General features: G+C 54.8%; 2 protein-coding genes and 1 long non-coding RNA gene across 8 annotated transcripts in view; 1 reads left to right on the forward strand and 2 right to left on the reverse strand.

Annotated features, from left to right (window-relative positions):
• The window catches only part of LOC138061838 (uncharacterized), a 17,331-nt gene extending 16,721 nt beyond the window's left edge, over window positions 1-610 (reverse strand). Inside the window, exon 1 of the long non-coding RNA XR_011135822.1 lies at window positions 1-610. This exon is cut by the window's left edge and continues 1,709 nt beyond it. This is a non-coding gene — a long non-coding RNA (uncharacterized lncRNA).
• A 21,178-nt stretch (window positions 611-21,788) lies between these two features.
• LOC138061833 (adenylate cyclase type 10-like) lies at window positions 21,789-32,434 on the reverse strand. Of its 5 annotated transcripts, none has more exons than XM_068916067.1 (4): window positions 31,451-32,434; window positions 30,930-31,037; window positions 28,213-28,466; window positions 21,789-22,114 (listed from the first exon to the last, which is right to left on the reverse strand). In XM_068916067.1, the coding sequence occupies exons 1-4, from the start codon at window positions 31,634-31,636 to the stop codon at window positions 22,090-22,092; spliced, it is 573 nt and encodes a 190-aa protein (XP_068772168.1). In that variant the 5' UTR covers window positions 31,637-32,434; the 3' UTR covers window positions 21,789-22,089. The 5 variants fall into 5 exon arrangements, 4 of the variants coding, with proteins under 4 accessions (XP_068772168.1, XP_068772167.1, XP_068772169.1 ...); XM_068916066.1 differs by lacking the exon at window positions 21,789-22,114 and adding an exon at window positions 22,529-22,655; XM_068916068.1 differs by lacking the exon at window positions 21,789-22,114 and adding an exon at window positions 24,813-25,631.
• Window positions 32,435-52,374: 19,940 nt separating this feature from the next.
• LOC138061832 (uncharacterized) lies at window positions 52,375-58,468 on the forward strand. Of its 2 annotated transcripts, XM_068916064.1 has the most exons (4): window positions 52,375-52,894; window positions 53,416-53,523; window positions 56,530-56,783; window positions 58,013-58,468. In XM_068916064.1, exons 1-4 carry the CDS (start codon window positions 52,622-52,624, stop codon window positions 58,185-58,187), a joined length of 810 nt encoding a protein of 269 aa, XP_068772165.1. In that variant the 5' UTR covers window positions 52,375-52,621; the 3' UTR covers window positions 58,188-58,468. The 2 variants fall into 2 exon arrangements, 1 of the variants encoding a protein (XP_068772165.1); XR_011135803.1 differs by lacking the exons at window positions 52,375-52,894; window positions 53,416-53,523 and adding an exon at window positions 54,774-55,229 and having other exon boundaries at window positions 57,921-58,468.
• The last annotated feature ends 2,480 nt before the right edge of the window (window positions 58,469-60,948 follow it).

Here is a 60,948-nt window from a genome sequence, read left to right on the forward strand (position 1 = left end):
GGCCCCCTCCCCACCAGGCACGGCTGAGCCCACATACCCCACGTATGGCTGCAAACCTGCTCCAGCTTCTCCTTATGCCAGTCTATGAGCCTTCCACCAAGCGCTAGGGACACATGGCCCATCAGCGAGCAGTGACCTGGGGCTGGGGAAAGGGACCCAGCTGTTGGGTACAGGGTCCCAAAGCTGGGAACAGGAACCTGGACTCTGTGGAGCACCTGCCAGGCCTGGGGAAGGGCACAAGCGCATTAGGGAGAGGGAGCCAGGGGTTTTGGACAGAGGCACAGGCCGCGAGAGAGGCACAGGCCGCGAGAGAGCCACCTGGGACTTGGGAGAGGGACGCAGGCATTGGGGAGGGGGACACTCGCTGCTGCCCCACACCTGCCTGGGGGGCACGAGGAGCCTCCCAGCCTCCGTGGGGCAGATGGGGAGAAGGTCCTCGTCCTCACCCCACACTGCAGCCGAGCGGCTGGGGCATCTTTCTGCCAGGCCGGGGGCTTTGGCAAGATACGTTCCTATGAGGGCAACACACTTCTGGCATCTCTACACTGGATCAGCACATTGCCACAGTACCTTTTAGGCAGGCCTTCTCAGCAAATTCTTCTTCCGATTGCTCATCTTTATGCACAAACCTGGAAACAAAAAGGTGACACTGGCTTCAGTAAGCGGCAACAAAGGCCCTTGCAACAGCCAGCAGGAAGGTGCTCACAGAGCCACTGCAGAAAGCATGACTGACTCCTGCCTTCAGAAATACCAAACCCTTCAAGGCTGAAAAAACAGAACCCACACTCAGATGCTTTGCAGACTTGGGGGCACATAAAAGGGTCAGCACACAACTTGGAAAAGAGACCTCACATACTTGGGCAAGGGGTATTTTTCAATACACACTGCACGAGAACACCACTGCGCTGCAGCAAGTTATACCTTAGCCTCGACCCAGGCGACCTTCCTTAGCGGGTGGAGCTCCTCACGGCTGACCTGGAGTTGGACAACACAGGGGGAACTGCACGTGACCACACTGGAGTCAGGCAATCAGAACTCCGTGCTGAGCAGCTGACTCACTGCAACAGGCCTCCCGGCATCCCAGGCTCCTTAAGGAAGGCAAAGAAACCGCAGCGCCTCTCACCATCACAGCAGCTCCTTCTTGGCTGAAGCTGGCCTAACAAAGTACAAACAACACCCGTTTCCCTCACTCTGCAGCATTAGTCGCCAGGCTTCACTAGACCCTTCTTTCCTTAGCCCTTTCCAAGCCACGTGACCGACAACCCCCACTCCTTGCTCAACGGAGCTAGCAAGCTGCCTCACGTGACCTCTCTTGTACGCAGGCTAACCTTGGCCACCGCACGCGTGTCTCTGTGCGCTCCTGAGGACGCACACAAGACGCTCAGGTCCCCCACAGCTACGGCAACACTGGGCATCAGCACAAGCTTACTCAGGTGCTCCTTCCATGGTAGGACAGGCAAAGAGGCAGTGCCCACAGAGCTCTACGCACCAGCTCACCAGACACACAGGTATTACAGGCTGCTCGGGCTGCCCTGCGTTGACACCTCCTTAAAACTACACAGACATTGAAGCTGCCTGTCGAGACATCCCTTCTCCTCCACCAAGGAGTATCTGCATTGTCACCAAAGAGACCCCTTTTCACAGGGCACACCTGCAACACACTCTCTGGCTATCCCACACTCACTGGGCCCTTAAAAAAACACTCTCCTTCTACACCTACGTCCCCAAGCTCCGGCCCTGCCCTTTTCACAGCCCTCTCCTCTCCCCTTTCCCCGACAGGACAGCTTCTTCAGGCCCACAACTTCAAGCTGCACAAGAAGCAGGGCACTCCTCACACAGCACAGCCATCCAAACAACTGAGCGCTGCACTTCTGCACCACTGCCTGAAAGCACCACTCGGGCTCACCGGGCGCCTCACAGACAGCCCCTGCCCCCCGCCACAGCCCAGGGTTTACTTCCAAAACTCCTCCCAGCGACCCAGAGGGCCCAGGGCCACCAGCGGGCACCACGCAGTGCCCGAGCCGCGACACCGGGGCGAGGCTGCGCGGCAGCCCCGGCAGCAGCGCCCCCGCCCCGCGCCGGGGGCGCCGCCAGGCAGCGGGGCGGGGGCAGGCGGCGGGACGGCTCGGCAGCCGCCACGCGGGTCGGCGTCGGCGGAGGGGGCCAAGGGACGGCGGGGGGGAACCGGGCCCAGCCAGGCCCAGCCGGGCGGCAGCCATTGCCACACCTGCTCCCCCGCCCGCCTGCGCCGGAAGTGACGCCTCCCGCCCCACGGCCCTTCCCCCCAGCCCCACCGCGCTCCCCCATCGGCTCCCGCCGCGCGCGGCCTGACCGGGCTGCACACGCCGCCTGGCCGGCGCCGGCGCCGGGGCAGCCGCGGGCCGCACGCTCCGGCCCCGCCTGGCCGTGCCGCCACAGCGCCTGCGCAGAGCCGGCCCCGCCCCGGCCCTCAGTGCCCCTCCTCCGCGCCAGCACGCCTGCCCAGAGCCCCGCCTGCCCAGAGCCCCGCTCCCCCCGCCCACCCCCCCTCTCCCCCTCTCCCGCGGGGCAGGCGCAGGCGCAGTGCCGCCCTCCCCCTGGGGCGTGTCCCGCCCCGGGAGCCCACGAGCCGCGGGAGCCAATGGGGAGCGCGCGGCGGAAGGGGGCGGGGTCTGTGGGGGGGAGGCGTCCCGTCCAGGCCGTGGGGGCGGGGCCTGGGCGGCCACGGCTGCCGCTGGCTCGGCCCTGGCCCCGGCCGGCGGCGTCTCCGCTCTCGGGGCTCGGGAGAAGCCGCGGCGGCCGAAAGCGCCGTTCCCGGCGGCCGCGCGGGGAGCCGCGAGCGATGCCGCAGCCTGTGGCGTGCTCGTGTGCCGGGGAGGCAGCGACTGCTCCCTGGGCGCTGGGCCCGAGGGTGGGGAGGGCGTGGGGGGCGGCGGGGCTGGGCCGGCCGGGAGCAGTTGTCCGCCAGGGCAGCCTCTGCTGGGAAAGGCTCCTGCCTGGGAGCGGCTGCTGCTGGGCCGCTCTGCTGGGGGGCCTGTGAGGCTCTCTGGAGGGGACTGGGCCCCGAAGCCTGGGCTGTGGCAGGGGGCAGGGGCTGTCGGAGAGCCCCCAGGGGAGCCCGAGTGGTGCTTTCAGGCAGGGAGCAGCAGCACACACGGGAGGATGCGCAGGGTGCGCGGGGGCCGGCCATGCTGGCTCCTGCCCTCCCTCGCATTATCGGCACCGGGGAGGTGGGCACGGCCATGTGGCGTTGCACCAGGGATGGCCTCGTGCCCAGCATGCTGTCAGATGTTCGCTAACTTGAGGGACCTGTAAAGAGCAAGGACTCCCGGTGCAGCACGGCTGCCCCCTTATAAGTGTTTAGTGCTTGCTCCTACATGGCAGTCTCACAGTCTTACAGCTTGTTTACTGCATAACAAGATCAGCATACGAGCACACAACTGTTCCCTCCGCACACAGTAAAATGATGACAACACACATTATACATTGTGAAATAAGAGAAGCTCCGTGTCCCAAGCTTTCCAGAAAACCACGTCTACAGGGACTAATGGTCGCTGTGATGTAGTGTGTTGACAGCGCCAAGTGTTTTCTGAATCTCATGGAACACTGGATTGTCATTTTGGGGTATAAAGGTACAACAGTCTTCCCCAGTGAGGGTAGAAAAGGTGCCTGTGGCAGCTAGGAGGAAGCTGAGTGCCCCCTGATTTTACAATGCCATTTGCTGTATTGCTGATAGTTCAGCGGTAAGGGCTTGCACAGCCTCACGAGTAGGATTGGCTATGCTTTCCCAAATTAGCGCTAGCTTTTCCCCACAGGGCCGTGGTCGGTGCAGCATAGTGTAATTCTCGCTGCCAAGGGTTAAGCAGCACTAATACGGAGTTTCCTCCTCCTCTGGTTGTCTCGGACCAAATTGTTACAAAGGTCCCCAGGCATTCGCATCCTGCTAGGTAAGGTCAGGACGTGCAGAACGGATGAGTGGCTGGTGAGGTGGACTGAGAGCTGGCTGCATGGCAAAGCTCAGAGGGCTGTCATCAATGGCGCAGAGTCAAGTTGGAGGCCTGTAGCTAGCGGTGTCCCCCAGGGGTCAATACTGCGCCCAGTATGGTTTAACTTGCACATCAGTGACTTGGATGTAGGGACAGAGTGCACCCTCAGCAAGTTGGCTGATGATACTAAACTGGGAGGAGTGGCTGACACAGCAGAAGGCTGTGCTGCCATTCAGAGGGACCTGGACATGCTGGAGAGATGGGTGGAGAGGAGCCTCATGAAATGCAAGAACGGCAAGTGCAGGGTCCTGCAGCTAGGGAGGAAACACCCCATGGTCCAGTAGAGGCTGGGGGCTGACCTGCTGGAAGGTAGCTCTGCGGAGAAGGGCCTGGGGAAGTCCTGCTGGCAGGCTGCTGCTGGCAAGCAGTGACTGAAGACAGCTCGATGGAAACTTATGTTGAGCTAAAAGCTGACCTGGAGGAGAAGGCCATTTGTTGCCCTCCGGAGTTTTACCTTCTGCTATACCAGACCATGCCGAATGCCAATATATTTGTATCGGAATAGATTTGCATTTAGCATGGGGAGCAAGAACCCCTGTGGAAGATGTGGCGATGAGTCAGGGGACTGACAGAGTAGGTGAGAGCAGTGCCAGAGCGTGCTCTCTGCGCGCTGACCGAATTCCTGTCAAGGCCAGACGTGCGTGTTCCATTTTGTCAACAATGTCTAGCTGCTTCCCGGCCGGTAGCTCCTCAAAGTTAGCACAGCTGAGATAAGGAAATAGTTGTAGTCGATAAGAGGGGGCCTTTGGGTACGAGGTGAGTCCCGCCTGGGTGTCCGAGCCGTACATCCAGCAACGTCCCATGAGCTACCCCTCCGTGTGGTCCCCAGGGCTCCCTGTGCAGTTTGGAGTGCAAATCCTTTATTAAATCTATCCTGTTTAACCCCTCGCGACCCTTGAGTGTTTGTCTGCGCTGGTATCCGACCCTCCCTTTCCTGCCTTGCGGACACCTTTGGTGTAGTCGGCAGGATACTGCTGTGTCCAGCGACTTGGGCCGTTGGAAAGTGCTCCTGAAGCTGCTAAGGATGCTCGCCAGCTGACCCCAGAGGTTGCAAATGCAACCGCGGCTCAAGCTGAGAAGCTGGAGCACCCATGTGCCTACTGCAACCATGGATCGAGCTGAGAAGCTCGAGCACCAATGTGCTGCTTGTGGCTGCCTGCATTGCACATCGCTGGTGGTGACAGAGGGGGCGGCGAGATGTCTGTCCCCTGGTGGTGCGGGCACTGGTGCAAAAAGCAGATGGGGATCCAGAAACCTGGGATGGCAATATGTGGGACCCTGACAAGGCCCACAGTTCAGAGTCAGACACAGAGCCTGAGAGGAAGGTAGCTGCCCGGCTGGTGGCAGAGCAGCAGCTTACCGGAGCAAATGCAGCCAACTGGCAAGGGCCCACAACTGTTTGCAATTGTAAAGCATGAGAGGTGCAGGATATGCAGGGTGCTACAGGTAGCAGCCCTGTGAAGGGTTCTTTGAGTGCCTGTTAAGGTTGTGGGGTGATGGGGCAGATGCCTTTTACTTTACTAGAGAGGAGCTTGATAGGCTGGGGGCTCTGCCCCAGGATCCTAGGCTGTGCAACACCTTCCATACCCCGCAGCAGCAAAACTGAAGCGTTTCCCCCTCCCTAACGGACTGGGTGCTGGGTGCAGCACGTTTAACTTGGCCGACTGCCACAGGCATTGATGGCTGGCTCACCAAGTGGACTACTATTGCAGCAGGCATAAACTAGCTGTGACAGTTCGGAATGTTGTCTGGCATTTATTCCGCCGAGTTGACTGGAATGGATCCCCATGAGCAAAACCTTAGGTCCAAAGTCAGGTGCTGTGAAACAACCTTTTGAAGCGATGGTGCTCCCTGTTTTGGGGGGTGAGGGACGGGGGCCGGTGACCGTGGGGGAAGTGGCAGTGCCGCTGTCTCTGCTAGCAGCGGTGTCCTCTGTGAGCAGAGATGGGAAGTCAGGAAAGAGGCAGGTAAACATGAAACAGAGACAGGGAGAGTTGCGGCACTATGTTCCGAGACCTGCTGCAAGCCGGCATACCATGGTGGGAGGTGGACGGCGAGTGGAGGTGGACAAAGCTGCTCGAGCAGTAGCTGCACTTCAGCCAGAGCAGCATGCACAGCCCTCGAGGGTGGGGGAGCACAGCGGGCAGCCTGGAGAGGGCGGCGGGGACCAGCAGCACCCACTGCCCGGCCAGCAGTGTGCACGGAGGGGGATCTGCCAGTGGCACAAATGGGGCCAGGCAGCATTGCACCCGCTTAGCTCCACAGCAGTTGCGGACCCAAAAGGGGTTTATCCACAGAGGACAAAAGCCTGGGGAGGTGTGGCAAGTTGATTATATTGGACCCTTCTTGGAAAGCCAGCAGCATAGATATGTCCTGACCACTGGAGAAACCTGCTCTGGTCTCTTGTACACCCACTCTTGCTCTGCAGCTACCCAGCCTCACACCATTAAAGTGTTAGAAGATGTGATTGGGTTACGTGGCTGCTGGTGGAAATCCAAAGGGATCGGGGCACTCCTTTAACAGCGAACGGCATTCAAAATTGGGCTGGAGAGCAAGGACTAGCCTGGACCTATCACATATCCCATAGTGTCAAGAGGATGAGGCCAGTCTCTTCTCCATGGTGCCCAGCAACAGGACAAGAGGCAATGGGCAGAAACTGAACCACAGGCAGTTCCATCTGAACCTGAGAAAAAATTTCTTGACTGTGAGGGTGACAGAGCATTGGAACAGGTTGCCCAGAGAGGTAGTGGAGTCTCCTTCCCTGGAGATATTCAAAACCCGTCTGGATGTGATCCTGGGCAATATGCTTTAGAGGACCCTGCTTGAGCAGGGAGGTTGGACTAGATGATCTCCAGAGGTCCCTTCCAACCTAAACGATTCTGTGATTCTGTGTGATACCCCACCACCCGCAAGGGGCAAATGAACAGACTGCTCAGAGAGCAACTGTGCCAACTGTCCCCTCCTGGTACCCTCAGGGGTTGGAGTAAAAACATTTGTCAGGCAGCTGCCTGCCTCAGGGACCGCCCACCCCATGGCTCTACCCGATATGCTCAAATGTGCCAAGGGGGCCACAGGTGCTTAGAGTGCACCGGCTGCACCCCCCAAGCCTACCACCCCATGCAAGCCATGCCCAGGAGTTCAGGGTTGGCTCTGTGATTGCCACGCAAAGAAATAACCCTGGAACCAGACAGCTGTCACCTTGTGAGCATGGGGATGGCGGTCGCCATACATAAAGGGTAGTATGGTTGCTTGGTGCCCTGCAATAGTGTAGCTGTCCAGGGGTGTGGATATCATTGCAGGGGGTCATTGTCTTGAATTGGCTTGAGGTGGTGAAGGTTGCGATCCATTACACTGGTTCCTAAGCCCTGTGAAGTACACAGGGAGACCAAATAGCCCAACGGATGTATGAGCGGATAGGGGTCCTCACAATCCCGGAAGGAGATTCCTTGCAGCCCACCCAGCAGCCAGGTGGTTTGGGGTCTACAGGGTGTGCTGTGTGGGTGCCTGATCTGACTAAACCCGGACAGTCGGGAGGGGAAATCATTGCATCAAACCCAACGTCTACAAGCCAATGAGCCTACTCCAAGTACTGCACGACGGAAAGTGCAAAGAATCAGCGTGGGACAACCCCTGGCAGTGACTATCATCACGGCTGTCAAATTTTGCACTATGGGGAAAGCGCATTGTACTCCTGGCCTATATGTTATAATGTACTCTATAGATGTAGTACAACGTAGCTGCTTGTACTCCTCAGCTGTTAATTAAGGTAATGAGTGAAAGGCAGGTACGCACCTTGTCCACAGTTCCCAGGGCTCCCCGCGCAGTTTGGAGGGTAAATTCTTTCTTAAATCTATGCTGCTTAACCCCTCGTGAACCTTGACTGTCTCTCTACGCCAGTATCCGACCCTCCCTTTCCCACCTTGCAGTCACACCATGGGATTCGAGGGTAAATTCTTTCTTAAATCTATGCTGCTTAACCCCTCGTGAACCTTGACTGTCTCTCTACGCCAGTATCTGACCCTGCCTTTCCCACCTTGCAGTCACACCACGGGATTCTTCCAGGCAGGTCCCTGGAGAGGCCCAAGTCTGCTCTCCTCAAGTGCAGGGTTGTGATCCTGCTTTTTTGCCCTGCTCCCTCCTCTCAGTATCCTGAACCCCATCCACCATCTCATGGCCACTGCAGCCAAGGTTGCCCTTGACCTTCCCATCCCCAACGAGCCCTTCACTGTTGGTAAGTGCAAGGTCAAGCAGAGCCGCTCTCCCCAGGGGCTCCTTTCTCAACTTGTATCAGGAGGTTGTCATTGATGCTCTCCAGGGACGGCCTGGGCTTGCTTGTGCCCTGCGGTGCTGTCCCTCCAGCAGCTATTGGGGTGGGAATGAGGGCGGGAAGAGTATAATCTCCTTTTTCAGACCAGTTGCTGTGGCTGAAAGTCAAACAAGAGAAAGGTATGAGGAAACCACGTTCCTGAGGAAAGAATGGATCCAATTTAAAGGGGTCTTCATCTCCAAACAAGAGAAGCCCGGTTTCCCTTGCTGAGGATGGCCATTCCCCCTATGCTGAAGAGTGACCGCTATTAGCAGAGCACCAGCAGACAATGCCACGCCTGGGTATGCAGCATAGCCAGCCTGTGAATGGGACTGTGTAGCTGCAAAAGATAAGATTGTGAGTAGCAGCAAAAGGAAGCTTTTGACACTGGCTCTCCTAACATCCTCACAAGCAAGCTGATGAAGTACAGGCTAGCTGAGCAGACAGTGAGGTGGCCTGAAAACTGGCTGAGCAGCCAAGCTCAGAAGGTTGTCATCAGTAGCACAGCGTCTTAGCTGGAGGCCAGTGACTAGCGGTGCACCCCAACACTGACTCCAATGCTGTTTAACTTACTCATCAATGACCTGGATGAGGGGACAGAGTGGCTGATGGTCCCAAAGTGGCAGGAGTGGCCATGCTGCTGCTGTGAACCATCCTGCAGTTGCTGCCAGCTCAGTCCTGAGATTCTGCATGTTAGAGCATTTCTCCGGAATGCCTCCTTCTTTCCTGCGCAGCTTCTTGGGTGAGGAGGGTGGTGTTCAGTGAGAGGAAAGAAGTGTCTGTGTGTGTGTGTGTGTGTGTGTGTGTGTGTGTAGGTGTGTGCATGTAGAGGAAGGACGTTGTTCCTGGTTGTTCTCTCTCCTGCTGTCCATCAAAGGACAAGCTGGAACTCTTAGTCATGTAGACAAATAGACACAGAATTTGTTTTTTTTAAGTTATCTCCTCTTCAAGTGGCATTTGCCCGGCCGGAAGGCAACCTGTGCTGCCTGGGCTTTTGGGATCCAAAGTAGGGCCAGGTTTGTGGTAAACAGAGTTTCTCTGTTGTAGGTCCCACCTGTGACCTCTACCCTTTGGGGCACTTGCGTCCTTGTGCAAGTGACGGTGCCCCAGAGCCAGTGCCCTGTCTTCAGTAGTGACCTGTAGCAGATGCTCAGGGAAGGTGTGAGAGAAGCAAGGAAAGCCGAGAATGATGATTTTTTTTTCCCCTCTGACACACTGTCCTTATTTGCAGCACTTTGCAGTTATAGGAGCTGGGCCATGAAGCCGTGTCTGAACCATCGCGGTACCCATTTGTTGGACCCCCTTGAACCCATGTCTATGTTTGCAATCCACAAGCATTCAGATGCCCCATGTGACGCCTGTGAGGGAGGACTTGAAGGCCGATGCTGGTGCTGATCCTTGCTGGCTTAGCAAAGAGCTCCCTGGGGCAGGGGGTGGTGGGGTGGGGGCAGCACCCTAAACCACCCAGGGCAGCTGCCCTCACTGCTGTAGGGATCCCACACCAGCAAGGTCTGGGGGTGGGATCCCTGCAGCCCCTCTGTGACACGCTCTGTGACACGGTCTGAGGTCACTGTGGCACATCCCGCCTCACAGTGACACCTCCCCTCTGCCCAGGGTGTGCCCAGCCCTCCCCACACTGCGCTGGAGTGCGGAGGAGGAGGAGGAGGCAGAGGAGGAGGAGAGTGGAGGAGAAGTTTCCAGGCGGGAACTACAGGCACAACCATGCGGTTCCCGTTTGTGAAGCTGCCAGCGCTCAGGCTACTCAGCCTTGATGGTGAGGCCTTAGGGGCTCTTCCAGGAGCGCGATTGTGTAGGACACCAACTCCCAAACCAGCGTTGTGTGGGGAGGGCTGGTGGCTGCCATGGGTGCCTGCCTGAGTGCCCCGTGCGGATCAGGGATCGAGGTGGCCCCCCAGGACTCCTGGGTGCAGGGCCTGGCTCTGCCCCTGCCCTCCTGGTTCCCCAGGCAGGAGTCCCGGCCACTGAGGGTCACTGGCCACCCACAGTCGTGGCTGGGCCAAGGAGCTGGAGGTGCTCAGGTGGCCGTGAGCAGCCTGTGGAAGCAGGCACCGAATACGGGGGAGCTGGGCCCTGTGGGGAGACCCCTGGGGATGCTCTTGGTGCCCAAGGCTGCTGTGGAGCACAGCACTGTCCTCTGGCCGTGGGGAAATCCATGGCCACCTTTCCCCAGAGAGAGGGGCTGCCCTTGGAGACCAGCACCTGAAAGCGGGAGGCAAGGGGACTCCTGTCTGAAGAAGGCGGAGGGGTTGTGCACCTCTCTTGGGACTTGGGAAACCGCCTGAAACGCCCACGCTGGAAATCAGTCGCTTCCCTTTCGCTTTCTGCCTGGCTTCTCTTCTGGGAGTCCAGCCACTGCTTGGAGCTGGGGCACACCCTCCCCCTGCAGATGTGAGATGGTGGCATGGCCTTGTCCAAAACCCTTCCGCTGTCTCTCTTTGAGCTCCAGCCCTCTCCTGTGCTCACTCTGCGGCCAGAGGCAGCCAAGACCTGGCCTCTGCAGCCCGTCCTGCGTGTGCTTATTCTGCTGCATGCGTGATTACACCTGCATCTGTCACTGTCCTGGCTGGGTACGTGCCGAACGTGGTGAGCTGGCTGGCTCAGAGCCTGATGTGTCTTTCCCTTGCTTTTCAGAGGTCGTGAGAATCTGGGAGAGCGTGTCGGAGTACATGCTACAGCAGATTGTGCTGAACAAGGTGGGTTGTCATCCTGCTCATCTCAGCCCCGGGCCCCATGCACAGTGGCGCTGTGCGTCCCCTCCTTGGGAAGAAGAGAGAAGGTCCCCAAAGTGCACAAGGGTGTGACAGAGCAGCTCCTTTGTCCACTGGTCCAAAGGGTCCAGGGCAGCTGTGGGAGAAGAGAGGCTTCACCCCTTTCTGGGGCATTTGCAGTCCTCACTGCTGCAAAGGAAAGACCAGACACAAAGCCTGGGCCGCTCCGCAGGGCTGACTCCACTGCAGGCCACCCCTTGGCCCTTACGTAGATGCGAAGGTCTCTTCCCTCAGGAACGTTTGTTCAGCTTTTACTTTGCATACCATTGAGAGGGTGCAGAGGAGGGAGGGGACAAAATCTGGCCTTCTCCCAAAGGCGTCTTCTCCAAAGCTTTGCAAGTGCCCCTCCAGCCCCCTTGTTCCTCCAGAGGAACAAGGCACCATCTCCTGAGGAACAAGGCACCATCTTCTGGCCCTGCTGACTCCTCAGTCCATTTGCCCACCTGAAAGCACTTTGTTCCTTTTTTCTCGCCGGGTGCCAGGGCGTGGCCCTCGATGTGCTTGGCATTTTCTATGTCCTGAGGAAGCACTGCAGTGAGGTGAACAGGGAGGTGATTATCCCGCGCTTTCACCTGTCTCCGAGAGTTGCACAGACTCATGGGCTCAGCTATGTCAACAGAGACATTCCTGGTAAGGCGGCAGAGCAAAGCCGTTGCTTCCCCTTGGGACATGTCTGGGGTGGGAGCTGAACGCAATGCAGAACTGACGGAGAGGCATCGCAAATTCCTCCCAAAGGGCCTGAGAGCAACTTCACCTTGTCCCAGCCCAACTGTTGCCCACCACGTAGTGACCTCTCGAGAGGGCATTGGGGTATTCTTTTGTTTACTAGCACTGCATGCACGTAGACTGTCTGCCCCTGTCCTGCTTTGGAGCTGCCTCCATACCAGTCACTCTTAGGCCATGTTGGATGACTGCAGTCTGATGGAAATGTTTTGGAGCGGTTGTTTCTACCCCAGCTGAGAGGAAAGCAGTGCTGCCCCTGCAGACTGCACCAGAGCTTGTGCAGGCAAACGCCAGTGTTGCTGCTGGCTCTCACAGCCTCCTGCCAGTTCCAAGGGGGTGTAAGTCAGCTGTAAGGCGCCTTGCACCCGAGCTGGGAGCAAGAGTGTGTGCAAAGCCCCTCCCTGGCCAGATTTCCCTGGGCCTTCTGCTCCCTGCTGCCATGGCTGTGGCTGTAGTTAGACTTGGTTGATGGCTGTGTGCCACAGAGGCCTTGCGTTGGAGTGTGCAGGGGTTGTGAGCGGGGTCAGCCAAAGCTGGCACATCTGACGGTCAGCTCTGCGGGGACGGGCTGGCGGTGGCCAGACTAACCCTGAGGGCTGCTGTGCAGTCTTCTACGCATGCAGCGTGGGCCCAGCAGCCTCCCCGTGGCCATGGGAGCTGGCCACGTCTCCCCTTGTCCCCAGCTGTATTTCAGCTGCTCCCTACCCAACTGGCTTCCTCTTTTGCTGTTTCCTAGACGATCTTGAAATTGTCCCCCTGGACTATGCTCTGCTGTCATCAGCGACGGCCCTTCCCGAGAAGCTAGTGAAGGAGTGCGTGAATGACATTGTGGTGCTGTTCAGCTGGGGCGCGGGACTCGGAGAGGATTACGACCTTGTTTTCAAGGGCATCGGTCTTCTGATGAGCCGAAACAAGAGCCTCACAATGAGATATTCCAAGGAGTTTCTCCTTGCCGTGGATGGCCCTGGAATTGTATTGAAAAGTCTCCTCTCTGTAAGTTGAGATTTGTCTCCCGGGCTCCCGAGAGTCCTTCCAAGCTCCTCTCAGAGGACTCTCAAGGTGATGTCTCTCGACCTGCTGCGGAGCACTTGGGAGAGACGTGACCTAGAGCAATGCAAGCTCCCTGTAGAGCTCCTTGCTCTTTGCCTTTGGTGCTCTCGGCAGCGTAGCAGAAGCTGGGAAGAGCTGTCTGCGGTGAAGCCCAAGCTCTTTGCAGCCTAGCGTCCTGTTCCCAAAGGCCTGGGGAAAGAGGCTAGTTTCCTGCACAGCTGTGCAGCTTCTCTCCATTGCAATGCAGGGCTCCTGTTTGTGAAAGACATCCCTGGGGCAGAGTTTCCCTGAGGCAGAGGCAGCCTCTCTCACCCTCAGAAAGCTTTGTGGCCTTTGTGAGTAATGCGATCCCTTCCTTGGCCTCACCTCCCGTGTCTCTGTCCTTTTTGCAGAACCCAAGCACACAATATTGGGTGTTGTCAGGCAAAGACGCTGCTGCGTTTCCTGTGCGTCCTGGGGGGATCCGTGTGCTGCCAACGTGAGTATGTTTGCTTGTGTAGCCCGTGGCTGAGCAAGCGAGCAGCTTCTCAGCTCCTGCTTGGTGGTGCTGCATTGCCAGAGCTTGCCCGCTCGTGAGCTCGTTCAAGACTAGCTGGTCCAACGGAAGGGCTCCCAGCCAACTCCTTGCTTGCTCTTTCTTCTTTTGGCCTCGGAGAGGCCTCCCCTGGATTAACGTGGAAGAGTGCTGTGGTTTTTCACTCGCAGCATAGACTGGACCGAGAGAGGAATGTCGGCATCCTTTCTCATCAAGCTTCACCTCCTCATTCCCTGTCTTTGGCAAGACATGGCCAAAAGCTGTGAAGTCAAGACTGTGTCTGCTTTTGGCTGTGTGTTGTCCTGGGCGTGGCCACAGCCTCTGTGCAGTGGTGGGTCCAAGACCTGACCTATGCAGGTCCCGTGTGGGGCATTGCCCTGTCTGTTGGGAGACTCCAGGGAAGGAAAGGTGTCCTAAAGGGCGCCTTCTGGGAGCAAGGCGGAGAGGAAGAGGAGGGACTTCTTGGCCCAGTGGGAGGCTGTGTCTAGCAGGGCTCTGCAGAGCTCGGTCCTGGCACAGTGTCCTGCGCACTGCTGAGCAGCACATCCCCTGACGACCCGAGGGTACAGAGCGGCCTCTTTACAAGCACTACAGCGTGAATCTGGGAGGGTGTGCCAGCGAGCTGGAGGGCAAGATGTGAATTCACACATGGATGGATCTGGGCACACTGGAGCAAAGGAGAGTACTCTGCTCTCCGTGGGCTCTGTGGAGGCGAGAGGAGAGAGCGTCAGAAGTGGCAGCCAGGAGGACTTGTGTTAGCATACCCTTGCTCCCGGGAAGGCGAGCAAAGCACTGGGACCAGCCCCTGGCAACTGCTCGGCCCATCGAGGCAGGAGCTCTTGGCTGTGTCATGTGCTTGCCTGAAATGGGCCTCCATGGTGTTGAAGCATCTGCATCTTCTGCTCTGGAAATGTAGAGACCGTGCAGGACTCTCATCCCTCTCTGAGCCTGCATGCTCTGCGCAAGCGGCAAAGGCAACGTGGAGTCCTTTCTCACAGCTGGGGTCTTCTTGTTTCTAGGTTTGAGATTAAGCCAGGGCCTGGGGGAAAAGCCAAAGAGCCTGGCCCCGAGGGATCCAAGCAGAGAGAAGGTAAAGGACCGTGCAGCTCCCAAGGCAGGACCGAGCAGGTCTGCACACCCTCTTGCCGGAGCGCTCCCAAGCATGCTGTTCTGACGAGGTTTCTTGGTGCACAGTTACAGGGAGTGCTCCGCAGCAGCCTGACCACCGCCGAAAGAGGCGTTCTGCGGGCCAGGCCAAAGGGGCCAAGGAAGGAAAAGGGCAGCAGGGCAGCAGAAAGAAGCCTCTTGACAAGTGAGGCTCTTGGGGAAGTGGAGGAGGGCAACGGGAGGGTCCCGTCCTTGTGGGAGGCAGAGGTTTCCGTTGCACACGCTGTCTGCATTAGCTCTGAAGGGCTCTTAACGCCTCTCCCAAAGGCTGGTGTTTTCTGGCTGGACAGCAAGTGTACAGCAGGTCCTTGTGCGACTTTGTTGTCAGCTCCATGTTCTTGTTCATCTTCTTCCCAGGGAAGATTTTAGCCCCCTCTTATCCAGCATGAGAGGATATCTGCAGTCGGCTACAGAGGACAAGCTGGGAGAAGACCTGGCTACAGAGAGAAGGAGGCTTTCACCCGTGAAGCTACCTGGGCTCAACATGGACGCCAGCCTGGCTCAGCAATGCCTGGGCATGCAGCCCCCCGAGAGGTGAGGCATGTGGAGAATGGGGCTGGGGCAGCGATGCACTCTTGTCCTTGTGGCAGTGAGAGATTTCCGTTGGACACATTGCTCTCAAAGGCCCTTCACGTGTGTCCCAAGGGCCGGCACTGTCTTGCTGGAGGGCAAGTTTGCAGCAGCATTTTGTGAATCTCTACTGACCGCTTCTTTCTGTTATCTTCTTATTCACAGATCAAAGGTTTCACGAGCACACTCGGCCACTGAGGGCTCCTTCAAGGCTCTCCAAGAACGACAACCCAAAGAAGGCATGTCGAAGGAGAGTGGGAAAGGAGGTAAAGTAATGGATGAGTCCTGAGACAGGCTTGCGGGTCACCTCTATGTCCTTACTGCCAGGGAATTAAAGGCACAGTCACAAAGTGAGGCCTGGGATAGGAAACGGCCCCTCCTGTGGCTCTGTTTGGTGGCAGCCGTTACCCTTCAGGGGCTTGTAATGGAAGGAGACCTCAGGGCAGCCTGGTGCTCCAAGTTGCAGCTGATCTGCTGAAGGACACTGCCCCACTGCACTCCATTCCCTCGCCTGTAGTGCCAAGGGCTCTTTCCTTCCAGCGCTGACAGAAAGTGCAGCGGGGAAACGGGACTCCGAGGGAATCGGGACTACTGCCCCAGACAGTTCCCTACCAGGACGGAGCAGCCCTGCAAGTGCTTCTTGCCTGAGCTGCCTCAAAGAGGCTCTTGTGAAGAGCTGTCTCATGTCACACCTGCAGGGAGTCCTGCTGAGAAGTGCCTCCTAGCTCAAAGGAGGCTTTCGCCCATGAAGTTACCTGGATTGCAAGAAGACACCAGTATTGGTCAGCAAGGCCTGGGCATGCAGCCCCCCGAGAGGTGAGGCGTGTGGAGAATGGGGCTGGGGCAGTGCTGTGCTCTGGTCTTTCTGCCATTTCGATGTTTGCATTGAGTACATTGCCTGCATTAGCTCCGAAACGCTCTTCACGTGTGTCCCAAGGGCAGGCACTGTCTTGCTGGAGGGCAAGTGGGCGGCAAGGCTTTTTGAGACGCTCGTGTCATCTTCTTTTTTGGTGGTGTTCTTGTTTCCAGATGTGAACTTGCACGAGCACACTTGGCCACTGAGGCCCCCTTCAAGGCTCTCCAGCAACAACAGCTCAAAGGAGGCATGTCAAAGGAGAGTGAGAAAGGAGGTACAGTAATGGATGAGTCCTGAGACAGGCTTGCGGGTCACCTCTATGTCCTTATTGCCAGGGAATTAAAGGCAAAGTTACTCTGTGATGCTTGGGATAGGAAAGTGCCCCTCCTGTGGCGCTGCTTGCTGCTTAGGAAAGCCAATGTGCTCTTTCCTTCCAGCACTGTCAGAAAGGATGTGAGTCTTGCGGGGAAACGGGACTCCAAGGGAATCAGAATTACTGCCCCAGACTGTTTCCTACCAGGACGGAGCAGCCCTGCAAGTGCTTCTTGCCTGAGCTGCCACAAAGAGGCTCTTGTGAAGAGCTGTCTCGTGTCACACCTGCAGGGAGTCGTGCTGAGAAGCGCCTCCTTGCTCGAAGGAGGCTTTCGCCCGTGAAGTTACCTGGGCTCAGAATGGACACCAGTGTGGCTCAGCAAGGCCTGGGCATGCAGCCCCCCGAGAGGTGAGGCGTGTGGAGAATGGGGCTGAGGCAGTGGTGTGCTCTGCTCCTTGTGGCAGTGAGATGTGCCAAAGCTCAGGGCATCTCTTGCTCTGGGGATGCTAATGCAACTTGTCAAACACACCCACATCTGCTGCAGAACCACCTGCTGCTGCAGAACCACCTTCTGCCCAGCTTGAGAGCACAGGGGGCAGAGCACACTCATGCTGTGCTGCTACAGACTCTGCCTGCTCTGTATTCTTAGGGTGCTACCAGCAACTCAGGGGAGAGCCTCGAAAAAAGATAAGAGCAAAACAGCTCAGCCAGGCAGCCACAAAGTGGAAAGCCCTGTTTGCAAAGGGTATCGCACCACAGGGCAGGTACGTGATCTGGCCCCATGTCACCACTGTGTCCTAGGGCACTGTGGAAACGTGGCGCCCTGTGGATACAGCTTCCCCCAAGAGCCCTTGCTAGGTGTTGACCTGCACATTCCGTGGCTTCTTGTGGATCTTGCTATAGAAGACACAAGTTACTCTTGAGTCCCTCCTCACACCACTGTCTCCGGGCTACCCCTGGAAAGGGGAAAAGTTAGGCTTTCCCGGGAGAGAAAAGAGACTGGTGCTTTCTAGGGCCTTGGTCATAGCAGGAGGGCTTTTCAGGGCTGGCATTAGGCCCAGGCTATTGCTGTGAGCAAGGCTGAGGGCAAGGGGCAGGAAAACTGCCAGCGGCTGCAATTCCTGCTGCCTGCTTTGCCTGTCTCTGCCCTCCAGAAAGTCTGCCTCCTCTGCATGCAGCAGGAGGAACGACGCCTCCAGGCAGCATGGTGGGAAGAGCTGGAGAGGCAAGAAAGGGCCGAGTGGGCAGAGCAGCAGGCCTGCCTCCCAGGCGTGGGGCAGGTGACTTGTCTTTGCAGCTCAGCTGCTCATTCCCATGATGGGAGACTTTGTCAGTGAAAACTACGGGACCCAAAGAGCAATCTGCTGTGCTGCGGGCACATGGTCCTCACGCCTGCCTCGAGCTCCAGGACACCCCCGCCCAGGGTGCCTGCCCTTTGAGGTGGGACACGAGCTCTGCTCATTTTTAACCGATGCCTCAGGACACGCTACCCACCCCCCGACATGAGAGGTAATGCCATCTTCCTGGGCTTCAGTGGCTGAAGGATGAAGCCTTTCTGGTTCCCGTGCTCGGGAAGAGCAGGCGAGGACTGAGTATGCTGAGAAAGGCTGCAGAGTGCCCGGGTGCCTTGCATGCTGTGCCGGGAGGGATATTTCCTTCAGTGGCACCTCAAGCTACTACACACACTTTTCTCCCTTGTGCAACAGAGGAGACACCGAGCTCCACTGGAAGGCATGGGGAAAGGAGCCAAAGCGTAAACCGGCGCAGCTCTCCCTCCAGCAGTAAGTGTGCACAGCCCCAGCGTGGACAGGCGCAGCTTAACGCCGGGGATCCAGGAGCGGGTCAAAGATCCCGGCCCAGAGCCATGGGGCTGCATAGGACATCCTCTGATTTCTCCTGGCCAGGGAATGCCCCACATTAGCCCTTGACTGCGAGTTCCCCTCCAGAGCCCCAAGCGACTGCTTTGGGCTTGGCCTGAGCTGAGGACTGGGGGTGCAGATGGGACTGTGGGGGTGCAGGGCTGGGCTGGGCTGGGCACAAAGGGTCTCAGCAGGGCTGAGCGCGACCTTGTCCCTGCCGCTGCAGCCACAAGTCCCTGCCAGCAAGGCAGAGCCACCGTCGGCTAGAGGTGGCTAAAGCCTGGTGGCAGAAGCCAAAGAACAGGGGAGAGCAAAACCCCTGCAAGGCTCACAGCGAGGAGCAGCTGCTCTGGTGCTTATGTCTGAGCAGGTCTGGGGCTTTTCCTGCCTGTGCTGCCCTGCCTTCCCCAGCCTGCAGCCCTGGGGACACCGGGGCTATCACTGGCACCACCACCGCTGAGACGGGGCATGTTTGAGCTTGGCCGTGAACCAGGCACCCTGACACCCAAGGGGACGTGCCTACACCTAACACTGAATACCTCTCCTTTGGCCTCCCTAGCACCAGCGAGAAGAGGCCCTTGCAGTCCCGGAGGGGAAATCAGTAGCAACTGCTGCTGTGTGAAGGGGAGACCAGCCTCTGCAGGGAATAAAAAGGCAGGTGCTGCTCTGAAGCCTGTGAGAGATGCCAGAGTGATTTTTAGGGACAGAAGGGAATAACGTGCACACACACCACACTGCGTGCCTCCCCACCAAAGCGTGCATCGACAGGGCATGGCATGTATATATGGCCCACATGTGCACGTCATGTGCACATCAACAGCACATGCAGCGCGGCATAGGCATGTACACAGCCTGCGGTGTGTGCACAGACCCCACTGTGGGCACATGCACCCTGCAGGTCGCGTAGGGTGTGGGCAGGGAGGCATAGCCCTGTGCCCTGCCCTGCTTGTGCAGCACCTGAACTTGTGCAATGTCAAGGGCCCTCCGCCTGCACTGCTGGGGCCAGTCCCTCGGGGCACCACAGGTTGCCTCTCACTTGCAACGGGGTCACCTGGGACTTCCACACCCTGCGGCTGCTGGGAGGGCTTTTGCCCTTGTGTCCAGACTGCTCTTATATGGGAGGGGGGCAGGAGGAAGGGTGGGATGTCTCCTAAGCTGGAAGAAGATCCATCTATTTCCCAGCCCTGCTAGACGACTTCTCTACAAGCTGCCCCAAGAGTGGAGGGGACTGACTGGCCAGCAGCTCTGCAGCAAAGGCCCTGGGGCTCCCGGTGGGCAGCCCGGGGAGGTGCGCACTCTGAGCCCACACCACAACCCTGCTGCCATGGGCCCAAGGGCAGCATGATGGGCTCTGCAGCCCAGTTACCTCTGGGTGACTTTCCTGGGCAACTTCTCCCTCCTGCAAAGACTCTGCAAGCAGGGTCCACACCCAAAGGACAAAGGAGTCCTCTTGGGCAAGCCATGCAATAGGTAGCTGTGAGTAGCACGCAGCTTAGCTCGGCCTCCATATGCTTGCGGAGAGGGTGAGGCAGCTGGGCGTGGGCGAGGGGTGCTTTACTGGTCAGCTGCCTGGGCAAGGCTTGGCCTCTCACCCTCCTTGGCACAGGCTGATCCTCCACACTGCTGACACCTGCTGCCTGGCCTCTCTCAACTCCATTTCCAGCCATTATTCACCTCCGTTTCTAGCTCTTTGCGCTCCGGCATCACTCCTGCACGTGCCCCGAGCTGCCCAGGCCAAGCAGCTGGGAACAGAGCTCTCGCTTCAGCTCTGCCTTCAGCCTGGCACAGCTGTAGAGCAGGCCTGCAGCACGCCCACTGCGCTGAACTCAGAACCATCCCAACAAGCAGAGCCACTTTCCATTAGAAATGACTGCAGCAAAAGCGGTGCGAGGACAAAACCGCCTGCAGTCGGCTCCAGCAGGCACTGCCCTCTGGCGAGGAAATGGGAGCAGCCGGAAAAACCCCCAGGCTGCCTGCAGTGCTCCCTCGGTGCTAATCAGAGCTACCTGCAAGGCAGAGTAAAGCCCACTCCTCCCCTCCGCCCAGCAAAGGGTAGAGGGAAATCCACCTTGACTCACATCGCTGGCAGGTTAGGGAGGATAGCACAAGACTAGCGTAGACTAGCTGAGGTTGGAGGTACATCACCTGGTCCAACCCCCCTGGCTCAACTAGGGTCTCCTAGAGCAGGTTGCCCAGGACTGTGTCCAGACAGCAGGTCAGCCCCCTGCCTGTACTGCTCGAGGGGACTATTCCTGCCCAGCCGGAGCACTTTGCACTTCCCTTTGTTGAACGTCATGAGGTTCTTCTTGGTGCACTTCTCCAGTCTGCCAAGGGGCCTCCGAATGGCAGCCCAGCCTCCTGGTATATCAGCAACGCCTCTCAGTTTTGTGTCACCTGCAAACTTGCTGAGGATGCCTTCAAGCCCATCATCCAGGTCATTAGTGACGATATTAGAGGGGAAAGAGAAGGCGAAGGGCAACAAAATGCGTCCAGCACCATGGGGCAGGGGGAACTCCCGCATTGATACGCCTACTGACTGCTAGCGGGAATTCACTGGTGGTTTTAAGTGCTGATACCTAAGGCAGGAGCGCAGAGAGCTGCTCTGATGTCTCACACTCGACACGACTACTGTTGTCCCAAAGAAGGGTTCTTTCACCCGGTGTGAAATGAGCCGAAAACACACAGAGTCGCGATATTTGTTTAATTCATTTCCGCGCAGAGGTGGGTGCTAGGTGGTAATTCCACAAAGCTAGCACACCTGATTGCTACACAGCTTACACTTTACAACAGTTTAAGCAACAGTTAGCAGCATAGTTTACAACTACATGAAGTCATCCTTACTCTTATTGCTTCTGTTAGGTCTCATCTTCATTTGAAGTCACAGCATCCTCTTTTTCTCCTGCGCATGCTCTATGGGGAAGGGGCTTTGATCAGCAGGGGGCTTCCCTGCTTGTGGGTGGGTTTTTTATTATGCCAATTAGGATAGTTCACCCGCAGTTCAAGTAGGTCTCTCCTGTTTTATCAACTGTTTTTGTTCTCTGCAGGTTTATTTGGGAGCTTCCTGATCTGCTTGCCTTATAGTGTTGTCTTGCTCCTTCCTTCAAGGCCTTGTTCATTGTTAACTGGACAGGTGAAAGACTGACTAATACCCTAGGCTCCTTTTTTCCCATACCTCCAACAGTTCCCCCCTTTGAGACTTAGAGTAATAATTCATTATTTCCAATCAGTCTCGTGTAGTGTCTTTTGGTTTTTTCCCCTTGGCGTATATCTTGTTGGAATTCTTCTCTATTTCTTATAGGAAGACTTTTAGGGTGGGTTGTGGTTATCCTTACAGGTGAGGATTGTGACGTTGCAGCTCGGATGATTATACCCTTGATACATCTAAAGATTACGCAAATTACTCTAATCAACATTACAAGTATAACCAGGGTTTGGAGCAAATTCGGCAGCCATCTTGTTAAAGGGATTCCCATCCTGTGAAGGATGCTCACTTTCCATATGGCTCCTCAGATCACAACGAGTGTTTGCCACTCGTTCTACTTGATCCAATTGTTTACCTAGATTTTCAGTGATGTTAAGGATATGGACACAGCAACTGTCATTTCTTAAGTCGGAATAGCCGCATACTCCATGTTCATGTAATACAAGCAAATCTCGGACCAAATGACTTTGCAAAGTCATTTTGGAGGGGGCCTGCAAGCGAGAATTTAGGTCCCCCATCCCAATTCCTGTCCATTTTAAAATCGATGTCCCTTCTTTGTTACGCCAGGTTATGGTACTATTGGGTACATTCTTCCACATATGTTCCCACATTGATGTTAAGTTACTTGCGAGTGTTCCCCAAGGTATTGGTGACTCAGCAGACTTTGGAGTTGGCAAACAAATAGTGATCGGAGTTACATCATGGATTTTTCCAAAAGACTGTATAAATTGTAAGATCAGATTTGCATTACTAACAGGTAAACATAGTAAAATTAAGAGTGTTCTTCTCCATAGTCCTCTAGACATCGTAGCTTAGTTTGAAAAGATCCGTATTCTATAAGTAAATCTTATGCTTGCTGACTACAGGCAGCAATATTGCCAACCTACAACTAGACAATAACCGCTCTCACGAGCACTTTAACTCAGTGTATGCACATTTTGGAGTTCTAAGTGCAATTCATTAACCAGTATAATTCTTAGAGAGCTTTAATTTTAGTGCTCCCGTCTGCATAGACGTCCACTGCCCTTCTGGAGGAGCTTTTTTCACTCTCGTGTAGTGGATCCGGGAGCCTATCCCTTCCACCTTCACTGCAGTGTATGTAGTTAGGAGCACAAGATAAGGCCCTTTCCACTTTTCTTTTAACAGTTCATCCTTCCAGGTCTGGATATAAACCAGATCTCCAGGCTTGAAATTATGTACTGGAGAGTCTAAAGGAAGTGGAGCTCGCTGGTTGAGATACCTGTGTAAAGAGGATAATACCTGCGAAAAAGATAACAAATAATCTTTCAGGATTTTCTCACCCTTGATATGCATTTGATCGCTCCGATTTCCCATTTCATGAATAGGATATGGTTTTCCGTACAATATTTCAAATGGACTTACCCCTTCCCTTGCCCGTGGAGTAATTCTAATCCTCATTAAAGCAAGCGGTAGAATGTCTACCCATTTACGCTGAGTTTCTTGACACAATTTAGAAATTTCTCTTTTAAGGGTTTGATTCCTTCTTTCCACCTTTCCACTAGACTGTGGTCTCCAAGGGGTATGCAAGTCCCACTGTATTGGGAGGAACTTAGGCACTCCCTGAACTAGTTCTGAAACAAAGTGAGGCCCTTTGTCTGAGGAGATACCCTCAGGAACGCCAGATCTGAGGGTTATTTCCTTTAACAGGATCTTAATTACTTCCCTAGCCCTATTGTTGCGACAGGGGAAAGCCTCAGGCCATCCAGAAAACCTATCTACTAACACAAGTAAATGTTTATGCTGTCCACATTTTGGCAATTCAGAGAAATCTATTTGCCAGTATTCGCCAGGGGTTAGCCCCTCTCTTACTTCACCCATCGGTGGTTTCTTCTGAACTTTAGGGTTGTTTGCACAGCAAGTTTGGCGTTTTGTTACCGTTATATCTGCACTTGTTTGCATTTTCGGCCCTATGGCGTATCTCTTGATACTGCTCCCCATAGCATCTGATCCCATATGTGTGTCCTCATGGAACCTTTTAAGAAGACCCTCCATCATCCTAGATGTGATTAACACTTGTTGGTTTGGAGTTACCCACCGTCCTTCTTCACTTTTGGTACACTTCAATCTTTCTGCTAGTTGATTTTCTTTTTCTGAATACTGTGGAGGTTTTAAGTCCAGTGTCCTGCTAGGTATGAGGGCACCTATCACTGATTTACGCACAGCTGCTCTTTTGGCAGCTTGGTCAGCCAACCTGTTGCCTCAAATTATTTCTTCTTGTCCTTTTTGATGAGCTCTGCAGTGAATTATTGCCGCTTCCTTTGGTTCTAGTATGGTCTGTAGTCCTTTTACAATCTCTTGTCCATATTTTATACCGTTCCCCTGGGAGTTCAACAGCCCACGTTCCTTCCAGATAGCTCCGTGAGCATGTACGACTCCAAAGGCATATTTAGAGTCAGTATAAATAGGAACCCTTTGGCCCTTTCCAAGTTCAAGGGCTCGAGTAAGAGCAACGCTTTCTGCTTTTTGTGCCGATGTGTTTCGGGGCAAGGCTTTAGCTTCTATTTCTTCCCAGAGGGTCACCACTGCATATCCGGCTTTCCTTTCCCCATTTTGCCTAAAACTGCTACCATCTGTAAATAAAGTCCAAATCTGCATTTTTCAATGGCTCGTCTTTCAGATCCGGCCTGCTGGCGTATACCTCAATACGTTCAATAGTTACTAAACAATCATGCTGTAGAGGTTCTTGTTCTGCCATTGGTCACAAAGTGGCAGGGTTAAGAGTTGATACCACACTTAGGGTAACATCTTCTTGATCTGTCAGTGTGGCTTGGTACCTGGCTAGTCGATTTGGAGAAATCCAGGGGTGTCCCTTTTGATTTCAAATAGCCACCACTGCGTGTGGGACTAATACTGCTATTGGTTGTCCCAAGGCGAGCTTCCGAGCCTCTTGAATTCATAGAGCAGTTGCAGCTACAGCTCAGAGACGGGCCGGCCATCCTTTGCTTACTTCATCCAATTGTTTTGAAAAATAAGCTACTAGCCTTTTCCAGCTTCCAAACAGCTGAGTCACTACCCCCGAAGCCACTTGTGGTTTCTCATGTACATACAGCTGGAAAGGTTTTGCTAAATCAGGGAGGCCTAAGGCTGCGGCCTCCATCAATTTTCTTTTAATTTCATCAAAGCTTTTTCGACATTCTGGAGTCCATTCCAGCAGCTCTCCCGGGCCCTTGGTGGCTGCATATACGGGTTTAGCTGTGAGCCCAAAATTGGGAATCCATATCCGGCAGAATCCAGCCATTCCCAGAATCCCTCTTAGCTGCTTTTTGTTTCTTGGTACTGCTATTCGGCATATAGCTTCCTTTCTTTCACCACCACCCCCCACCCCAGTGCCTGTTGTCCTTTTGATATATCAAACCCAAGATATCGGACTTTCTCTCTTGCAATTTGGACCTTCCTTTTCGAGACCCGCTATCCAGCCAGTCCTGGAAAGTTTAACAGGCCTATTGTTGCTTCCATACAAGCTTGTTCAGTGTCCGCTCCACTTAAGATGTCATCCACATACTGCAAAAGGCTAACACCATCTTTACCATTTTGCCACTGTTGTAATTCTTTGGCCAATGCCTCACCAAACAAAGGAGGACTGTTTTTAAATGCCTGAGGAAGAACAGTCCAGCACAACTGTCCTTTCCTTCCAGTGGCCGGATTCTCCCATTCCGAGGCAAAAAGAGTTTGACTTTGCTCATCTACTGGAATGCAGAAGGCGGCATCTTTTACGTCTAATACTGTGAAATAGGCATTATTCTCAGGTGCAGATGCTAATAGGGTGTAAGGGTTAGACGCCGTGGGATGTCTATCTTTAGTCATTTGATTGTTAGCCCTCAAATCTTGCACTAATCGGCATTCCTGGGAGTGGGGCTTTTCTACTGGCAAAACCGGTCTATTATTTTCAGATTGACATTCTCTAAGTAATCCACATTGTATGAAGATATTTATCAGGGGTTCAAGGCCTTTGCGAGCTTCCAGCCTAATGGGGTACTGAGGTACCCTTACCGGTTTTGCCCCATCTTTCAGTTCTATTTTAATCGGACTTAACGTTTTTTGCTCTTCCTGGTTTCTTAGAAGCGCACACCAGTGGAATTACCGCATCTAGTACAATGTTGGGGATATTTTCCTCAGGTTCTTCCTCAGTCCTGTCTGTCAGCAAGTAGATCTGGGCCTTCCAGGCAGCTTCAGGTGGGATGTGGAGAGCTGCACAGCATTCTCAGAGAAAGTTACCTGTGCATTTAATTTGCCTAGTCAGTCTCGTCCCAACAGAGGTAGGGGGCATTCTGGCACATATAGAAACTCATGAATTAATTTGGTGTCCCCAATTGTACATTCCATTGGCTGTAAGAATGGCCTTAATGTTCTTTTTCCAGTTGCCCCAACAAGAGGTATAGTTACTTTACTTAGGGCTCCTTTACAACTATTCACTACGGCATGAGTGGCCCCACTGACAATTAGAAAATCTATAGTTTCATTCCCCAGCTTAACTGCAACCAGGGGATCAGCTGGGGAAACGTCACTATTTTCCCCGGTCCCCTTCCGTCTGAATCTTCTAACATAATGAGGTTAGGCTCTCCCACCTGATCCTGCCTTCTTACCCTCCTTCGATTTGGGCGTTCATTCTTCCAGTGTCCTCCCTGTCTACAGATCGCACAGTGATTTGGCCCCAATGGGATTCGACTTTCTGAATCTCTTCCCCTTGTCGTTCCACCTCGTCCCCCTCCACCTCTGCCTCTCCTGCTGGCTCTCCCTCTAATATTATTCCCACGTATTGCTGCTGCTAACAGAGATGCTTGCAACTTTATTCTATTCTGCTTCTCTTTTCTTTCCCTCTCATCCCTATTGTTATACACTCTATATGCGATTTCTATCAGTTGAGAAACTGACATCCCTGCTGCTCCATCAACTTTTTGCTACTTTCTCCTTATAGCCTGGGCTGACTGTCCAATAAACAACATATTGAACATTCTCCGCTTTGCCTCATCATCTGCATTCAAACCAGTCCATTTTCTAGCTACTTCACATAACCTTCCATAAAAGGCTGATGGATTTTCCGCTGAGCCCTGCCTCACTTCACACAGTTTAGACCCATTCTTTGGCTTAGGCACTCCATATCGAACCCCATATAGTATCAATTGCTGATATTGCTTCCACTGAGCTCTTTCCCCCCCTCACATTAGGATCCCACTCCGGGTCCCTTGTTGTAGGCAGAAAAGTCTCAGAGTCGCCCTGCCTACCGTTCCTTCTCTCCCCTTCTTCTCTGGCTTTTTCAGCAACCATTCTCTTTTCCTCTAGCGTGAAAAATGTATTTAACAAAGCTTGTACATCTCCCCAGTTGGGATTATGTGTTAGCATTATAGCTTCTAACGACTGGGGCATCTTGTCAGGGCTTTCTCTGTATGAGCCAACCGATTGCTTCCAATTCAACAGGTCAGAGGTAGTAAACGGAACATGCACAAAGACTGGCGGTCCCTCTGGTCCCGCTGCTTGTCTCAAGGGAGCTTGGAAAACTGGTTGGGCATGCCCTCTAGTCCGACTGGAAACAGGACTAAAATTTTCATTGCTCAATGGGGAGCTAGAATCACCTGGGCACTGCTCAATATCTCTGTATGGAGGCGGGGCTGTTGGGACCAGTAACTGTACATCCTCCTGTTCTTCTTCTCCCACAATTTTTCTATCACCCCCACATCGACCACTTTCCTTTTTCCCAGTAGCCGCATACATCACCGACTCAGCTGTTAGCTCACATTCCTGACTAACATCAGCCTCTCTGTACAGAGTCATAAAAGCATCAGCAGAAGGCACTTCATCCCACTTTCCCGTCCGACGGCAAAATAGCATCAATTGTAATATAGTATTGTAGTTTACCGATCCATTCTCTGGCCAGACCTCACCATCACCCAATTTATAAGTTGGCCACCATTGATTACAGTATCTTTTCCTCCTTTCTTTTGTCATCGGGTCGCCTCCAAACTTTTCCCAGTTCTTCAGAATACACTCCAAAGGACTACAGGGAGGGGCACTCGTGGAGTGGTTTGATCCCATAATTTTACTTCTACCTGTACCTGTACCAATTTTTATACCTTGGTGCACTCCAAATATACAACAGATCCTCGGTCAGTGACTAATAGCGGGCTGAAACTTTGCCAGCTTTGCTAAGTTGCCTCTCTGATTGACTGTGCACATAATCCTTAGGCACAAACCGTTGACCAAGTCTGGGACTAAGGCTGGATCCAGCCGCACCTAGACTCCTCTGAGAAGCAGTCTGGACAGCCAGGGGCTTCATTCTGAACCTCGTGACTCAACGGGAGGGTCTCCTTGACACTTTTATCTGAGCCAGTCCTCCACGCAGTAAATAACCGGGGGAACCTTGCCATCGACCCTTGTTAAATCACTGTCTTGCTGATGACTGAACTTTGTTAAATCACTGCCTTACCTCTTTAAAGCATGTTGCTGCTTCTCTCTTAGGAGTGAAGTGCCTCACTCCTCACTCATCTCTTTGGAAGCATGCCAGCCAGAGGAGAAGCACTTACACGTGGGAATTCAATGTGAGCAGGCTCAAGGGAGAGGGAAAGACTAAACTTCACCACGCCTCAGCCAAGCAGAGATGCTGGGAAGGAAAGGCTGCAGGGCCTACTGCTTCCACAGGGGTCAGTCCCGCCCTGCCTCAGAGAGATATAGCGCAGCTGCCACTGCCCTCCTGTTCAGCAGAGCTAAGAGCACCTGCCAGCTCACGCAGGGCTCATGCCTTTGAAGCTCTCTGGGGCCTTTCCCCACATGTACCCACTGCAGTACGTCCCATCTGGCCCACCTTCTGCTACGGCATGCTGAACCTTGGCCCAGGAAGCAACTCCAAGGCACACACGACCCACTTTCACTGCTCATCTCCAGCCAAGTCTTCTCCAGGAGGTTGCCAGAGTCTTCACAGACTTGGAGGCCCTGCTTGAGGCACAGCAGGCTCTCCTCTTCATTACCCAGCGCTGGGAGAACGTAGGCTTTCAGGTGGTAGACTCTGGGGTAGAAGACGGGGCTTCTAGAGCACCGAGAGAAAACTTCTTCTGCAAGCTGCCGAGAAAACAAGGGAGATGCGCGTCAGGAGAAGTCATGGAGCCTGGCGATGGCTTGGCCCTCAGAAGGGCACCAATTCCCCCCCCTCCAAGAGAAAAACCAGCCACAAAGAGACAAGGAGTGCACAGCTAGCAAGGCTGAGATACCACACAATTCTCTCCTGAGCCCTGAGACCTCATATGGAGCAGGCATTTCAGCAAGGCTCCCTAGGCATGGCTGTGCTAGTCTCTTCTCCTCTCTTGCAGATCACTCCAATGAGTGGGCAATTTTCACATGCCCACAAAGACCGCCTTCCCCGACTGCCTTCTCTTCCACCTCTTGCTGACACCCCCTGGGACAGCACTCTTTTGCCACGTTCCCCTCTAACCCACTACACTCTGGCACCACCCTGACTCCATCCCGTCGGGCCTCCTTCTGCCTCCACAGGTCAACCCACTGCTGTTTGTTAGCAACACAGCTTTCTCTAGAGTGCCCTCGCAGCATGCGCCTCCCCTTCCTCCTCCTCCCTCACCCTGAGAGCCCTGGCGCAGCTCTCACGGGCCCTCGCTGATGCATGCTCAATCTCCTTTTTCAGCACCAGGCTATGGCACTCCAGGAGCCGGCTGCATGCTTGGGGGGCCAAAAGGGAGGCAGCAGTTCCCTTCAGCAGCCCCTTGGCCTTTCCAAAGGGCTTCTGGAAGTTGTCCCACTGCCCAGGCCTTGCAGACCTTCATCGTCCACGGGAAAAAAAAAAAAAAGCCACACACACACACACACACACACACACATATTTTGTAGAGAGGAGGAAGTAATCAAAAGGTCTCCGAGGCTATAGCCTCCAGCCCCAACCTGGCTTTCAGAGGAAATGTATCCTCCAGGAAAAGGAAGTTATCAGGGACGTGTTGCGGCGGGTGGGGTGTCAATTGCAGTGGGTCATAGCTCCTCTTGCTTAGCCTCACTCAGAGCATCGCCCTCATGCTGTCGTTCCCTCCCCGAGCCCTTGCACTTACTCAGCATTCGGCCTGCATCGAGACAGACCCTCGCCACTCCTCGCCTAAAGTTCAAGGGGAAAAGGAAAGCTGTGGCCAAGGGCCACCAGAGTCATCCTTCCCTGGCCGGGCTCCACCACAGCACATCCAGGAGCTCCTTGCCACCTTGCTCACAGTGTGCACCCTCCCGCCTCCCCTGCCCCTTTCACCACAGCGCCCCACAGGCGGCTGCCTTGGTGGACATGGGACAGGAGCATGTGACAAGCCCACAGCTCACAACTTCCCTGCCACAGTCACGGCCTCGGCTCCTCCCCACTCACAGCAAGGCTCTAACTTACCAAAGAGCCAGGGACAAATACAGTCCAAGCAGCATGCTGCTCTGCGACTTGACAACGCAATTGGCTTCCTTCCGCTCAGCAAAGCTCCGGCACTCTTCAAAGGACTTATACTGCCACCCTGGAATACAAACGTCTCTCAGAGGAGCACTGCCTCCCTCCCCGGCCTTGACTTGCCTCAAGCGTTCGTAGCAGCAGAAAGCTCAAGCACAGCTGGGGAAGGTCTTGGCAGATAAACCACTCAGAGAGCCAGCAAACCTCACAGCAAGGAGGCAAGGGCTGGCCTTCTACCCTAGCGCCTTGGGGCTACTCAGGCTCCACAGAAATGCCCTTGAAGGCAAGGGCAGACTACATCAGGAAGGGAAAAAAGAGGACTCTCAACTCCCCGGACAGCATTTTCCATTGCAAAACCAGCAGCTTTCTAGCCCTGGACAGAGGCATGCTGCCAGTGATCAGCAACAGCAGTGACTCCGTAGCCAGGCTCTCAGGTGCCTCCTGCATCTCCTGCACATCCCAGCACTGCTAGACCAGCAACCCAGCTTGCACTTGCTTATGACCTCTGAGCTTCCTCTTCCTCACATCTCTCCTCCACTTACCCCTCCAGGCCCACCTCCTGCTGCTCTTGCCCACACTCTCCCTTCCCCTCTCCAGCCTCTCCTCCCTGCTAACCTCTCTCTGCTCGCCTAGCCTTCTTGCCGGCATCTCATCACAAACGGGTCACTCAAAGCACTGCTCCCAAGCTCAAGCACCTGCCCTGCCCTCCAGCAAAACAAAGGCTCTCAGCAGCACCACCAAGAGCAGCTGCAGCCCTCACGATACAAGCCTGCTTTTTTACCCACAGGCATGCTTCCCTCGAAAAATTGTGCACGTGCCACTCTCAGGCTCTGTCGTTCCCGTTCTACCCAAACCTCGCTGCTTCGTGCCTCGGTCTTGCTAAGACCTATGCATCAGCTGAAGGCTGGGCTTAAGTCTCAGCAGGCTGGGGCCTAGATGCCCGCAACCAGGTATGAATTGCCTCTTCCTTCCCTCCGCATCCCGTTCTGCTTCTTACCCTGCCTCCTGAGGAAGGGAGGAGTCTTTGTTCTTCTCGCAACCCCCCCGGAAGGCATCCAATCCCACCCACCAGGACAGCCCGCAAAGCCTCCCGCTCACCTTACCTCCCCTTTGAGGCTCAGGAAGGTGGCTTCTTCAAAGTACCCAAGCACATTGCCTTTCTTAGCCCCTGAGTTCCTCAGCACCTCTGCTTTGTTCAGGTTCAGGAAGGCCTTTGAACAAGCACACAAAGAGCAGCTGAGTGTCGCTGCCAAGCCTGCCCCCAGCCCCATCGTTCCCTGTTGCCTCCTGCATCTCTCTGAGGAGGCCCTGCACCTGCCCCGGCGATCTCCAGCCTAACACAGTCACGCTGCCTCTCCCACCACGGGCACAAGGGCTCCTTCGCACCACCTCCCTGCAGGTGCGCCTGGTGCAAAGGGCCTGCTTCACTGCCCTGTGTCTCTTGCCACAGGAGAGGCAAACAGGAGGCAAACTCTGCTTCTCAACCCCGAGCCATTCATCCCCGAGTCCCCACAAAGGCACACCCCCAGGCATGCCCTATTGCAGTGGGCCAATGGGCCTGCCCAGGACAAGGCAATTCAGAGGACTCCACGGGCAGGGGCCTCCGGTCAGCAGGGCAACTCACCAGGTACTTGCTGGAGACGTGCAAGTAGGCAGCCGCACGCTCCAGCAGATAGGAAAAGGCTCTGGCATCATTGCCCGTTGCCAGGTGGTGGTGAGCCAGGGCCACAAGCACCAGTTCCACAGCGGCCTTGCAGCTGCACAAACACACACTGTGCATCCCTTCGGTCTTGCTGGGCACCTTACGCATCCATTCGCTCTTAGCCAGAAAACACTCTGCCGCTCTAGTCACAGACAAGATCCTGGAGAAAAAAAAAGGACATCAAAGAACGCACCAGCATCACCAGCGTTGGTCATTCAGACAACACTAGTGGCACGTCCGAGCACAGCACGAGGCCACATGCACGCAGGCATCACGCGGGGGCACTGTCTTTCACTGCCTTCCCAGGCATGGTGAGCGAGCTCGGCCAGTTATTCCTTCTGCCCCACACAACAGTGACCTGCACCCAGCGTTTCCCCGTGGTGTTCCAGGCTACAATTGACACCATTGACTCCTGAGTGGGCTGGGGCCACCCATCCGCACGCTCTCTTCTCCCTGGGCTCCTTCCTCCCTTATCTCTTGCCTTCTCTCCTCGCTCCAGACCTTTGGCTCTCCCCTAACAGCAAGCAAAGCCAGGACAGCTCACTCACACCGTTGCTTTTTGACAAGCTTTGTTTCCTGCCATTGCAGTGATGTCGCCCAGTAGACTGGGCAGCGTGACGAGCCCCGGGGCCCCAGAGCACAGGGACAGCACGCTCAGGCACGGCACAACTGGGACGAGGAGCAACAGCTCCCCTTTCCAGCACCGGCAAGCTATTTGCTGGGCTACACCTGTAAGAAGGAAGCATGAGCACAGAGCCTGTTGGGGCCTTTGCTCACCCTGCTCGCGAGCAACACTGCTCTTTTAGGCAGGCAGAGACACAAGCTGGCATTGCTGCCACCTTCCACAAGGCCACCCTCCTCCCAGGGGCTGCTTTGCCCCTGCACACCTCACACCACTGCTCTCTAACAGATAGCAAGCCGGGCCTGCTCCACCCTAAAGTGACCATCATCACTGTGAGCCCGCTGGCTTCCTCAGCCATGCTCATCTCCACAGACATCTCAACCCAGCTCCCACCCAACACGCCCGCTCTTTCCTAAGCTGCAGCCCACAGGTGCAAACTCCACTTCTCTCCTCTGCACACCCTCAGCCCACTGCCTTCACAATTCATCATCAATACCTTCTCTCCTCACTCCAAACTCTCCTCCAAGAAGCTCTTCTCTTTCCTGCAACTCTTTCTCTTTCTCTTTCCTTCTCCTCTGAACAGAAAGCATTCGGTTAAACACCTCCTTGCCGCACACCGGGGCAGAGCTGCTTCCTGCCATTCTGCAGCAGGAAGAGGACACGAGAGCCACAGGGGCTGACGGCAGCTCCCTTCCCGGCCCCTTCCCCTGAGATCTGCCTTCACTGTACAGCTGCTGTCGTGTCCAATCCCCTTCCAGACAGTAACACACGGTCTCCCCCCACCAGCAGAGCTGGGCCCAGCAGCAGCAGCTCCCAGGCAGGAGCCTTTCCCAGCAGAGGCTCCCCTGCAGGACAGCTCCTCCAGGGCTGGCCCAGCCCCGCCGTCCCCTACATGCTCACCACACATGGAAACTGCAGAGCTCTTCCAGGAAGCCAATCCCTTGTGGGCCCCAGGGAACAGGCCTGGAGTCAAGAAACCTGACTTTTGCACCACCAGCAGTACCCTGGCCACAAGGCTGCCCACAAGTTTCTGGTCATGGTTACCTCACCCTGGAAGGCTCCCGAAAAACCCCAGGAAAGCCATGCCCAACCCCAAAGTGCATGTAACAGTGGTCAATTCCATGCCAACAGTGAGTGCATGTGCTTTGCACACGAGTGAGTACTGCAGTGAGTGCATTACTGCTGGCCCCGGCCTGCGCTCTGCTGCAGTTGTGCAGCACCTCTGTCTGTGCCACGTCTTCTGCCTCTGTGAGCCTGACCTGGAGCAGCACCTGCTCGCTGGACTTCCTGGCCTGCCTTCACACCTGCCTCGTCACTACAGGCTTGCTGGCTGAGCCCTGCACTCTGTCTGACCTGACCACCCTCTCGGGCCCTGATCTGCACCCAGCCGTACCACTCTGCATCCTGGCTCCTGTGCAGAGCAGCCGGCTCCTCATGCTGCCAGACAAGAAGACCACCCCCTGCTCCCAGAGAGGTTGTCTACACTGGCCGGGGGAACCACACAGGCATGGCACGCACAGGCCCTGGTCTTTCACAACTGCTACGTCAGGCCATAGCAATAAATGCGAGGGAAGGACCAAAGAGGGCAAAAGCACACCTGCCACAAGTCTCTGCACTCCAATGCACACAGCCTGGAAACAAGCTGGAGGAACTCAGGCTCTGCCTGTGGTCACGCAGCAGCAGCATCCTTGGCGAACGTGGGCTGGCATGAGACCGCTCACCCAGCTGCAGTGCTGCAACAGATGGCTACAAACTCAGCAGCAAAGACAGCCAGGGAGGGCCTGCCTTTCCTCCTCTGGAACACTCCTGCTGCTCCTGAAAAGCTGCTCCTGACAACAACTGGTGTTTTAACAGCTCCAAGGGTTTCCTGCAGAACAGGCAGCATCTGACAGGGGAGGTTCCTGAAGAGGCTGAGCAGTCATGAAGGGAAGGAAAGTCTTGTGCTGCCCGGAACCATTCCCAAGAAGCTGGTGGGAAGGGGAAGTCAGAAGAAAGAGTGGTGGGAAAACGCCCTGCAGGAAGGAGAGCCACCTCCCGGGTGGCCTGGGCGTGCAGCCAGCAGGTCGAGGGCAGTGGGGCTGCCCCTCTGCTGGGCACTGAGGAGACCGTGCCAGCAGGGCTTGGTCCCAGCAGGGGCTCCCCAGCGCTCCAGCACATGCAGGGACACCCGGGAGCGACTCTGGCAGAGGGGGCCCAGGCCGCGAAGGGGCTGGAGCACACAGCCCCCGCGGGGAGGCCAAGACCACCTCCCTGGCGCAAGAGCAGCTCTTCCCACAAGTAAGCTCGAGGGCCCATGCAAAGGAGGCCAAGGAGAGCAGCCTGCAGCCCCATGGTCCCCTGCCCATGGGGGCACCTTCCAGCCCCCACCATCCCCCTGCGGGGCACAGCCAGGTAGGGCCCCCGCAACTGGGGAGCGGGTCAGGCGTGCCGTCACCACGGCCTCCCCGTGTCAACAGTGACCTCAGCGCCACTGTTCCAGAGCTGTTAAGAGGCCGGTGGTGGGACACGACCCGGGATCGCGCTCTCCACTCCTGCCTGCCATGAGCCAGCCGGAGCGACTGTGGGCCAGGAGGAAGGCGGCGCTGCGCATCAAGAGGAAGGTGGGTGCCACCGTCTGGGACCGCCGCGCCGCCCTCCTCCAGAGTGCCCCAGCCGCCTCGGAGCCCGTGGAGGAGGAGGAGGAGCCCATGGAGGTGGACCCCGCAGAGGGGCAGCTTGCCCTGTGCCTCGTGGACCTGCCCCAGGGGCCAAAGAGGAGGAGGAGGTGCTAGCCCGGCAGGAGGCACCCCGCTGACCACCAGCTGCGGCAGGCCGAGGATCACCGGGCCGCCTGTCACCTCCTGGACCACCCTGGACTGCCGGGCATCAACATCTGCCCGGCAGAGACAGGGCCCACCGCGGGGACACATCCCTCCCACGACTCCCCTCCACCTCCACTGCGGGACGGAGACAGCGCCCGGGAACAGCTCCCACCACCGTGCCACACCTCTGTTTAGGCTACAGGTTAGGTTATAGGATAGATTTTTTAGGAGTAGGATTATTATAGTATTTAGCATTAGGGTTACTCTAGGAGCATTAAAGTTCTTAGTAGTAAGATTTCTTAGTGTAGGGTTGGTTAGCCTATTTTTAGTGTGTAGTTGTTGACAGTTAGTTACAGTTAGGTAGAGGATTCTTAGTTCACAGTGAATATTCTATGTGTAGGGCACAGTTCTTCTCATTATTATCATTAGGTAGAGTTATTACTTCTGTTCCTAGTAGCATTACAGTTATTAGTTATAGGTATTAGTCTTAGTTATTCTTCTGAGTTCTTCTTCTTCCTTCTTGTAGGGTAGTTCACGGTATAGGGTAGCATTAGGCTAGGTAGCTTCGCGTTGGTTACAGTAGTCTTAGTGTGTAGTTAGTCACAGTTCCAGTAGTCTTAGGGCAGTTACAGGAGTCTTAGTTCACAGTTAGTTCGGTCCTCCTCAGGGTAGAGGTAGTGTCTTTGGAGCCACAGCGAGAGAGGAACGCACAAGAAGGGAGGGACTAACCTGGGCCAGACCTTCACAAAGGCCACGCTCCCAAAAGGTCCTGCACCACCGAGGCGGCAGCACTGCCACCAAGCACCATCATGCGCACACATGCACGGGGTCCCAGGGCAACTGGGCTCAGTCAGCTCGGCTACGAGGCAAGGCAAGAGTGTGTCTGTGCACAGCTGCTTGTCGGACTGGGCCCCCACAATCAGACTCTTTCTCACTACGGAAAAGCAGCAGGGCTCTGGCATCTCTTGCACGACACGACATGACATGAGGGAGTTTCACCAAACACGTGTCTTAAAGCCAGTGTCTCCAGGTGCAGGAGAACGCCCCATGCAAAGTGACTGCGGCCACGAGCGTGTGGGGCATCTCTGCCTTCCTAAGAAACCTTGGCAGGAGCCTGGACAAAGCACTAACAACAGCAACTTGACTTCATGTCTCTCCTCAATGCTTGCATCTCCTGAACCGCTCGCAGTGTCCCCTCACCGGTGGTTGATTTTCCATTTCCTGCATCTCTACAGCAATCCTGGAATCTTTCTGCAGTGCACACTCAGAGGGGTGCACCTGAGAACCTGTAAAGTGGACACCTCAGAGAGATTTGGCATTGAAAAAAATTAAGGAGGCATTAAGGAAAGCGCTGGCTCTAGGGCTCCCTGATTATAAAAAACCTTCCCAGCTGTACATTCAGGAACAAGGGGTTGCCAGGGGAGTGCTGACTCCAATGCTACGTCCCCAACCCAAACCAGCCACATATTAGTTAGTACAAGTGGATGCCATCCTTTTGGGGACTCCTGGACGTATCCGTGCGGTGGCTGCTGCAGCAATCATTGTTGAGACATGTCCAACCATGCTTCTGGGACACCCTCTGACAGCACACGTCCCACACAAAGTGGAAATGTTATTGAAGAATTTTGTGTCTCACGTTCCAGCTCCACAGCGAGCACATAAATATGAACTACTTCTCTTAATGATGGACAATGTGACTATACAACATTGTAATACATTGAATCCAGCTACCCTGCTTCCCTTGCCCAGCGACGGAGAAAAACATTACCGTGAATGCACTAGGGTACTAAAGTATACTAACATACTAAAGTATGCTTTTGGAGTTTGCTATGCAGTAGGGGCACTATGGAAAGAGCGAGGGTTCTTAACCTCCGGCGGAAAGAACATCGCAAAGGGCCCACAAGTCCGCAAACTGCTGGATGCTATTCAAGATCCTAAACACAGTGCTATTTCTCATTGCCCTGCACATCGCCAAGGTAGGCCCACCGTAGAAAAAGGGAACAATTCTGCTGATTCAGCTGCCCGAGCAGCTGCCTTGCAATGGGATGTTTTGTTATGCCCCACTGCGATGGATGGACCAGACGTGTCCCAGCTATCCAACATACATGACAAAGAATGTACCAAGGAAGAAAAGGAGAGGTGGGAACAGCTTGGAGGGGGACGAGGCAAAACTGGAATTTGGACAATCGGAGGTAAGCCTGTATTGCCTAGGAAAGATCTGCTACCTGTGGCACCATGGCTCCATGAAAAAGGACAAGGCGGAATTGAAGGTGTTGCGGCACAAATAAAAAGACTCCTGGGCAGCTCCAGAGAGATATGCAGTTTCCAAGTAAATAGTATCCAGCTGTGATCAATGTCACAATGAATAGGACAGCGAAAACAAAATGAGCAAAGGTGTGTGCAGAAACTAACCTAACCTAACCTCAAAATGGCCAGAGGTTTTAAGTTAAAGGTACATCCGAAAGCATACATGGGAACCAAAGTGGGAAGGAGCGTACACTGTACTTGTGTCTTCCTATTCTGCAGTTAAAATTGCTGAGCGGCAATCCTGGGCTCCTCATTCGCATGCTAAAACACACAATCCACCAGAATGCTTATCGGAAGAGTCTTCTTCATTAGAGGATGTTGTTTGGAAGCGATGGAAGGACGGAGAGCAATTCGCTGGGAGGCTCTCACCACAGATCCTTAGGTACGGCAACAGGCTGCTACCAAGAATGCCGCACATACTACATGGGTAACTATGGTAGCCTCGACAAGGGGTCGCAGAGAGAAGCACATCTTTTGCTGTTTTGCTGATAAAAAGGTTACATTGGAAAGAGAAGAAGAAATGGGCCGTTGTTGTAGTATGACCTGTCATGCTGAACAATGTTGTACAGAGGTTCCTGTGAATGCTCGTGCGAGTCTCAATGACATTTCTATGGACGGTCGCATTGTGTGTCAGGTAAAACATGACTTAACTACTCCTACGATCACTAGTAGCATTACTCCCACTACTCAACCTCCCACCCCTAAACTAAAACTTTGGACATATCTAATAGGACCGTACGTGATGAAGAAAGGAGGTCAACAAACCGTGCTGCTTAATCCAACTTGGTCCTTCAAACAAGTAGAACTCAGCTTGCAAGTAAACATCACAGGGCTCAAGCCCCAACGCGCGCCTTTCTTGCAAAACGTATACGTTGCATGGGAGACATGGTTAAACAGCAGGGAACAAAACCTAAGAAAACGACACATCACAGGCCTGATGGGGACTGGCCTAGGTGTATTAAATGGTATCGATGCAGAAGTGCTGATGAATAAATTGGGCGCACCCACAACAGATTTGTTTAAGCTGCAACATCCGTTGCCATCATCGTTGACCGCAGCAGGGAAAGTACAATGGCTGATACCAGACCTGTTACCTCGGAGGGAGGAGATTAATGAGCAAGACCACCGATTAACAATAGACACGTTAGGGGTACTTCAAGGAAACACCTCACTTGCCCTTAGCTGCATTCAAGCCCAACTTTGGCTACAAACAATAGCTGCCTCAGGAATAAGGGAAGGGGAGAATGGTATGCTTCCAGCAGAAATCCAAACATTAATATGGGAAAAGAGTGCCGTATCGGAACGGAAATATCAAGCTGGGTGGCAAATGCCTAAGTTTACATTCAGTAAGGAGCAAAAAGTGGTAACTGCTTTTGTCCTCACTATTCAACAAGCATGGGGTAATGTTAGATCACAATAAGAGTTTAAATTTGCGCGTGTGTAACTTCACAATGCTAAAGGCACGTGGCTACAATTATCCAAGCCCAGTAACAACTCCTCAGTTACTCCAGGAAAATTATTCATTGGGTCATGAATTGTGAGATCACCAGTACCTACTGGAACGAATCTCCATCTAGTGAAGGAAGTACTACACCATGACCAACTGCGGACAATGCTCCACAAGGTCAAAGAAACAGGGAAAAGCACACTGATGACCGTAGAGCATGACAGAACAACAAATTCAAATGAGACTTGAAAGAGTCAAAAAAGACACAGCGCGTCAATGGTGGGAAACTTTGTTTGGGTGGTCTCCCACCGCTTCTGCCTTCCATAATCGTTTGCTGCATCCTGTAGTGATTCTGCTCTGTCTAGGCATCGTGTGCTTTGCACTCACCTTGGCATTGTATATCAAATTTCGGAGGCGGGCTGCTCGCCTTGGAAAATGGATAGATTACGAAGAGGAACAGCCAGAAAAACAAATGGGGGGTTTGTAAGAAAACCACTGTCATTTCCATTGGCATAACCTTGATTCAACTTAGCATCAGTGCTTGGAGCAGTGAAGCCTGCAGGCCTAAGCTTGAACTTTAACCAAACCTGTGGTTGTTCTCGGTCCCTCTTCGGAGGCACCCAGCTCGAGCTGAAATAAACCATCGTATAAGAGTCTGATTCGGATTAGTGATTAGTGGTGAATGCCTGGGGACCTTTGTAACAATATGGTCCGAGACAACCAGAGGAGGAGGAAACTCCATATTAGTGCTGCTTAACCCTTGGCAGCGAGAATTACACTATGCCTATGCAGCACCGACCACGGCCCTGTGGGGAAAAGCTAGCGCTAATTTGGGAAAGCCTAGCCAATCCTACTCGTGAGGCTGTGCAAGCCCTTACCGCTGAACTATCAGCAATACAGCAAATGGCATTGTAAAATCAGGGGGCACTCAGCTTCCTCCTAGCTGCCACAGGCACCTTTTGTACCCTCACTGGGGAAGACCGTTGTACCTTTATACCCCAAAATGACAATCAGGTTTCCATGAGATTCAGAAAACACTTGGCGCTGTCAATACACTACATCACAGCGACAATTAGTCCCTGCGAACATGGTTTTCTGAAAAACTTGGGACATGTAGCTTCTCTTACTTCACAACATATAATGTGTGTTGTCATCATTTCACTCTGTGTGGAGCGAACAGGTGTGTACTCATACGCTAATCTTGTCCTGCAGTACACAACAACTGTCACAACTCAGACACGCTGAGGCTGCATCACACACCTCTCCCATCCCAATGTATCCTGCATATGAATCCTGGAAAAATGGTTTGGGCAAAACTGAGCTCTACATATTTCAAATCACAAAGGTTTCCGACAGTGTCAAAGGGTGGACAATGTCACAGCCTGCAGGCAAGACGGGGCCTCCTGCAGAGCACAGCCCCCATGCCAGCAGCATGCGCTGGTGCCTCCCGCCAGTCGGCAACCCCCTGGCATGTCCCTGGCCTGAGGCACCTCACTGCAGAGCCTTGGGGGAACATAGTGATGCAAAATGGGATGACACCGCAGAAACTCTCACCACTTCCGGGGAACAGTGGGGAAATTAGGGATCAAAAAGTAGAAAAGGGAGTTGTAGGGAGTGGAAGTTGTTGGATAAAACACAGCTGGGGAGGGGTTTAAGCTGCTGCTTTCGGGGGGAACAACAGGGAGAATTATGAAAGCTTAATGCCACCCTATATGGTAAAGACCCTGCTCCGGACTGCCCCCTGGACACCAGTCGGTGAGAAGGGGATGCCCACACTGCCATTCCTCTGTGACTGACAAGGCATTGAGACATCGGGAGCCCCAAGACAGCAACTTAGTTTTGAGCCCAAGGTGAGCGAAGGATAACAGTTTAGTGCTTGGCCAAAGCAAAGCAGCCTGTAAGATTGCCATGTAGGAGCAAGCAATAAACACTTATAAGGGGGCAGCCGTGCTGCACCGGGAGTCCTTGCTCTTTACAGGCCCCCTCAAGTTAGCAAACATCTGACAGAATCCTGGGCATGACGCCATCCCTGGTGCAATGCCACATGGCCATGCCCACCTCCCCGGTGCCGATAATGCGAGGGAGGGCAGGAGTCAGCATGGCCGGCTCACGCACACCCTGCCCATCCTTCTGTGTGTGCTACTGCTCACTGGGGTGCTGGGGACTGGCCATGCCATCCCTATGCCCTGAATGCGGCCCCACAGAGCTCCCACACAGCACCGAGCGCACTGAGGGGGCACATGCTGTCCTCAGGCTACTGGGGAGCACCAAAAGGCACCCCGAGTGGCCTGAGCACATAGAAAAGCACATGGGGGCAGCTGGGATGCACCAGGAAGGACACAGAGAGCCTTGGGGCCCACCAAAAGGAAGACAGGAAGTCAGGCAAACAGTGGGCCTTGGAATGCCTGCAATGTCACTGTGAGGGCAACAGCCACTAGCTTTGCCTTCGCATTCGCTGCCAGGCCCCACAGCGCACACACGCTCCCATGCCCTCCCTCACCACTTGCGCTCCCAGCTGCAGGCAGCTCCTCTCCGGGGCCCAACTCGGGCACCCATGCTCCCCGCAATACACTCACCTTGCCAGCCCTATCTGCCCCAGCCTTCCAGGTAAACGGGAGGAAAAAAAGGACTAGGGGCGTAGGCAGGCATGGGAACAACTTTCCCAGGCAGGTTGCACTGTCTCCATCCTTGGGCAAGCCCAGCCGGACGTGGCCCCCGAGCCACCTGCTTCACTTCATGTCCTCTGCACAGCGGGTGGATCGGAGAGTTGGAGACACCCAATTTGCAGATGCTCAGGGTGACCCAGGGCCCACAGCTGCGTGCCATCGCTGCCAGGCTCTCGGCAGGCGGGCACACAGGCCTCAGCAGGAGAAGCCCAATGGGGGCACTTTCCTGGGCGCTTGGAGGATGAAGATTGTCTGCACCCCCTCGTAGCGCACCTGGGGGCTGCTGTCATTCTCCAAGCTCTGGAGGACTGAAAGATACGTTCCTATGAGGGCAACACACTTCTGGCATCTCTACACTGGATCAGCACATTGCCACAGTACCTTTTAGGCAGGCCTTCTCAGCGAATTCTTCTTCCGATTGCTCATCTTTATGCACAAACCTGGAAACAAAAAGGTGACACTGGCTTCAGTAAGCGGCAACAAAGGCCCTTGCAACAGCCAGCAGGAAGGTGCTCACAGAGCCACTGCAGAAAGCATGACTGACTCCTGCCTTCAGAAATACCAAACCCTTCAAGGCTGAAAAAACAGAACCCACACTCAGATGCTTTGGAGACTTGGGGGCACATAAAAGGGTCAGCACACAACTTGGAAAAGAGACCTCACATACTTGGGCAAGGGGTATTTTTCAATACACACTGCACGAGAACACCACTGCGCTGCAGCAAGTTATACCTTAGCCTCGACCCAGGCGACCTTCCTTAGCGGGTGGAGCTCCTCACGGCTGACCTGGAGTTGGACAACACAGGGGGAACTGCACGTGACCACACTGGAGTCAGGCAATCAGAACTCCGTGCTGAGCAGCTGACTCACTGCAACAGGCCTCCCGGCATCCCAGGCTCCTTAAGGAAGGCAAAGAAACCGCAGCGCCTCTCACCATCACAGCAGCTCCTTCTTGGCTGAAGCTGGCCTAACAAAGTACAAACAACACCCGTTTCCCTCACTCTGCAGCATTAGTCGCCAGGCTTCACTAGACCCTTCTTTCCTTAGCCCTTTCCAAGCCACGTGACCGACAACCCCCACTCCTTGCTCAACGGAGCTAGCAAGCTGCCTCACGTGACCTCTCTTGTACGCAGGCTAACCTTGGCCACCGCACGCGTGTCTCTGTGCGCTCCTGAGGACGCACACAAGACGCTCAGGTCCCCCACAGCTACGGCAACACGGGGCATCAGCACAAGCTTACTCAGGTGCTCCTTCCATGGTAGGACAGGCAAAGAGGCAGTGCCCACAGAGCTCTACGCACCAGCTCACCAGACACACAGGTATTACAGGCTGCTCGGGCTGCCCTGCGTTGACACCTCCTTAAAACTACACAGACATTGAAGCTGCCTGTCGAGACATCCCTTCTCCTCCACCAAGGAGTATCTGCATTGTCACCAAAGAGACCCCTTTTCACAGGGCACACCTGCAACACACTCTCTGGCTATCCCACACTCACTGGGCCCTTAAGAAAACACTCTCCTTCTACACCTACGTCCCCAAGCTCCGGCCCTGCCCTTTTCACAGCCCTCTCCTCTCCCCTTTCCCGGACAGGACAGCTTCTTCAGGCCCACAACTTCAAGCTGCACAAGAAGCAGGGCACTCCTCACACAGCACAGCCATCCAAACAACTGAGCGCTGCACTTCTGCACCACTGCCTGAAAGCACCACTCGGGCTCACCGGGCGCCTCACAGACAGCCCCTGCCCCCCGCCACAGCCGAGGGTTTACTTCCAAAACTCCTCCCAGCGACCCAGAGGGCCCAGGGCCACCAGCGGGCACCACGCAGTGCCCGAGCTGCGACACCGGGGCGAGGCTGCGCGGCAGCCCCGGCAGCAGCGCCCCTGCCCCGCGCCGGGGGCGCCGCCAGGCAGCGGGGCGGGGGCAGGCGGCGGGAGGGCTCGGCAGCCGCCACGCGGGTCGGCGTCGGCGGAGGGGGCCGAGGGACGGCGGGGGGGAACCGGGCCCAGCCAGGCCCAGCCGGGCGGCAGCCATTGCCACACCTGCTCCCCCGCCCGCCTGCGCCGGAAGTGACGCCTCCCGCCCCACGGCCCTTCCCCCCAGCCCCACCGCGCTCCCCCATCGGCTCCCGCCGCGCGCGGCCTGACCGCGCTGCACACGCCGCCTGGCCGGCGCCGGCGCCGGCGCCGGGGCAGCCGCGGGCCGCACGCTCCGGCCCCGCCTGGCCGTGCCGCCACAGCGCCTGCGCAGAGCCGGCCCCGCCCCGGCCCTCAGTGCCCCTCCTCCGCGCCAGCACGCCTGCCCAGAGCCCCGCCTGCCCAGAGCCCCGCTCCCCCCGCCCACCCCCCCTCTCCCCCTCTCCCGCGGGGCAGGCGCAGGCGCAGTGCCGCCCTCCCCCTGGGGCGTGTCCCGCCCCGGGAGCCCACGAGCCGCGGGAGCCAATGGGGAGCGCGCGGCGGAAGGGGGCGGGGTCTGTGGGGGGAGGCGTCCCGTCCAGGCCGTGGGGGCGGGGCCTGGGCGGCCACGGCTGCCGCTGGCTCGGCCCTGGCCCCGGCCGGCGGCGCCTCCGCTCTCGGGGCTCGGGAGAAGCCGCGGCGGCCGAAAGCGCCGTTCCCGGCGGCCGCGCGGGGAGCCGCGAGCGATGCCGCAGCCTGTGGCGTGCTCGTGTGCCGGGGAGGCAGCGACTGCTCCCTGGGCGCTGGGCCCGAGGGTGGGGAGGGCGTGGGGGGCGGCGGGGCTGGGCCGGCCGGGAGCAGTTGTCCGCCAGGGCAGCCTCTGCTGGGAAAGGCTCCTGCCTGGGAGCGGCTGCTGCTGGGCCGCTCTGCTGGGGGGCCTGTGAGGCTCTCTGGAGGGGACTGGGCCCCGAAGCCTGGGCTGTGGCAGGGGGCAGGGGCTGTCGGAGAGCCCCCAGGGGAGCCCGAGTGGTGCTTTCAGGCAGGGAGCAGCAGCACACACGGGAGGATGCGCAGGGTGCGCGGGGGCCGGCCATGCTGGCTCCTGCCCTCCCTCGCATTATCGGCACCGGGGAGGTGGGCACGGCCATGTGGCGTTGCACCAGGGATGGCCTCGTGCCCAGCATGCTGTCAGATGTTCGCTAACTTGAGGGACCTGTAAAGAGCAAGGACTCCCGGTGCAGCACGGCTGCCCCCTTATAAGTGTTTAGTGCTTGCTCCTACATGGCAGTCTTACAGTCTTACAGCTTGTTTACTGCATAACAAGATTAGCATACGAGCACACAACTGTTCCCTCCGCACACAGTAAAATGATGACCACACACATTATACATTGTGAAATAAGAGAAGCTCCGTGTCCCAAGCTTTCCAGAAAACCACGTCCGCAGGGACTAATGGTCGCTGTGATGTAGTGTGTTGACAGCGCCAAGTGTTTTCTGAATCTCATGGAACACTGGATTGTCATTTTGGGGTATAAAGGTACAACGGTCTTCCCCAGTGAGGGTACAAAAGGTGCCTGTGGCAGCTAGGAGGAAGCTGAGTGCCCCTGATTTTACAATGCCATTTGCTGTATTGCTGATAGTTCAGCGGTAAGGGCTTGCACAGCCTCACGAGTAGGATTGGCTATGCTTTCCCAAATTAGCGCTAGCTTTTCCCCACAGGGCCGTGGTCGGTGCAGCATAGTGTAATTCTCGCTGCCAAGGGTTAAGCAGCACTAATATGGAGTTTCCTCCTCCTCTGGTTGTCTCAGACCAAATTGTTACAAAGGTCCCCAGGCATTCACATCCTGCTAGGTAAGGTCAGGACGTGCGGAACGGATGAGTGGCTGGTGAGGTGGACTGAGAGCTGGCTGCATGGCAAAGCTCAGAGGGCTGTCATCAATGGCGCAGAGTCAAGTTGGAGGCCTGTAGCTAGCGGTGTCCCCCAGGGGTCAATACTGCGCCCAGTATGGTTTAACTTGCACATCAGTGACTTGGATGTAGGGACAGAGTGCACCCTCAGCAAGTTGGCTGATGATACTAAACTGGGAGGAGTGGCTGACACAACAGAAGGGCAGTGCTGCATCCCAGGATACATTGGGATGGGAGAGGTGTGTGATGCAGCCTCAGCGTGTCTGAGTTGTGACAGTTGTTGTGTACTGCAGGACAAGATTAGCGTATGAGCACACACCTGTTACCTCCGCACAGAGTGAAATGATGACAACAAACATTATATGTTGTGAAGTAAGCTGCATGTCCCAAGCTTTCCAGAAAACCATGTCCACAGGGACTAATGTGCTTTATATTGTTACAAAGGTCCCCAGGCATTCACCGCTAAGTCTGAATCAGACTCTTATACGATGGTTTATTTCAGCTCGAGCTGGGTGCCTCCAAAGAGGGACCGAGAACAAAGAAATGTGGGGGTGATTATACTCCTTACAGTCTTATTTCCCCGCCTGCCAGTGACAGTCTCTTCCAGGCTTCTTTCCTGAGTGGGTGGTCTCTATCCTTTTGATTGGTTCGTGTCTACATCCCAGGACAGTTGCTGCTGTTCCTGCTTCACAGCGCCTTATCTTATCCGGAGGTTAACCGAGACCTCTGTCCATTGTGTGCTGGGTCTTTGAGGGCTGATTTGAGCTGGTTCTGCAGTTGTTCTGTCAGCAGTACGCCACAGGTTTGGTTAAAGTTCAAGCTTAGGCCTGCAGGCTTCACTGCTCCAAGCACTGATGCTAAGTTGAATCAAGGTTATGCCAATGGAAATGACAGTGGTTTTCTTACAAACCCCCCATTTGTTTTTCTGGCTGTTCCTCTTCGTAATCTATCCATTTTCCAAGGCGAGCAGCCCGCCTCCGAAATTTGATATACAATGCCAAGGTGAGTGCAAAGCACACGATGCCTAGACAGAGCAGAATCACTACAGGATGCAGCAAACGATTATGGAAGGCAGAAGCGGTGGGAGACCACCCAAACAAAGTTTCCCACCATTGACGTGCCGCGTCCTTTTTGACTCTTTCAAGTCTCATTTGAATTTGTTGTGTGTCATGCTCTACGGTCATCAGTGTGCTTTTCCCTGTTTCTTTGACCTTGTGGAGCAATGTCCGCAGTTGGTCATGGTGTAGTACTTCCTTCACTAGATGGAGATTCGTTCCAGTAGGTACTGGTGATCTCAGAATTCATGACTCAATGAATAATTTTCCTGGAGTAACTGAGGAGTTGTTACTGGGCTTGGATAATTGCAGCCACGTGCCTTTAGCATTGTGAAGTTACACACGCGCAAATTTAAACTCTTATTGTGATCTAACATTACCCCATGCTTGTTGAATAGTGAGGGCAAAAGCAGTTACCACTTTTTGCTCCTTACTGAATGTAAACTTAGGCATTTGCCACCCAGCTTGATATTTCCGTTCCGATACGGCACTCTTTTCCCATATTAATGTTTGGATTTCTGCTGGAAGCATACCATTCTCCCCTTCCCTTATTCCTGAGGCAGCTATTGTTTGTAGCCAAAGTTGGGCTTGAATGCAGCTAAGGGCAAGTGAGGTGTTTCCTTGAAGTACCCCTAACGTGTCTATTGTTAATCGGTGGTCTTGCTCATTAATCTCCTCCCTCCGAGGTAACAGGTCTGGTATCAGCCATTGTACTTTCCCTGCTGCGGTCAACGATGATGGCAACGGCTGTTGCAGCTTAAACAAATCTGTTGTGGGTGCGCCCAATTTATTCATCAGCACTTCTGCATCGATACCATTTAATACACCTAGGCCAGTCCCCATCAGGCCCGTGATGTGTCGTTTTCTTAGGTTTTGTTCCCTGCTGTTTAACCATGTCTCCCATGCAACGTATACGTTTTGCAAGAAAGGCGCGCGTTGGGGCTTGAGCCCTGTGATGTTTACTTGCAAGCTGAGTTCTACTTGTTTGAAGGACCAAGTTGGATTAAGCAGCACGGTTTGTTGACCTCCTTTCTTCATCACGTACGGTCCTATTAGATATGTCCAAAGTTTTAGTTTAGGGGTGGGAGGTTGAGTAGTGGGAGTAATGCTACTAGTGATCGTAGGAGTAGTTAAGTCATGTTTTACCTGACACACAATGCGACCGTCCATAGAAATGTCATCGAGACTCGCACGAGCGTTCACAGGAACCTCTATACCTCTATACAACATTGTTCAGCATGACAGGTCTTACTACAACAACGGCCCATTTCTTCTTCTCTTTCCAAAGTAACCGTTTTATCAGCAAAACAGCAAAAGATGTGCTTCTCTGCAACCCCTTGTCGAGGCTACCATAGTTACCCATGCAGTACGTGTGGCATTCTTGGTAGCAGCCTGTTGCCGTACCTAAGGATCTGTGGTGAGAGCCTCCCAGCGAATTGCTCTCCGTCCTTCCATCGCTTCCAAACAACATCCTCTAATGAAGAAGACTCTTCCGATAAGCATTCTGGTGGATTGTGTGTTTTAGCATGCGAATGAGGAGCCCAGGATTGCCGCTCAGCAATTTTAACTGCAGAATAGGAAGACACAAGTACAGTGTACGCTCCTTCCCACTTTGGTTCCCATGTTTGCTTTCGGATGTACCTTTAACTTAAAACCTCTGTCCATTTTGAGGTTAGGTTAGGTTAGTTTCTGCACACACCTTTGCTCATTTTGTTTTTGCTGTCCTATTCATTGTGACATTGATCACAGCTGGATACTATTTACTTGGAAACTGCATATCTCTCTGGAGCTGCCCAGGAGTCTTTTTATTTGTGCCGCAACACCTTCAATTCCGCCTTGTCCTTTTTCATGGAGCCATGGTGCCACAGGTAGCAGATCTTTCCTAGGCAATACAGGCTTACCTCCTATTGTCCAAATTCCAGTTTCGCCTTGTCCCCCTCCAAGCTGTTCCCACCTCTCCTTTTCTTCCTTGGTACATTCTTTGTCATGTATGTTGGATAGCTGGAACACGTCTGGTCCATCCATCACAGTGGGGCATAACAAAACATCCCATTGCAAGGCAGCTGCTCGGGCAGCTGAATCAGCAGAATTGTTCCCATTTTCTACGGTGGGCCTACCTTGGCGATGTGCAGGGCAATGAGGAATAGCACTGTGTTTAGGATCTTGAATAGCATCCAGCAGTTTGCGGACTTGTGGGCCCTTTGCGATGTTCTTTCCACCGGAGGTTAAGAACCCTCGCTCTTTCCATAGTGCCTCTACTGCATAGCAAACTCCAAAAGCATACTTTAGTATGTTAGTATACTTTAGTACCCTAGTGCATTCACGGTAATGTTTTTCTCCGTCGCTGGGCAAGGGAAGCAGGGTAGCTGGATTCAATGTATTACAATGTTGTATAGTCACATTGCCCATCATTAAGAGAAGAAATTCATATTTATGTGCTCGCTGTGGAGCTGGAACATGAGACACAAAATTCTTCAATAACATTTCCACTTTGTGTGGGACGTGTGCTGTCAGAGGGTGTCCCAGAAGCATGGTTGGACATGTCTCAACAATGATTGCTGCAGCAGCCACCGCACGGATACGTCCAGGAGTCCCCAAAAGGATGGCATCCACTTGTACTAACTAATATGTGGCTGGTTTGGGTTGGGGACGTAGCATTGGAGTCAGCACTCCCCTGGCAACCCCTTGTTCCTGAATGTACAGCTGGGAAGGTTTTTTATAATCAGGGAGCCCTAGAGCCAGCGCTTTCCTTAATGCCTCCTTAATTTTTTTCAATGCCAAATCTCTCTGAGGTGTCCACTTTACAGGTTCTCAGGTGCACCCCTCTGAGTGTGCACTGCAGAAAGATTCCAGGATTGCTGTAGAGATATAGGAAATACAAAATCAACCACCGGTGAGGGGACACTGCGAGCGGTTCAGGAGATGCAAGCGTTGAGGAGAGACACGAAGTCAAGTTGCTGTTGTTAGTGCTTTGTCCAGGCTCCTGCCAAGGTTTCTTAGGAAGGCAGAGATGCCCCACACGGTCGTGGCCGCAGTCACTTTGCATGGGGCGTTCTCCTGCACCTGGAGACACTGGCTTTAAGACACGTGTTTGGTGAAACTCCCTCATGTCATGTCCTGTCGTGCAAGAGATGCCAGAGTCCTGCCGCTTTTCCGTAGTGGGAAAGAGTCTGATTGTGGGGGCCCAGTCCGACAAGCAGCTGTGCACAGACACACTCTTGCCTTGCCTCGTAGCCCAGCTGACTGAGCCCAGTTGCCCTGGGACCCCGTGCATGTGTGCGCATGATGGTGCTTGGTGGCAGTGCTGCCGCCTCGGTGCTGCAGGACCTTTTGGGAGCAGGGCCTTTGTGAAGGTCTGGCCCAGGTTAGTCCCTCCCTTCTTGTGCGTTCCTCTCTCGCTGTGGCTCCAAAGACACTACCTCTACCCTGAGGAGGACCGAACTAACTGTGAACTAAGGCTCCTGTAACTGCCCTAAGACTACTGGAACTGTGACTAACTACACACTAAGACTACTGTAACCAACGCGAAGCTACCTAGCCTAATGCTACCCTATACCGTGAACTACCCTACAAGAAGGAAGAAGAACTAAGAATAACAACAAAAAGGAAGAATTCAGAAGAAAAATTAACAATAATACCTATAACTTATAACTGTAATGCTACTAGGAACAGAAGTAATAACTCTACCTAATGATAATAATGAGAAGAACTGTGCCCTACACATAGAATATTCTCTGTGAACTAAGAATCCTCTACCTAACTGTAACTAACTGCCAACAACTACACACTAAAAATAGACTAACCATCCCTACACTAAGAAATCTTACTGCTAAGAACCTTAATGCTCCTAGAGTAACCCTAATGCTAAATACTATAATAATCCTACTCCTAAAAAATCTATCCTATAACCTAACCTGTAGCCTAAACAGAGCTGTGGCAGGGTGGTGGGAGCTGTTCCCGGGCACTGTCTCCGTCCCGCAGTAGACGTGGAGGGGAGTCGTGGGAGGGATGTGTCCCTGCGGTGGGCCCTGTCTCTGCCGGGCAGATGTTGATGCCCGGCAGTCCAGGGCGGTCCAGGAGGTGACGGGCGGCCTGGTGATCCTCGGCGTGCCCCAGCTGGTGGTCAGCGGGGGGCCTCCTGCCGGGCTAGCACCTCCTCCTCCTCTTTGGCCCCTGCGGCAGGTCCACGAGGCACAGGGCGAGCTGCCCCTCTGCGGGGTCCACCTCCATGGGCTCCTCCTCCTCCTCCACGGGCTCCGAGGCAGCTGGGGCACTCTGGAGGAGGGCGGCGCAGCGGTCCCAGACGGTGGCACCCACCTTCCTCTTGATGCGCAGCGCCGCCTTCCTCCTGGCCCACAGTCGCTCCGGCTGGCTCATGGCAGGCAGGAGTGGAGAGCGCAATCCCGGGTCGTGTCCCACCACCGGCCTCTTGACAGCTCTGGAACAGTGGCGCTGAGGTCACTGTTGACACGGGGAAGCCGTGGTGACGGCACACCTGACCCGCTCCCCAGTTGTGGGGGCCCTGCCTGGCTGTGCCCCGCAGGGGGATGGTGGGGGCTGGAGGGTGCCCCCGTGGGCAGGGGACCATGGGGCTGCAGGCTGCTCTCCTTGGCCTCCTTTGCGTGGGCCCTCGAGCTTACTTGTGGGAAGAGCTGCTCTTGCGCCAGGGAGGTGGTCTTGGCCTCCCCGCGGGGGCTGTGTGCTCCAGCCCCTTCGCGGCCTGGGCCCCCTCTGCCAGAGTCGCTCCCGGGTGTCCCTGCGTGTGCTGGAGCGCTGGGGAGCCCCTGCTGGGACCAAGCCCTGCTGGCACGGTCTCCTCAGTGCCCAGCAGAGGGGCAGCCCCACTGCCCTCGACCTGCTGGCTGCACGCCCAGGCCAGCCGGGAGGTGGCTCTCCTTCCTGCAGGGCGTTTTCCCACCACTCTTTCTTCTGACTTCCCCTTCCCACCAGCTTCTTGGGAATGGTTCCGGGCAGCACAAGACTTTCCTTCCCTTCATGACTGCTCAGCCTCTTCAGGAACCTCCCCTGTCGGATGCTGCCTGTTCTGCAGGAAACCCTTGGAGCTGTTAAAACACCAGTTGTTGTCAGGAGCAGCTTTTCAGGAGCAGCAGGAGTGTTCCGGAGGAGGTAAGGCAGGCCCTCCCTGGCTGTCTTTGCTGCTGAGTTTGTAGCCATCTGGTGCAGCCAGAGGGGGGAGACCTGTGTTACTGTCTGGAAGGGGATTGGACATGACAGCAGCCGTACAGGGAAAGCAGATCTCAGGGGAAGGGGCCGGGAAGGGAGCTGCCGTCAACCCCTGTGGCTCTCGTGTCCTCTTCCTGCTGCAGAATGGCAGGAAGCAGCTCTGCCCCGGTGTGCAGCAAGGAGGTGTTTAACCGAATGCTTTCTGTTCAGAGGAGAAGGAAAGAGAAAGAGAAAGAGTTGCAGGAAAGAGAAGAGCTTCTTGGAGGAGAGTTTGGAGTGAGGAGAGAAGGTATTGATGATGAATTGTGAAGGCAGTGGGCTGAGGGTGTGCAGAGGAGAGAAGTGGAGTTTGCACCTGTGGGCTGCAGCTTAGGAAAGAGCGGGCGTGTTGGGTGGGAGCTGGGTTGAGATGTCTGTGGAGATGAGCATGGCTGAGGAAGCCAGCGGGCTCACAGTGATGATGGTCACTTTAGGGTGGAGCAGGCCCGGCTTGCTATCTGTTAGAGAGCAGTGGTGTGAGGTGTGCAGGGGCAAAGCAGCCCCTGGGAGGAGGGTGGCCTTGTGGAAGGTGGCAGCAATGCCAGCTTGTGTCTCTGCCTGCCTAAAAGAGCAGTGTTGCTCGCGAGCAGGGTGAGCAAAGGCCCCAACAGGCTCTGTGCTCATGCTTCCTTCTTACAGGTGTAGCCCAGCAAATAGCTTGCCGGTGCTGGAAAGGGGAGCTGTTGCTCCTCGTCCCAGTTGTGCCGTGCCTGAGCGTGCTGTCCCTGTGCTCTGGGGCCCCGGGGCTCGTCACGCTGCCCAGTCTACTGGGCGACATCACTGCAATGGCAGGAAACAAAGCTTGTCAAAAAGCACGGTGTGAGTGAGCTGTCCTGGCTTTGCTTGCTGTTAGGGGAGAGCCAAAGGTCTGGAGCGAGGAGAGAAGCAAGAGCAGAAGGGAGGAAGGAGCCCAGGGAGAAGAGAGCGTGCGGATGGGTGGCCCCAGCCCACTCAGGAGTCAATGGTGATGGTGTCAATTGTAGCTTGGAACACCACGGGGAAATACGGGGTGCAGGTCACTGTTGTGTGGGGCAGAAGGAATAACTGGCCGAGCTCGCTCACCATGCCTGGGAAGGCAGTGAAAGACAGTGCCCCCGCGTGATGCCTGCGTGCATGTGGCCTCGTGCTGTGCTAGGACGTGCCACTAGTGTTGTCTGAATGACCAGCGCTGGTGATGCTGGTGCGTTCTTTGATGTCCTTTTTCTCCAGGATCTTGTCTGTGACTAGAGCGGCAGAGTGTTTTCTGGCTAAGAGCGAATGGATGCGTAAGGTGCCCAGCAAGACCGAAGGGATGCACAGTGTGTGTTTGTGCAGCTGCAAGGCCGCTGTGGAACTGGTGCTTGTGGCCCTGGCTCACCACCACCTGGCAACGGGCAATGATGCCAGAGCCTTTTCCTATCTGCTGGAGCGTGCGGCTGCCTACTTGCACGTCTCCAGCAAGTACCTGGTGAGTTGCCCTGCTGACCGGAGGCCCCTGCCCGTGGAGTCCTCTGAATTGCCTTTTCCTATCTGCTGGAGCGTGCGGCTGCCTACTTGCACGTCTCCAGCAAGTACCTGGTGAGTTGCCCTGCTGACCGGAGGCCCCTGCCCGTGGAGTCCTCTGAATTGCCTTGTCCTGGGCAGGCCCATTGGCCCACTGCAATAGGGCATGCCTGGGGGTGTGCCTTTGTGGGGACTCGGGGATGAATGGCTGGGGTGAGAAGCAGAGTTTGCCTCCTGTTTGCCTCTCCTGTGGCAAGAGACACAGGGCAGTGAAGCAGGCCCTTTGCACCAGGCGCACCTGCAGGGAGGTGGTGCGAAGGAGCCCTTGTGCCCGTGGTGGGAGAGGCAGTGTGACTGTGTTAGGCTGGAGATCGCCGGGGCAGGTGCAGGGCCTCCTCAGAGAGATGCAGGAGGCAACAGGGAACGATGGGGCTGGGGGCAGGCTTGGCAGCGACACTCAGCTGCTCTTTGTGTGCTTGTTCAAAGGCCTTCCTGAACCTGAACAAAGCAGAGGTGCTGAGGAACTCAGGGGCTAAGAAAGGCAATGTGCTTGGGTACTTTGAAGAAGCCACCTTCCTGAGCCTCAAAGGGGAGGTAAGGTGAGCGGGGGGCTTTGCGGGCTGTCCTGGTGGGTGGGATTGGATGCCTTCCGGGGGGGTTGCGAGAAGAACAAAGACTCCTCCCTTCCTCAGGAGGCAGGGTAAGAAGCAGAACGGGATGCGGAGGGAAGGAAGAGGCAATTCATACCTGGTCGCGGGCATCTAGGCCCCAGCCTGCTGAGACTTAAGCCCAGCCTTCAGCTGATGCATAGGTCTTAGCAAGATCGAGGCACGAAGCAGCGAGGTTTGGGTAGAACGGGAACGACAGAGCCTGAGAGTGGCACGTGCACAATTTTTCGAGGGAAGCATGCCTGTGGGTAAAAAAGCAGGCTTGTATCGTGAGGGCTGCAGCTGCTCTTGGTGGTGCTGCTGAGAGCCTTTGTTTTGCTGGAGGGCAGTGCAGGTGCTTGAGCTTGGGAGCAGTGCTTTGAGTGACCCGTTTGTGATGAGATGCCGGCAAGAAGGCTAGGCGAGCAGAGAGAGGTTAGCAGGGAGGAGAGGCTGGAGAGGGGAAGGGAGAGTGTGGGCAAGAGCAGCAGGAGGTGGGCCTGGAGGAGTAGGTGGAGGAGAGATGTGAGGAAGAGGAAGCTCAGAGGTCATAAGCAAGTGCAAGCTGGGTTGCTGGCAGTGCCCAGTTTTGCTTGACCTCCGTGGGCCATAGTGCCAGGAGAGCCTCTTTAGCACTCCTGTTTCCTGGGTGGTACTTCTTGGTTCTCCCGCCTGTCCTGGTGCTGGCTGGGCTCCCTCCCCGTGGAGATGCTCCGGGGAGGCTCACTGTGTTCCTCCGTAGGTACCTTGAATGTGAGGCAGTGCTGTGCAGGCTAGAGAAGCAGGTGGCTGGAGAGCACGGGATCGTTGGGCAGGCGTGCTTCTTCTCCTCTTGCTTGCCGCTGGGAAGTCCTCAGTGACTGGGAGTCCCAGAGAGCCAGGAGGCTTGCAAAGATTCCCGCCTGTTTCCTGGTCAGGCAAGACAGCCACTTGTCAACCAGAAGTGGAGGCTTTGTCTGTGTTTGAAGCAGGCAGAGCCTCCCCAGTGCAGGCAGAAGCAAGCCAGCAATAGCAGACTCCTAGAGTGTCTTCTACCCTTTGGAAACAGGGCAACAATTGTGTGTTTGGAGACGGCCCGTTCTGAAAGCTCTTCTCAGAGTCACTCTGCTCTGGCTCCCGCAGAAGCAGGTCTAGCAGTGCTGGGATGTGCAGGAGATGCAGGAGGCACCTGAGAGCCTGGCTACGGAGTCACTGCTGTTGCTGATCATTGGCAGCATGCCTGTGTCCAGGGCTAGAAAGCTGCTGGTTTTGCAATGGAAAATGCTGTCTGGGGAGTTGACAGTCCTCTTTTTTCCCTTCCTGATGTAGTCTGCCCTTGCCTTCAAGGGCATTTCTGTGGAGCCTGAGTAGCCCTGAGGAGCTAGGGTAGAAGGCCAGCCCTTGCCTCCTTGCTGTGAGGTTTGCTGGCTCTCTGAGTGGTTTATCTGCCAAGACCTTCCCCAGCTGTGCTTGAGCTTTCTGCTGCTACGAACGCTTGAGGCAAGTCAAGGCCGGGGAGGGAGGCAGTGCTCCTCTGAGAGACGTTTGTATTCCAGGGTGGCAGTATAAGTCCTTTGAAGAGTGCCGGAGCTTTGCTGAGCAGAAGGAAGCCAATTGCGTTGTCAAGTCGCAGAGCAGCATGCTGCTTGGACTGTATTTGTCCCTGGCTCTTTGGTAAGTTAGAGCCTTGCTGTGAGTGGGGAGGAGCCGAGGCAGTGACTGTGGCAGGGAAGTTGTGAGCTGTGGGCTTGTCACATGCTCCTGTCCCATGTCCACCAAGGCAGCCGCCTGTGGGGCGCTGTGGTGAAAGGGGCAGGGGAGGCGGGAGGGTGCGCACTGTGAGCAAGGTGGCAAGGAGCTCCTGGATGTGCTGTGGTGGAGCCCGGCCAGGGAAGGATGACTCTGGTGGCCCTTGGCCACAGCTTTCCTTTTCCCCTTGAACTTTAGGCGAGGAGTGGCGAGGGTCTGTCTCGATGCAGGCCGAATGCTGAGTAAGTGCAAGGGCTCGGGGAGGGAACGACAGCATGAGGGCGATGCTCTGAGTGAGGCTAAGCAAGAGGAGCTATGACCCACTGCAATTGACACCCCACCCGCCGCAACACGTCCCTGATAACTTCCTTTTCCTGGAGGATACATTTCCTCTGAAAGCCAGGTTGGGGCTGGAGGCTATAGCCTCGGAGACCTTTTGATTACTTCCTCCTCTCTACAAAATGTGGGGGTGGGGGGAGGGGGCTTTTTTTTTTTTTTCCCCATGGACGATGAAGGTCTGCAAGGCCTGGGCAGTGGGACAACTTCCAGAAGCCCTTTGGAAAGGCCAAGGGGCTGCTGAAGGGAACTGCTGCCTCCCTTTTGGCCCCCCAAGCATGCAGCCGGCTCCTGGAGTGCCATAGCCTGGTGCTGAAAAAGGAGATTGAGCACGCATCAGCGAGGGCCCGTGAGAACCGCACCAGGGCCCTCAGGGTGAGGGAGGAGGAGGAAGGGGAGGCGCATGCTGCGAGGGCACTCTAGAGAAAGCTGTGTTGCTAACAAACAGCAGTGGGTTGACCTGTGGAGGCAGAAGGAGGCCCGACGGGATGGAGTCAGGGTGGCGCCAGAGTGTAGTGGGTTAGAGGGGAACGTGGCAAAAGAGTGCTGTCCCAGGGGGTGTCAGCAAGAGGTGGAAGAGAAGGCAGTCGGGGAAGGCGGTCTTTGTGGGCGTGTGAAAATTGCCCACTCATTGGAGTGATCTGCAAGAGAGGAGAAGAGACTAGCACAGCCATGCCTAGGGAGCCTTGCTGAAATGCCTGCTCCATATGAGGTCTCAGGGCTCAGGAGAGAATTGTGTGGTATCTCAGCCTTGCTAGCTGTGCACTCCTTGTCTCTTTGTGGCTGGTTTTTCTCTTGGAGGGGGGGGAATTGGTGCCCTTCTGAGGGCCAAGCCATCGCCAGGCTCCATGACTTCTCCTGACGCGCATCTCCCTTGTTTTCTCGGCAGCTTGCAGAAGAAGTTTTCTCTCGGTGCTCTAGAAGCCCCGTCTTCTACCCCAGAGTCTACCACCTGAAAGCCTACGTTCTCCCAGCGCTGGGTAATGAAGAGGAGAGCCTGCTGTGCCTCAAGCAGGGCCTCCAAGTCTGTGAAGACTCTGGCAACCTCCTGGAGAAGACTTGGCTGGAGATGAGCAGTGAAAGTGGGTCGTGTGTGCCTTGGAGTTGCTTCCTGGGCCAAGGTTCAGCATGCCGTAGCAGAAGGTGGGCCAGATGGGACGTACTGCAGTGGGTACATGTGGGGAAAGGCCCCAGAGAGCTTCAAAGGCATGAGCCCTGCGTGAGCTGGCAGGTGCTCTTAGCTCTGCTGAACAGGAGGGCAGTGGCAGCTGCGCTATATCTCTCTGAGGCAGGGCGGGACTGACCCCTGTGGAAGCAGTAGGCCCTGCAGCCTTTCCTTCCCAGCATCTCTGCTTGGCTGAGGCGTGGTGAAGTTTAGTCTTTCCCTCTCCCTTGAGCCTGCTCACATTGAATTCCCACGTGTAAGTGCTTCTCCTCTGGCTGGCATGCTTCCAAAGAGATGAGTGAGGAGTGAGGCACTTCACTCCTAAGAGAGAAGCAGCAACATGCTTTAAAGAGGTAAGGCAGTGATTTAACAAAGTTCAGTCATCAGCAAGACAGTGATTTAACAAGGGTCGATGGCAAGGTTCCCCCGGTTATTTACTGCGTGGAGGACTGGCTCAGATAAAAGTGTCAAGGAGACCCTCCCGTTGAGTCACGAGGTTCAGAATGAAGCCCCTGGCTGTCCAGACTGCTTCTCAGAGGAGTCTAGGTGCGGCTGGATCCAGCCTTAGTCCCAGACTTGGTCAACGGTTTGTGCCTAAGGATTATGTGCACAGTCAATCAGAGAGGCAACTTAGCAAAGCTGGCAAAGTTTCAGCCCGCTATTAGTCACTGACCGAGGATCTGTTGCATATTTGCATACTAGGCGGATTTTAGTTGGTGCATGCGCAGCCGCTGCCCATGTGCTGTGTATGGAGAGGTCAGGCTGGGGGGTGGGAGGAAGAGCGCATGAAGGAGGGGGAGGAGCCCGCCGTGACAGCTGGGCTCAATAGGTATTTCTATAAAGATGCCTCCTTTTCACAGCTTTCTGTAGACAGACATCTGGGACCTTTCTCAAAGTAGTAAGCTGCTCCCTAGTGGCCTGAGAAACTCCTGTGTGGCCAAGCTGCCCTTGCTGGCTCTGAGTGCAGGAGGCGAGTGTAACTCAGGGCCTCGTCCATCAGCAAAGTCACTCCAGAGGTGGGAATGGGTGGGGGGGAGCCTCTTCCTGCAGGAGGTCTCAGAAAAGACATGTCTGAAGATGAGAGCTCGAACCTGAGTTCCTCTTTTTTTTCCAAGCGTGGGGTGACACTGAGAGCCTCCAGGTAGTCTGCCATAGAAGAAGGCGCTCGAGGTGTCTCTGGCGCGCAGCGTGCCCTTTTTCCCTGCAGAAAAGTCAAGAAGCCCTCGCTGGGAGACCGCATTCCTGCTCAGGGGGACGTCCCGGTGCCAGCCAAGTCAAGACAAGCAGGACAGCAGAGACTTTGCATAGAGCTCCCTGGGTTTCTTTCTGTGGGTGGACTGACTTGCCCTGATCCTGTGCCTGCTCAGTGGGACTGCGGATAGCACCACAGAACTGGAGAAAAAGACTTACTGGCTGTAATAGTCCAGAAGGACACCTGTGGCAAGCTTCATTAGCCACCCAGAAGTGTTCTCTAGCACTTTCCTTGTACCTCAGCTCAACTCATGGCCTCTCGGAAAGGGGGAGGAGAGCTTTGCAGCTTCACAGCAGGCCAAGAAAGAGGTGCTGAGAAGCAAAGGCGAGAAGAGAAAGTCACCTCAAAGCAAGGTTGCCTTCAGAGAAAACATCTTGCTTACAGCTTCTGTGGTCGCCTCGGAGAGCTTCAAGGGCAGGGACCGTGCTGCTGTGGTGGAGGTAGTGTTGGAGGTATGGGAAAAAAAGAGCCTAGGGTATTAGTCAGTCTTTCACATGTCCAGTTAACAATGAACAAGGCCTTGAAGGAAGGAGCAAGACAACACTATAAGGCAAGCAGATCAGGAAGCTCCCAAATAAACCTGAAGAGAACAAAAACAGTTGATAAAACAGGAGAGACCTACTTGAACTGCGGGTGAACTATCCTAATTGGCATAATAAAAAACCCACCCACAAGCAGGGAAGCCCCCTGCTGATCAAAGCCCCTTCCCCATAGAGCATGCGCAGGAGAAAAAGAGGATGCTGTGACTTTAAATGAAGATGAGACCTAACAGAAGCAATAAGAGTAAGGATGACTTCATGTAGTTGTAAACTATGCTGCTAACTGTTGCTTAAACTGTTGTAAAGTGTAAGCTGTGTAGCAATCAGGTGTGCTAGCTTTGTGGAATTACCACCTAGCACCCACCTCTGCGCGGAAATGAATTAAACAAACATCTCGACTCTGTGTGTTTTCGGCTCATTGCACACCGGGTGAAAGAACCCTTCTTTGGGACAACATTTTAGGCACCCCAGACGGGACGGCCGTAAAGCCTTGCCCGGATCGTCTTGCCGTCCCCGGCGGAGGAGAGAAATCAGACAGGACTCCAGCGCGTGCCGACTAGTTGATCGGGGACTCCTTCGGGTCTCCTCCTGCATCGAGGCGGTGAGTGCCTCAACGGTGCAATGCTCACAGAGATATTTGTACAAGGGCGAAAGGGGGGTGAACTCCTGGATTGGTAAGTGTCACCTTTTTACGGTTGGTTTTTCCACGGAATAAGAAGTGTGTCCGCACACAGACGCGTGGTGGCAGAGGGCTGCCAGAGCCGAGCACAGACACAAGGTGGGTTTTGGTTCTTTATTCTCGCGAAGCGGGTGTGCATAGACGCGTGGCAGCAGGGGGCTGTCGGAGCTGCGCTCACACGGGGTGCACCCAGGTATAAAAATTGGTACAGGTACAGGTAGAAGTAAAATTATGGGATCAAACCACTCCACGAGTGCCCCTCCCTGTAGTCCTTTGGAGTGTATTCTGAAGAACTGGGAAAAGTTTGGAGGCGACCCGATGACAAAAGAAAGGAGGAAAAGATACTGTAATCAATGGTGGCCAACTTATAAATTGGGTGATGGTGAGGTCTGGCCAGAGAATGGATCGGTAAACTACAATACTATATTACAATTGATGCTATTTTGCCGTCGGACGGGAAAGTGGGATGAAGTGCCTTCTGCTGATGCTTTTATGACTCTGTACAGAGAGGCTGATGTTAGTCAGGAATGTGAGCTAACAGCTTGAGTCGGTGATGTATGCGGCTACTGGGAAAAAGGAAAGTGGTCGATGTGGGGGTGATAGAAAAATTGTGGGAGAAGAAGAACAGGAGGATGTACAGTTACTGGTCCCAACAGCCCCGCCTCCATACAGAGATATTGAGCAGTGCCCAGGTGATTCTAGCTCCCCATTGAGCAATGAAAATTTTAGTCCTGTTTCCAGTCGGACTAGAGGGCATGCCCAACCAGTTTTCCAAGCTCCCTTGAGACAAGCAGCGGGACCAGAGGGACCGCCAGTCTTTGTGCATGTTCTGTTTACTACCTCTGACCTGTTGAATTGGAAGCAATCGGTTGGCTCATACAGAGAAAGCCCTGACAAGATGCCCCAGTCGTTAGAAGCTATAATGCTAACACATAATCCCAACTGGGGAGATGTACAAGCTTTGTTAAATACATTTTTCACGCTAGAGGAAAAGAGAATGGTTGCTGAAAAAGCCAGAGAAGAAGGGGAGAGAAGGAATGGTAGGCAGGGCGACTCTGAGACTTTTCTGCCTACAACAAGGGACCCGGAGTGGGATCCTAATGTGGGAGGAGAAAGAGCTCAGTGGAAGCAATATCAGCAATTGACACTATATGGGGTTCGATATGGAGTGCCTAAACCAAAGAATGGGTCTAAACTGTGTGAAGTGAGGCAGGGCTCAGAGGAAAATTCATCAGCCTTTTATGGAAGGTTATGTGAAGTAGCTAGAAAATGGACTGGTTTGAATGCAGATGATGAGGCAAGGCGGAGAATGTTCAATATGTTGTTTATTGGACAGTCAGCCCAGGCTATAAGGAGAAAGTAGCAAAAAGTTGATGGAGCAGCAGGGATGTCAGTTTCTCAACTGATAGAAATCGCATATAGAGTGTATAACAATAGGGATGAGAGGGAAAGAAAAGAGAAGCAGAATAGAATAAAGTTGCAAGCATCTCTGTTAGCAGCAGCAATACGTGGGAATAATATTAGAGGGAGAGCCAGCAGGAGAGGCAGAGGTGGAGGGGGACGAGGTGGAACGACAAGGGGAAGAGATTCAGAAAGTCGAATCCCATTGGGGCCAAATCACTGTGCGATCTGTAGACAGGGAGGACACTGGAAGAATGAACGCCCAAATCGAA

The sequence above is a fragment of the Struthio camelus genome, chromosome 21 (genome assembly GCF_040807025.1).
Source record: "Struthio camelus isolate bStrCam1 chromosome 21, bStrCam1.hap1, whole genome shotgun sequence".
Classification (NCBI taxonomy): Eukaryota; Metazoa; Chordata; class Aves; order Struthioniformes; family Struthionidae; genus Struthio; species Struthio camelus.

What these genes read in the sequence shown, in the direction of transcription:
- LOC138061832 (XM_068916064.1), top strand. Translation starts at nt 52,622, where the DNA reads ATGCTGGTGCGTTCTTTGATGTCCTTTTTCTCCAGGATCTTGTCTGTG. An exon ending in ACGTCTCCAGCAAGTACCTG is followed by an intron (nt 52,895 to 53,415) that starts GTGAGTTGCCCT and finishes GCTTGTTCAAAG; the next exon opens with GCCTTCCTGAACCTGAACAA. An exon ending in TCCTGAGCCTCAAAGGGGAG is followed by an intron (nt 53,524 to 56,529) that starts GTAAGGTGAGCG and finishes TTTTCTCGGCAG; the next exon opens with CTTGCAGAAGAAGTTTTCTC.
- LOC138061833 (XM_068916065.1), bottom strand. Translation starts at nt 31,636, where the DNA reads ATGCGTAAGGTGCCCAGCAAGACCGAAGGGATGCACAGTGTGTGTTTG. An exon ending in ACGTCTCCAGCAAGTACCTG is followed by an intron (nt 31,038 to 31,450) that starts GTGAGTTGCCCT and finishes GCTTGTTCAAAG; the next exon opens with GCCTTCCTGAACCTGAACAA. An exon ending in TCCTGAGCCTCAAAGGGGAG is followed by an intron (nt 28,467 to 30,929) that starts GTAAGGTGAGCG and finishes TTTTCTCGGCAG; the next exon opens with CTTGCAGAAGAAGTTTTCTC.